Source organism: Stegostoma tigrinum, chromosome 21 (genome assembly GCF_030684315.1).
Source record: "Stegostoma tigrinum isolate sSteTig4 chromosome 21, sSteTig4.hap1, whole genome shotgun sequence".
In the NCBI taxonomy this organism is placed as follows: domain Eukaryota; kingdom Metazoa; phylum Chordata; class Chondrichthyes; order Orectolobiformes; family Stegostomatidae; genus Stegostoma; species Stegostoma tigrinum.
The window spans coordinates 18,278,608-18,350,696 of NC_081374.1; the positions used below are offsets into that span (position 1 = coordinate 18,278,608).

Below are 72,089 nucleotides of genomic sequence, written 5' to 3' on the forward strand. Positions count from 1 at the left end.
TGTCCCTCCCTAATTGACCTGGAATTCCTACGCCATTTCAAGAGGTAGATAGGAATCAATCACAATGCAGTGGATCTGGAGTCGCATATAAACTAAATATCTCAAAGAAGACAGAGGATTTCCTCGCAAATACATTTTTACAGTAATTAATGACAGCTCTATGGTAATTATGGCTGATGACCAGCTTTCAATATCATGTTTTACTAACTGAATTTAAAACTCCACCAGCCGTTGTGGTGGGATTTCAATCTATGTTTCCAAAATAGTAGCCTGAGCCACTAGATTATTAATCTGGTGACATTACTGCTACATTAGGTGACATTACCACTTCATTACTATCTTTTCCAGTATAAACTCGCTGATTAGATCTGTAATAAGTCTTGGAAAGTCTTCTGCTAAATAAGTGATGAATATCAGCAGAGATGATTTATGATTATTTCATCAGATGTGGGCATGGCTGATTAAGCCAACACGTTTGTTGCCCATCCCTGACTTGGTCTAAGTGTTGTGTATTTGGACAGGTTTGCTTCAGATTTGCAAGAGTGGTGAATAATAATGAATGTTGTGTAATCTTTATTTAACCATCTTTATTCTAAATATGACACAAACTAGGGGAGAATTTCCCTAATTCCCATTAACTCCAGTTTTTACTAGGGCTCTTTGATGCACATTCAATCAAATGTTACCTTGATGTTAAGAACAGTTACTCTCACCTCACTTCTCGAGCTCAGCTCTTTTGACATTTTTTTGAACTAAACACTCTAATGATGAAGGAGCCGAGCAACCCAGAAGGAACCCAAATTGAGCATCGGTGAGTAGTTTTTAGTCAGGTGGGTGCTACTTGATAGCACCAATGACAATACCTTCCACAACTTTGCTGATGACCAAGAGCAGACTGATGACAAAGTAAGATTGAATAAATTTATATTATGTGGAGGGCATTTTATTTTCTGGCTATATATTTAGCGTAATTTTAAAATGTACGTGTTCTTTTGACAAAAAGGTTTTGTGAAACCCAAATAATGAGATATGATAAATCTACTCCAATACACACTGGGACGCTTGGGGGGGGGGGGGGGGGGGGGATCAGTACAGGTCTTCTTCATTGTTCAATTCTCTATCATCTTTCAAATTTAATGTAACCGCTCTGATAAATCTCAGGTATGAAACTGTGGGAAAAAAAATCATAAATCATCCCAAACTCGTTTAATATTCATATGAGTAACTATTCAATTTGGAAACGGGAATCAAAAACTTACAATGTTGTTTTGCTGAATGTCCAACTTAATAAGGTTTTAAAAAGATTAGATTTTCAGCTGTCCTGTTAAAGGAAACATCAATGGACATGTTGAAACTCTTGTAATTTATCAAAATGCATTTTTTAAAATGATATAATTTTGATTACGAAACATTGGCACTTGAATGTATATACCAGCAATGTTTGCCATTGGGATAGTTTAATTGCTGTTCATTGTAAGGTTGAAATTTATGAATCTTTAAAGAATATTTACAATTGTTACAATTTTCAATAACATATTATTCATCTGTTTTACGTTAGTAAGTGAGTCATAATAAATAAACAGATTGCAGCTTGATTAACAGTCTATATATAAACATTTTTACTGATAATATCATGGTCAGGTGGTGATATATATTCTTGACAATATTTATAGGAGGGAACATGGGCTGTGTTGTTCTCTATATTTTGTCATATAACACACTTCAGAATGAAGTTGTTGAGGATTATAAATAACAGCTGCTCACTCCAGGGAAGGCAATGACCCAGTGTATTATTCACTGGACTGTTAACCCAGACCCAGATAATGTTCTGGGGTGCGGCTCCTGAAACATTCAGAACATTGTGACCCTTCAGAAGCGTTTCTCCCTGTGACTCCTGAAACAAAGTCCTCATTGTACTACCCCACCAACCTCCGGATCCAATGCATCATCCTCTGACACTTCCGTCATCTGCAACCTGACCCCACCACCAAAGACATTTTTCCCTCCCGACCCTTATTTGCCTTCCGGAGGGATCACTCTCTCCGTGACTCCCTTGTCTGCTCCACACTCTGCTTCAGCGCCACCACACCCGGCACCTTCCCCTGCAACCGCAGGAAGTGCTACACCTGCCCTATACCTTCCTCCTTCACCACCATCCCAGGTCCCAAGAAGGCTTTCCACATCAAGCAGAGGTTCACCTGCACATCTGCTAATGTGGTATACTGCATCTGCTGTTCCCGTTGTGGCCTCCTCTACATCGGGGAAACCAAGGGGATGCGTGGGGACCGCTTTGCAGAACACCTCCACTCAGTTCGCACTAAACCACTGCACCTCCCAGTCGTGAACCATTTCAACTCTCCCTCCCATTCCGCAGAGAACATGTCCATCCTGGGCCTCCTGTAGTGCCACAGCGATGTTACCCGAAGGTTGCAGGAACGGCAACTTGTATTTGGCTTGGGAGCCCTGCAGCCTAACGGCATCAATGTGGACTTCACAAGCTTTAAAATCTTCCCTCCCCCTACTGCATCCCAAAACCAGCCCAGCTCGTCCCCGCCTCCCTAACCTGTCCTTCCACCTATCCCTTCCTCCCACCTCAAGCCCCACCCCCCCCCCCCATCTCCTACCTACCAACCTCATCCCACCCCCTGGACTGACCTAAGTCCTCCCTACCTCCCCACCTACACTCACCTTCACTGGCTCCATCCCCACCTCTTTGACCGGTCTGTCTCCTCTCCACCTATCTTCTCTTCTATCCATTTTCTATCTGCCTCCTCCTCTCTCCCTATTTATTTCAGAACCTCCTCCCCCTCCTCCATTTCTGAAGAAGGGTCTAGGCCCGAAACGTCAGCTTTCCTGCTCCTCGGCCTGCTGTGTTCATCCAGCTCTACAACTTGTTATCCCTAACGTTCTGGGAACCTGGTTTGAATCCCACCATGGCAGATGGTGGAATTTGAATTCAATTAAGAATCTAATAATGACTATGAATCTAATGCCAATTGTTGGAAAAAACCCATCTGGTTCACTAACATCCTTTAGGGAAGGAATCTACCATCCTTACCTGGTCTGGCCTACATGTGACTCTAGACCCACAGCAATGTGGTTGATTTGGAACTGCCCTCTGGGCAGTTAGGGATGGGCAATAAATGCTGCCTAGCCAGCAAAGCCCTCATCCCATTAATGAATATAAAATAACTTGTCGGGGAGTAGTTTCGGAATGGTCACTTCTTTGGTGTAGTGATAGTGCTCCTGCTACAGGGTGTTTCAAAGCAACTTCATGGGTTAGTGCAAAATAGAATGAGTAGAAGGGGGGTATTTTTGAAACAAGATAGTATGACAGTGGTATTAAGGGAGAATTTCTAGATTGTATTTGGAATAATAAAGAGAAGGATGGTGCATCAGAGAACAAGGTGCACACTGACGTAAGAATATTAAGGGCTGCATAAGGAAGGATGTAAGTAAAGGAAGAACCTAAAGAAGATGGGGACTATTGAGGGATCTGAAGGCAAGAATGAAGATACTCTTCTCAGTTCGGCTATGGGGAAATCAGTAAAAATTGACAAAAATTAGATGATAGGAGTTGCAGCTAATTCCTGGTGACACTGTAGATATGGTGTCTCTGAATGAGCTATAATTTGTGGAGACTGCCAACAGAGTGGTTAATGGATAAATTAAGTTATGGGTTGATAAGTGCAGAGTCAAAGAGAATAAAAGGAAAAAGAGGCAAACCTATGCAATGCTTCAGAAGCAGGAGAAAGTGCATCTTGTATATGAGGAAGGAAGCTGAATTTAGTAACCCTGTGGACTTAGTGAGAGACTTGTAAAGCTGGCAAAGTTATGGCCAGGGCATAGAAAGCTTTGGCTGAAGATAACATTGTTGCACCATAGTTGAACAGGAATTTTGGATAATGCAGCTATGGTCTTATGATTAATGGAGCATAGGGAGAGATAGGATTACCATCGCCAAACATGTAAAATGTGACTCCATGCTTCTGGAATTACCAAGCTGATTAAATGGTGAAGTGGAGGTGGTGAAGACTGGACCCCTGAAATTGAACAAACAGGGAAAACATGAAATATCTACATTACAACTAAGCTTTGATGGAATCAGAAGATAGCAACATCATGGAAAAGACTTTGCTGAGTCTGGGAGGATACAGTACTTCCTGCTGGAGGCCCAAAAGTTAAGGAGGACTCCAGGGGAGATGGTAACTAAAATTACCCAAGAAGATAATCATCTTCCAATAGCACTTTCATATGAAGTCTCTGAATCATGTGCACCAAACTGATTTGTAGTGAAGTGTTGGTGGTGGAGGATAGACAAGTAAGAAAAGCATGTTCAAATGCTTCAAAGGAGTTTTCGAACTAGGATCATCAAAAATTTGTGGATGTTGTGACAAAATGCCCAGCAGGCATATTCCAGTAATACAGCAGGCAGTTCAGACCCGGTACACAGATGCAGATTTAAGGCTGGTTTAAAGCTTAAAGTACCATGTGATGGCAAATACAGTCACCTTCAGTTTTGCAAACTTGGAAAACCGTACTTAAGATTAATTTTCTAAAAGCTTCAACCTCTGGAAACAGTTTTCCATGAAGTATGATAGCTCTCTCTCTATATAAAATATGTGTGTGTGTGTAGCCCACAATGGCTGTTTTACCGCAATAGTTATTGTTGAGGAAAGCAATAAGAAAGAGGACAGCCTTAGTCTAGGACACTTAACAAGATAGTGATCGTCATTATCACGATAATCGCTGCTAAAGAGATTTAGCCTGTTATTAGAGCTCGTCAGTGTCAAAATATAGGATTTAGAAAGCGACAAGCGTCAACTGAAAATAGAACAGACAGCGACATGATAATGATTGTGAGGAGGGTTTAGGCAAGCTTATCACCTTAGTGTACTGTTAACGGTCTGGGGGAACTGACCCTCCGGACAGCTCCATTGTTATTATAGAACAACATTGAGAGGGGTGAGGTGTGATCGCCAGTTACCATTTGAACATTAAATGAGAAAGATTCAGACATCAGGCGCTGCTCTTTTACCTAGGGACAGCTCAGTAGCTGATACTGTTTTATGAGAACTGCAACCTCCACCACCCCCCCCAAAAAAAACCAAACACAAACAAGACAATCTCCGGCTATCGTTCTAATAAATCACCGGATTGTTCTAAAGCATCACCAGACCCAAAATGTTAACCCTGCTTTCTTCTCACAGATAGTGAACTGCGCCAGCATTTCCGGTTTATCTCTGGCTGTTGTTTTCCTGGTGAAACCCCGTGATTTTGCCCTCATGGAACACCAATTTTCTAATTAATTGATTCTAATTAAACACAAATAGGGAAACATAAATCACGTGCGTGTGCCAACGTTTTGATTGAAGTCTTTGTACACTGGTCACATTATCAACAGTGAATTCGATCTTTATAACTTGAAACGTGTATTTTTTAATCATAATATCGACTGCACTTTTTGCTGTAAAGGGCGTTGGGAGATTGGATGAGAAGGGCGCTACATAAAGTCTTTATTTTGGTGCTTACGGTTCAAATGGAGGTTGTGTTTTTGAAATAGATGAAATTCCTCAGTTTCCTTTGCTCCCCTCTGATTTTTCATGTGTTGGAACTTTTCACATCACAGATAAGAAGTTACAGTGGAAATCACGTGATCAAATGTCACTGGTTTGATTGTCACGTGATCTATCATGTAGTAGGACTGGCATATTTATCAAATTTCCAAGCAAGTCACCAGCACAGTTCCCAATCTTAATTTAGTTGCAAATAAAACCTCAATGGTTGCAAGGAAGTGGGGCTGTAGCCCAAGCTTAGGCCCAGTTGGAGAGGATTACTGTAGTGTTCTTGCCTTTGAGCCTGGAGGTCTGGGGTTCAAGTCTCACCTGCTCCAGAGGTGCAACTTGGTTCAAGTCCCCTTTGCCCTGGAGTTGTGATTACAGTATGCCTGAACAAGTTGATTAAAATAATTAATGTGTTCTTCTTTCAGGGCTATGAGTAATGTGTTTACAATGCTTTCCTTGATGGTAATAGATTTATGTGAAGGCTAGCTTGGGCATTTAAATTTCGTGAAATTTAGCCATTTTGGATTGAGATGGGTCATTTCTGTTAGCCAAAGAAAGGTTAGCCACCAAAGCACTTTAAATGGGACATAGTTTATACTATTTTTCAATAACTAATACATCAATCAGCTAACTAAGCCAATCATCTCCCCAAGGTGTCTGAGTTGTTCTGGCAATCTATGCTTTTGCAAGCATGTTGCAGCTGGGATCTATGGATAGTGATGGTAGGGGCTCCAGTTTCTTCCCATCACACCTCAAGGATGAACGCATTAGGAAATGCGCAGTAGAGTTTTGGATGACCTCAAGTTTACCATGGTTAGAACGAGGGAAGTTGGCCTGGTGCGTTTTGCAATCATCATTTTGGAAGGTACAGAGATAAAAATATGTGAAGTGGACAAACAGAAGATGAGCAGAGGAAGGGTGGGAAGACGGGTGATATTAGAGAGGCAGGAACAAGTTGGCAGATATGTGGTCAGAAACTAATCTGTGGGTGATATAGGACACTTAGAAAGCAGTATTTTCAACAACAATTGACATTTATGGATCTCAAATTGTCTTTGTATTTTGTACTAAGTAATATCTCTGACTGAAATTATCTAGCCATCTATCACAAGAGACAGAGTTAAAGGGACCTTCACAGCTCAAGCTTTTGCTTAAAAAAGCTGCAAAAAAAAAAAAAAAAAAAAAATGGGTGGCACAGTGGCTCAGTGGTTAGCACCGCAGCCTCACAGCGCCAGGGACCCATGTTCGATTCCCGCCTTGGGCAACTGTCTGTGTGGAGTTTGCACATTCTCCCTGTGTCTGTGAGAGTTTCCTCCGGTTTCCTCCCACAGTCCAAAGATGTGCAGGTTAGGTGGATTTGCCATGCAAATTGCCCGTAGTGTTCAGGGGTGTGTGGGTTATGGGGGGGGATGGGTCTGGGCAGGATGCTTCAAGGGGTGGTGTGGACTTGTTGGGCCAAAGGGCCTGTTTCCACACTGTTTAGCAAGAGCTACTTCTGATTAATGAGAAATATCACAAGCCACTAAATCTCCAAAGTAACACTCAGCCATCAGAATCAGTGCACCCTTCTGTAAATATTGCTGTGTTCTTGTTCAAATCATGGAGAAACTTTGAATGATGCCTCTGTTGGCTCATTAGATCTCTTGGATCATTTGTATAAGATAAGTTGCTGTCACGGCAATTCAATTTTTTGGGATTTTTGTGACCAAAGACTACTTCCTGTAGGAAAACCCTCTTAAAATGCTTCTGCATTGTTGCAAAGTGCCTTATGATATTGCTCTTTTCTGCTGACTGTGCCTTACACACTGCAGATCGAGCAGACACACTTGTCTTTCAAACTTGTAAACAAAACATTGTTCTTCCACTCTTCATGGAAATAGTATATTGTTCACTTTTTTGTGGGTGGTACTGCCTCTGTATTCATGATGTGAACAACAATATATTATTTTACCCACAGAAATATTGCTATCTACGAGGCAGGTTTACATTATTACCATAGCAAAATAATTGAAGGGACAGCGTTACCAAATCAGTTGACTAGCTTGAGTTAGGAAATTAATGGGCTTGACCTCCATAATCCTATTGGTTACTTTTTCAAATCTTAATGTGAGCTATTCATTGGTGAGCTACCAGTCACTCACAACCGTCATGTTGGCAACCGCTGACTTAAAGATGAGGTGATTTAACAGTTTTCCTTAGGCCCCCCTCAATCTTCTTTGCTCTAAGCAAGATGCAAAGTTATGAGGTGTATATATAAGGTACATAGCAAGAAACTTGTTTCCTTTTTAGAAGAATCAATTACCAGGTATGCAGGAACAGAAGAGGTAGAAGGGATTTCAGGAATTATTTTCAGCCAGAAAGGTTGGTAGTAGTGGCAGGAACCATCACAGCTGAAAACTTCTTGGATGAACATTTAAAACACCACAGCATACAAGGCTGCAGGCCTAGTGCTGGGAATTGGGATTTATACAGATGAGTGGTTGATGACTGGTATGGATATGATGGACCAAACGTTCTTTCTTCCATGCTGTAAAAACTTTGACTTAATTTGAAGCTTGGAGCTGACATGTCTCCTATTGCTAAGCCTAAGTAGCTTCAGTTTTTAAACTGAAAGAACTACGGATGCTGTAAGACAGGAACAAAAACAAAAGTTGCTGTAAAAGTTCAGCAGGTCTGGCAGCATCTGTAAAGGAAAAAATAGAGTTAACATTTCAGGTCCAGTGACCCTTCCTCAGAACTGATGGTGGCTGGAAAAACGTCAGATTATATGCAGAAAATAAGGTGGTGGGTGGGGTAGGGAGTAAATGATAGGATAGAACCCAAAAAGAGAGAAAGACAGTTGGATAGATAAAGGAGTTGCTAAGTATCAGGCTGGGAAGGTGAATAGTTGTTAATGGGGACTATTAGTGACTAACAACAAAGGCTATATAATGCTAGGCTATGTGGTAACAAGGCCTGGTGTGTGGGGTAGGGGAATTACACCTGTAAATGATGAAGGTGCAACACCTGCCCATTTACCTCCTCCCTTCCCAGTATCCAAAGACCCAAATATACCTTCCAGGTCAAGCAACACTTCACCTGCACTTCCCAGAATCTAGTCTACTGCACTCGCTGCTCACAATGTGGTCTCCTCGACACTGGGGAAACAAAGCATAGACTTGTTGACCGCTTCACAGAACATCTACGTTCTCTTCGTAAAAAAGACCATGAACTACCCATCACCTGCCACTTCAATGCACCACCCTGTTCTCCAGTCAACATCTGTCTCTCTGGCTTGCTGCAGTGTTCCAGCCAAGCCCAACGCAAGCTGGGGGAACAACACCTCATTTTCTGCTTGGGGACCCTACAGCCCTCTAGACTCAATATTGAGTTCAATAATTTTAGGGCTTAAACTCTCCCATGTCCCAGCCCCCCCACCCCACACACCAAGCCTTGTTATCACATAGTGCCTAACAACAGGTAGCGTGTAATGGCAGGCTAACAGTCCCCATTTACAACGACTCATCCTCCCAGCCTGATCGTTAGCAACTCCGTTGTCTGTCTGTCTGTCTGTCTCTTTGGGCCCTATTGTATCATTTACTCCCTACCCCACCCACCTCCCTGTTTTCTGAATGTAAACTAACATTTTCCCAGCCACCATCAGTTCTGAGGAAGGGTTATGGACATGATACATTATCTCTGTCTTTTCCTTCACAGATGCTGCCAGACCTGCTGAGCTTTTCCAGCAATTTTGTTTTTGTTGTTTAAAGGCTGGATGTTTGAAGAACAGGACCCAGGTATTCACACGTTGAGGTCCTAACCCCACCCACCCCAACCCCAACTTGTGGGGATCAAGGCCCAATGCAATTTTGGACAAACAGGCTAATTAATGGCCAAGGTTGTTGTCTGAAGGAAATGAGGGAAATGACCTAATTACCTCCAATTCTGTGTCTTTGATTTGTGCGACATCTATTCACAGCATCTTATGGTAAAGTATTAGTAATGTCACTGGACTAGTAATTCAGAGACCCATGCTAACTCTGGGGACCCAGGATCATTTTCTATTGAGGCATCTGATGAAGTTTAAATTCAGTAATAAACCTGGAATTGAAAGCTGGTCGAACGGCTCTTATGGAAAGGTGCGGCATTCTCCCCTGTGAACCAGTAGACACAGGGTTGAGTCCCACCTGTTCCAGAAGCATCGCTAAACAGCTCGAGTAGAAAATGACTGAAAGCTGGTCTCGGCAATGGTGGTCAGGAAACTATCAATTGTAGTTTCTAAAAAAAAAATGTGTGAATCATTGTGCTTTATGGACGGGAACCTGTCATCCTCACCTTGCCTAGCCTATATATTGTTCCGGACACATAACAATGTGGTTGACTCATAACTGACCACAAATAGTTTTGCAAACCATTCATTGCAAGGGAAGTTAGGGTCTTGATAGGGAAGCTCACATTCCATGAGACAGAGTCAAAGTTGTGGATTTAAGTCTTAGTCTCACAGCATGGAAATAGACCCTTTGATCCAACCAGTCTATGCTGACTAAACTAGTCCCACCTGCCTGTACTTGAACGTATCCCTCCATATCTTTTGAACATTGTAACTGTACCCACATCTGCACACGTCTTACAAACTCATCCAAATGTCTTTTAAACTTTCTAACTGTACCTGCATCCACTATTTCTTCTGCAAGTTCATTCCACACACAGAATCGTAGTCATATAGCACAAACAATCCCTTTGGTCCAGCCAATCCACGCTGCACATCATCCAAACTAAGCTACTTCTACATGCTCCTGGTCCATATCCCTCCAAAACTTTCCTATTCATGCACTTATTTTTTTTAAATGTTGTAACTGTATGCACATCCACCACTTCAAGAAATTCATTTCACACATGAAAAACACTTGTCTTTTTCAAAATTTTCTCTTCTCCCCTTAAAATAGGTTCCCAGCCTTGAAATCCACGACCCATGGGGGAAAAAGACAACAGCCATTCACCTTACAGATAACACTCAGGATTTTATTAACCTCTACAAAGGTCACATCTCAACAGTCTACCCTCCAGTGATAGAGCCCCAGCCTGTGCAACCTCTCCTAAACACTATAATTCTGAGAGATAGTAGGAACTGCCGATGCGTGAGAATCTGAGATAACAAGGTGTGCCGCTGGATGAACACAGCTGGCCAGGCAGTATCAGAGAGGTGGGAAAGCTGACGAAAGCTTTCCCGCTCCTCTGATGCTGCCTGGCCTGCTGTGTTCATCCTGCTCTACACGGTAACTCTGAGGTTACTCAGATGAGGTATTGGCTTTCCCCCCCAGATGGGCGTAAAGTATAACATTTTGAAGAAGTGGAGGGAAGCTCTCCGTCTTTCAACATTACTAAAGTAGATTGTGTCATTGTTACTCGTTGTACATTCGCCTGTGCAAACATATAGCTAAAATTTCTACTTTATAACAAGTCAAAAAAGTATTCAATTGGCTGTAACGTATTTCAGGATGTTGGCTGCTCCGTAAATGCTGCATGAACAAAATTCTTCATAGTCCTTGACCTGGGTGAGCCACCGTTCGAATGATTTATAAAATTCTGAATTCCCAATAAAAGCCATTAGGAGCCTCGAAACATTAACTGTTTCTCTCACTCCACGGATGCTGCCTGACCCACCGAGTTTCTGTTTTTGAGTCATGTTTCCGACAAGCACTTAAAACTTTTACCGAACATGTTGGTGTTGGGAGAGAATTAAATACAAATTACAACAGCTCTACAAAATTCCGGCATGACATTCCCTGAAACACTCAAGTTATGCCAAGGGTGACTCACGGTTCACACTTCCAATCTCTTTCTCGGCGAAACTGGACAAATAGAATCGCGGGGTAAAAGCCGGCGTAAGAACACACAGCCTCATGTGATCCGCTGAGTCACTGGACACACCTGATATTGAACCGAAACTGACGAGGATCGACGGGGGAGTGGAATTAATTATTGCTAACCAGCGTGAACTACATTCTCCAAAGTAAGTTTGGTTTTTTTTTCGTGCTGCTGTCGGAACATTTGTACATACTTTTCGTGATGTCTGGACCTCGCTCCCTTGTTTCGTTCAGAATTTAGTGTCTCGTTGCGTGCGTCTAGTTACTGAAGGGAGTTCAAATATGCTGCACTGTTCACCGCATGTTTACACCCCATCCTTTCTCGCTTTAAATCCTATGCTAACTAATAGGCGTTTATGAATTTTACACTTAATCGCTAATAACTTTATTCTATAACAGATGGGAGTCATTTTTTCGCAAAGAATTAGCCCCTTCGAGTTTCGGAAATGTACCCTTCTATTTTTCTTCACAAAATCAAAAGTATTTTTTAAAAGTTGAACAAAATCTATTCAACTGTAAGGGAGCCGCTCTGTGCGTGCGAATGTTTAAAAAAAGCACGTGGGAGTAATTTGGTCTGTAACAGTTTAATTTTCAAAATCAGTCCAAAGAATTGCACAAAATAACGCCCAAATCCAGGGAGGGGGAGGGGGGGTAATTTCAGGTAACTATTTTAGTTGGACTTTTCAAATGTTTTCGGGAGGTTGTGTTCTGGTTTTCTTATAAACCGCCGAGTTTTCAGTGGTTGTTTATGTCTGACTGCAGAGTTAATCGGTGTGTGTATTTTTTTGTTTGGCTGGGTCACCGTGAGGTGCTGGAACCTGCCTTTCCAGGGCGTGGTGGCAGCGTCTGACGTCGATTCGACAACAGAAACTTTCAGAGGAAGTTAGTGGCGTGGGGAGGGGAAGATCGGTTAAAATCGAGACGAGTTTTGGCAAACTGATTGCTTTGCTTTGATTTGAGCGAATGAAGAAACGACAACGGATATAGGCTGCTACTCTAAAGACCTAATTCAGCGCTTGGCTCCATTATTGCAGGGGACCTTTTCTCTATAAAGGAGAACATTTCCGGGATCACAAGCTGGATATCGACGAGAAGGTAAGTAAGGCTGTGGGGAGGGATGCGAATCCCTAACCTCAGTTCATTTTAACTTCATTGAGTGTTGCCTTTCCCTACACCTCAGAATGAGAGTGCAATCCTGATTGTGGCCATGGACTCAGGGAAAGGTTTCCAGTCTGGGTTCGAACCTCAGGTGGGTGGAAGGTGTGTCCCCTGGGTCTTGAGTTATTTCCGCCTCATGCATCGAGGAAGCAATTTCGTCAACATATGACACTTTAATCGTTTTATTTTCCCTCCGCCCAAAAACATCTGTATAGATTAATTGTGCTTCTAGGATTCATGGAGAACTGTTTTGCTATTTCATCGTGATTTCACGTCGAATTGGCGTTAACCTTGGTGTGGGTCTGGAGTCGAGGCCTCATCCGCAGGGAAGGTGTGTGAGACCCTTCTCACTTTTTTCTATATTTTATATGGAATATAAATTAAGGTGATGGCAATTCAAATTTCTGAAGTGTTCATAGAATTCCTGATTTGAAAGAAACTGATAAATGTTCTCCCTTTTTAAAAAAAATCAATTTTTAACTATCGCGGTGGTTATGAGACATGAGTATTATTGACCCAGTATAGAATTAGACAACAAGAAGTCAGTAGCTGTCCCACGGAACTTATTACAGCTAATATTATTGGAATGTGTTATTAACCGTCCTGGTATGCAACTGTAGTCACATTTTACATTGAAAGCTTTACTTGATGCAAATTCGTTTGGGGCAGCCTGACTGTCACCTTCTTTCACGTGGTGTGAATGTGTATTGCAAGACCTAGACCTGATTGTTGAATGGAGGGAAACAAGTCTCCCAAATTTAGAAAGATTTACTCCTTTGTTTGGCTGGGCCTGACTCTGGGTTTAAGTGCTGTTACACAAGTTAACTATGAATCTCCTAGAACATGCTGCTCAAAAACAGGCCATTCACACCCACCACCACCTCCCCCCCCCCCAACCCCACCATCTAGTCAATGCTGTTGTTAATAGTCCACGTGGAATTTGTCCCCCGCCTCTGCCTCATCTCATTCAGAGTTAGTAAGAACTGCTGATGCTAGAGTCTGAGATTACACAGCGTGGACTGGAGCAACACAGCAGGCAGTATCAGAGGAATGGGAAAGCTGACATTTCTTCAGAAGGGACCAAACTGAAGTGTCAGCTTCCCAGCTCCTCTGCTGCCTGGCCTGTTGTGTTTCTCCTGCTCTACACTGTGTTCCCCTGGCTCCACGCTGTGTTATCTCTGCCTCATCTCAGCCTTCCTCAGTGTTTTCTGTTGCTGCTTCTTGCATTCACTTAATTGCTTTCATTTTTTTTGAGATCTGATCCTTTTGCATCAGCCATTTCTTCTGTTTATCATATTTTAATCACTCTCAAGTAATTGTTTCTCCTTAATTGCTGACTGTATTTATTAGTAACTGACTTGTCTATGTGGCCCTAGTTTTAGATTCTTCTGTAAATGGAAATGACATCTCCACTTTTTTGAAAACACATTTCCTATGTCCGCATTTTTCTTGGGTCGGCCCACTCTGAATTTTAAAATCCCTTCTCTCCTTTAAGACTTCCCATTGGCCTAAACAGCATTAACGTACCATTAGAACACTAATTCCTAGCTTAATTATTTTGGATGCACAATAACCTGACCTATGCAACAGATACATTTGATTGAATGTATATTGCATGTTATTGTATGTGAATTACATTGAGAGAGTTATGTTTCATGTGTTCAATGTTCTATGATTTCTTCAAATTCCAAATTGATTATTTTAGAACAAGTAGCAAAAAGACACTTTTGAAGGATAACAAGTTGTAAAACCTACTTTTCACTTCTCTGATTAACCCACCAAAGTTGATCAGCACTGGACTAGTTGGAAGCTGCTGGAAGCTAAGTGTCAGTCAAGTGTTATCCTCTCCCTTCAGAGTTGTTGAAATCACCCTGTAGATCTTCATTTCATAAAGGGGCCATTTTACATCCTGAATAATAGAAATTTTGTTTCAGAGCATGGCAATACATCCACGCAGGGTGCGATTGAAACCATGGTTGGTGTCCCAAGTGGACAGTGGTCTTTTCCCAGGTCTTGTTTGGCTCCACCGGGAAAATAAACGTTTTCAAATTCCTTGGAAACATGCAACTCGTCACAGTCCACCTCAAGAGGAAGAAAACACTATTTTTAAGGTGAATCCAAGATTACAGTTCTTTCTCTTGTTTTACTGGCTTTATGACTTGGCACTGTGCAAGCAATGTGTGAAAATCTTCTAAACAGGTTCACTATAATAACCATTGCTTAGTAACCTCAAACAGCACTGCCTGATTCACTTCCTCCTATTTTATGCTGCACCAGATTTGAATTCCAAATGGAATATTCCAGAGATAACTTTCTCTCTTTAGAGTTTAAACTCTAAATTGGGTGCTAATGAAATAGAAAATTGAAGAGAAATCTTTTTATTAAACAGAGACTAATTCTAGACTCAGATTGTCTATGGGAAGTCTTACCTACTTAATCACAATGGGATCACTCCTTTTTAACTTTGAAGTCATTGGTTTCCTAAGGACTTTATTTGCCAGCCCCATACACTCTGATTCACGCCATTGCTGTACCCATTCCTAATTTTGTAGAGATGTACCACTGGACTCGCAAAGTGCTTCCTAGTTTTAAATAATGGATTCCTTTTCACAACCATAAACATAGAACCCTGATTGGCACTTTAGAGTGGGAGGGGTTGGACTGTGTCTTTGTCTTTGTGGAGTCCGGAATAGTAGATGTGGAAGGAGCAAGGACTGTTTCGGTTTTAATTTGCAAGATTTGATCACTTTTTAAAAGTATTAATTCCAACGTGCTCCATCTACAGGCATGGGCAGTAGAAACTGGAAAGTATCAAGAAGGGATTGATGAACCAGATCCAGCCAAGTGGAAAGCACAGCTTCGGTGTGCACTTAACAAAAGTCGAGAATTTAACCTAATTTATGATGGAACCAAGGAGGTTCCGATGAATCCTCTTAAAATATATGAAGTCTGTGATATCCCGCAGAGCAGTGGTACCCACAGCAATCCAGGTAAACATTTTTTTTGATTGCATTAGCAAACTGACAATTGTTTTAGCAGATGAAAATGAAACAGTGTAGTTTCAGTTTCACCTGCTAAAACAGTTGTCCGTTTGCAAAGTAGCTTTTTATTAGCTACCTCTTAATGTTGTGGCAGACTGGCAGCAGGTAAATGAAATGCAGGAAGTTTAAGATATGTAACAAGTAGCTTATTGTACCTCTGAGGTTCCAAGGGGACAAATTACAATATAATGTAATAGTGCGATGAAGCAGTTGTCATAGACACAGACTAAATGATCAACAGACTCATCATCTTCTATTTATAGAGTGCCTTATTAAATGTCCCAAGGTTTCACACCAGCATTATCAGATAAAAATTGAAAACGGAGCCATGTATGGATTTAAAGCTTAATCCAAGATGTTGAAAAGAACAACTTCTATAGGAAAGGGGAGAGATAGCAAGGTTCAGGGATAGAATTCCAGAGCTTCAAGCTAATTCAGTTGAAAGCATACCCACTAATGATGGAGTGTACTCAGTTTCTATAAGACTGCAATTTACTGGAGACTGAGCAGTATGATATTGGATTGACATGACCAGGCTATTCAGCCTGTTAATCCTGTTCTGCCATTCAAACTGATCATGGCTGATTGTCTACCTTGAATGTCATATAGTCAAACATTAAATAAACAAAGGCATGTAGTGATTCAGCTGCAATTATTTTAAGGCAGGTGGCGCAAAGTGAGCAGTGTTACCGAGGTAGATGTAGGTGGATCTTGCGAAGGAAAGGATCAGAGGATAGAAGTTCACTTTAGACCAGTAGATAGCCAAGGCTTCAAACAGTGTTGTTCAGCCACAGTTAGCGGCCAGAAAGGGGTGTGGAGTCATGGCTAGGGAATAGAGTCTGTGATAGGACCAAAGGCTAGATGTCGGACAAGTATCATTTGGAACTGGATGGCTCACATATAATAAGAGAGGAAGTTGAGTGTGCTTATGAAAAGTAACTGAAGAACCAAACGCACAAATTATTTTTGTCTTTTTTATTAGCTTCAAATAAAGTCTAACAATAGAGTACTACTTATCAATGCATGAGATTGCTGCCAGAACTGAAGTTGCTTTCACTTTAGTGTCAGAAAGAGGTGATTTCATATTTTTGATCTCTCAAGAATGCTGACTTGTAATTAAGTTTGAAACGCCCAAGGTGTCAGGTTTCCAATATAATTAGTGAGTGTTTCACAGGATCGGTACCATGGGAAGAAAGTCTAGATTTGGAAGATGAAGATGAAGAATTGAGCTCTTCTCAGCCTCAAGTTAAAGTAAGTGGAAAATCTTTGAAACTGAAATTTTAAACGGGTTATGATAAAACTACAGAAAATTTTAGACTAGAAATCTTGACACCCTGATGGTTTTGTGGATGAGGTCACCAGCATGTAGAACTAAGTCATACAATAAATATCCAACTCAATTCTTAATACGTACCAAGTTAATTAGTCTCAGTCCGTGCAGTTTTAAGGGCATTACGATTGATATTTTGGTTGTAGGTTGTAGAGTGTTGGACAGTGGGGGTGGGGGTGCTACTCGTGGGGAGTCACTTTCCAATTATCGTACACATGTGAAAGAAAATTGCTCTGTATAATTTGCGGCTTGACAATAGTGTTCTAGTAACGTTTTATTTATCAAGTATCTTGCCCTGTCTGAAAATAATCATTGTTTACAAAGGACAGATGGATGTGTTTAAATCCTCAAGCCAGAGGATGATAAATAATGAATACAGGACAAAAGTTTCAGATGACAAAGTCTGAACTGGAAATTGTAGTCTTCATAGCTGTTGTACACCTTGCTACTTTCTGTTGCTGTGCTAGTTGTGCTGAAGGCTAGCAGATGCTTGTGTGAATAAAATATATGGTAGTAGTTAACTACAGTTTTAGCCTGTGATGATCAGCCAATCGGAGCATATTACCCAATAATGAATGTAGTCAGCTGCGTTCAAATTACAGAATGACTGAGCAGAAGACCATTCAGCCTATGTTTCTATTATTTTGGTAGAAATATTGCATTAATTTAAAGTTTGAGAAGATTAGTTGCTTGGGTTGTGGATGAAGTTGTAGACACGCTCACTGAGCCAGTGTGTTTGGTTGCAAACGTTTCGTCACCCTGCGAGGGAACATCACCAGCACCTCTGGTGAAGTGTTGGTGTTTTGTTCAGCTTGTTATTTTTATACCTCAGTTTTCTGGAGTGGTTGGCATTACTTCTGGTTTTGTCTCTCAGTGGTTTATTACTGCTTCTGCAATCAGCCCTAATATTGGGGCTCCCATTTGTATTCCGTTGATTTGTTTGTGTATGTTGCCGTTGAAGGTGATGTGGGTTGTGAGGCACAAATGAGGGCGTTATAATGATATCTTATGATGTAACAGTACTATTTACACAGATAAATATTGACCTAGCCAGAGAAACAATTGCCACACTGCAAGACGAATCAATTAAGCAGACGACACAGGACGCCAACAACGTCAATAAGGACACCACCATGAAACGACTAGGTTTGTGCCTCACCAACCCACCACCTTCAGTGACACCATATGCAAACAAATCAATGGAATGCCAACGGGATCCCCAATGTTAGGACAGATTGCAGAACAGTAATGCAAAGGTTAAAACAGACAACACTCCCCATTGTGCAGCCCAAACTTTGGGTCTATGTACATGACACCTTTTGACATTATTAACCCCTGCATTAAAACTGGAAGAACCCCACCAACATGTAAACAACATTCTCACCAGGATAAAATTTATGAAAGAAGAGAACAATAACTGATTTACCCTTCCTGAACATAATGGTAGAATGCAAAAACAACAGGGAACTCCAGACTAGCGTATATAGAAAACCCCAACCATACCAAATAAATATTCACTTACACTAGCACCACCTCGCATGCCTACAAACGGAGCTGCATCAGGACGCTACTTAAATGAGCCACAACACATTGCAGCAAGCTGGAACTATGCGGAACAGAACACCAGCACCTACAGAGTCTTCAAAAGGAACGATACCCAAAAAGCACAATCCACCGTCACCTCGGAGACGGACCGCAACAGGAAGACACAACACAACCAGAATCACTTATCACCCTACCGTATATCATGGACATTTCAGAGATGACCACAAGACTACTCAGACCCCTGGCATTGGGGTAGCCAACAAGCCAACTATGACAGCTAATGACGAATGTAAAGGATCCCATACGCAAAACCGGGGTGGGGGTGGGGGGAGTATACAAACTACCAAGCAAGGACTGAGAAATGCTACATAGGCCAGACCGGAAGAAAATTGACTATATGGATACATGAACACCAACTAGCCACCAAGAGACATGACCAATTCTCGCTTTTCTCACTAAACACTGACAACGAGGGACATTAGTTTGACTGGGACAACATAGGTAATTGCACAAACCAAGCAGGGATCTGCCAGGGAATTCCTGGAAGCCTGGTATTCCAACTGGAACTCCATCAACAAACACATTGAATTAGACCCTGAGTATGCACCACTGAGAAACAAAATCTGAAATAATACCAATCACCCCAGCCAACCGAGGCATATAAATAACAAGTGAGCCAGAACAACCAATGCTTCATTGGAGGCAAACTAGCAATGCCACGGAGCAGAGTGACAAAACATTTGCAACCAAACCCATCGGCTCAGCATGTCTACAACCTCCTAATGCTTTAATCCCAATCCCAATTCCCATCCCCATACCCCCCCCGCTTCACATGGATCTAGCCTTTTTCAAAAAGGCTTTCACTTCCTTTTTCAGCATTGCACTTCATTTTGAATGTGTAAAATCAGTGTTAATTCTAAATTTTATGTTATAGATTGCTCCCTGTTTTAGGAAAATATTGATCTCTTGGTCACTCATTGCATATTAAATGAAAAATGACCAATTCATTTCACTTTCTTTTTATATACAGATGCAAGAAAGCTTTCCATTTCCCAATTTGAATGGTAAGTGAGCATGATGATGATCAGTATGAATTTTAATCTGTAATCAAAGTTTTTTTTTCAAAAAAATTTTAGAATCTTAGCGAAAATAGTTAAATCGTTGGAATCTGGGTAAATATCTTTCAATCTTAAAATGATTCCTGGAAATGGGAGGCTTATGCTTGTTCAAAAGATTGTCCTTTTTGGAGGTAGGAACACATTACTGCAGATGCTGGAATCTAGCAAAAACACCAAATGCTGGCGATCTCAGCTAGTCAGACAGCATCAGTGGGGGGAGAGGAAGCTAATGTTTCAAGTTTAGATAACTCTTCATCGGAGCTAGAGGTGAAGAGGACAGTATTTCTGCTGGGGTTTGGGGGTGGAGTGAGTGCAGGGTGCTGATGGAGAAAATTGATTGTTGTAGATTAAGTTTTTTTTCTTTATTTTGACACTCTTTTTGTCATTTTAATGATGACAGAAATAATCCTGTTTCTACAAAGTTGTTTTCCTCTTTTTTTTTCTCTAACCACCCATAATTTACACTTATGTACCATCTGATGCTTTTGAGAAATAATTGTTTTATGCAGTGCTTTTCATAACCTCAGTAAGTCTTGCAGTACCATTCTGAGAAGTTAATGATAAAACTGTAACCTGCTGTTGGGAAACTGGACTCTTGCCTCCTGCCCAAATTAGCATCCCTTTCCATCCTTCTAAAGCTTCGGGAAATACCAGAACATTTCATATCCTTGAAGAGATCACATTAAAACCGGTTTTTTTAAAAAATGGAGTAGGTATAGGCCATTCAGTCCTTCAAACCTGTTCTGCTGTTCATTGTCCATGGTTGATCACCCAACTCAACAGCCTGTTCCTGCTTCCGCACCCCTCTCTCATCCTATTAGCCCCAAGTGCTATCCAATTCATTCTTGGCATCAGACAACGTATTGGCCTTTGGCAGTTTTCTGTGGGAGCAAGTTCCACAGACTCACCTCTCTTTCTAAGTAAAGATATTTTTCCTCCACTCAGTCCCAACAGGTTTACCCCATATCCTTGGACTGCTAACGTCTGGTTCTGGATTCTCCTACCATCAGAAACATCTTTCCTGCATTTGCCTTGACTAGTTATGTTGGAAATTTGTGTTTCTGTGAGATATGCCATCATTTTTCTGAGCTGCAGTGAATATAACACTAAATAATGCAACCTTTCCTCGTATGTCTGTCCCTCCATCCCAGGAATTATTCCCAGGAAGTCATGCACTTCATCAGATGAGATCATCAGACCTGGAATGTTCATATGCAGATGTGGTCTCACCAAGGCCCTGTATAATTCCTGAAAGACATTTGTGATGTCATTCTTGAATCCTATTGTCATGAAGGCGATGTACCATTTGCCTTCATTGCCGCCTACAGCACACGCATGCTTACTTTCAGTGACTGGTAATGAGGACTCCCAGCTCTCAATGCATATTCCCCACTCTTGATTTATCACCGTTCAGAAAATTTGCAGTCTTGCTTTTGCTCCCAAAATGGATAACTTCCTATTTATCCGCACTACACTGCATCTTCCATGCATTTACCCGTTCTCTAAGCCTGTCCAAATCACGCTGAAGCATCACTCCATCCTCCTTGCAGCTCAAATTCCTACCAATTTTTGCGTCATCTACAAATTTGAAAATACTAATTTTAGTTCTCTTATGTTGACTCAATTGATATATATTACGGATACCTAGGGTCCAAGCACTGATCCCCGTAGTACCCCGCAAGTCACAGTCTGTCATTTGGGCTATTTATTTTCACACTTTTGTTTCTTGTCTGCCGATCAGTTTTCTGTCCATCTCAATACGCTGCCCCGGTCCCGTGAACTTTAATTTTGCATGTTAATTTCTTTCATGCGATATTGTCGAAAGCTTTCTGAATCTTGTAAAAACAGAGTGGCGGCTTTTTCCTCGCTTCCCAGATCCAGCTGAAACGGGGGATTTAAGCTGATCATCTAATTCAGAATCTAATGTTCTGTACTGTGATTATAACTGTAACTTAATTTTTAAGAAATAATTGCTTTGATGTAAAGTATACTGTAGTGAACTTGACAATTTTAATCCAACCTTACTTGCTGCGTTAATATGACAATGGTTATAATCAGGATATGGATATAATTGCATTGTAATCAGAACTCCAGTCTTTATTCCCTGTGGGCTGGCTAGCCAAGCAGATGGGATATAGATGTTGAAGACACCTACCTGTGCCTCCCCAGGGTAAATAGGGTGGGCAACACCCCTTTCAGAGATCATCATTATTTGGAGGGGGGGGGCATAGTTAAGCAATTCTGTAATCTAAATTACACAGTTAAAGTAAATTGTGGGTGTTCTAATAAATCAGGACAAATCATTTCATGATTTAAAGTTGATATTTTATTTGTCAATTGTGATGGTGACTCTCAATTGTGTAACTTGAACCTTGCAGCCTCTCCAGTAGCCGCAGTAAATGTGACTAGCTGCTCTCCAAATGAGTGGATAAAGACTGAGCCAGAACAGGTTGATCCACATTTACCAGCTGAGATATTCAGCACTCCAGAAACCTGGATCAGCTCCCTGCCCAGTAAGGAAAAACATCTTTTGCACTCCAAAGCCAAATCTGGGCTTGCCTTGTTGCTGTTTAGAAATATTTCCCTCTTTTTCCTCTGCCTTCCACCATTGTTTAATACTGACCTTCCTTGAAGTTGAAGTTTGTTTTTGGTCATATTGCTTAAAAATATAATTGGCAATTAAATAGTAACACTATTTTATACTTGTTGTATATACTTGCTAGGGAAACTTGCATTATACATTGCACCTAATGACATCTGAAGTCTGAATTAACTGGCTGTGCAATTAATAACTTAAAAATAAAATGGCAGTATTGAAATAAATAGCACTCTTTTTTGTGGCCTATGAATTTCCATTCAGCAATGTGATAATCTACTTAACCAAGTTAATAGACTATTACAGTTTAATCAACGTTATCCTTGATATTAAGGTAGATAAGTCCTTGGGTCTTGATGGCATCTGTCCCAGAGTATTGAGGGAGGAAAGAAAATAAATTTCTGGAGCATTGACAGGCATCTTTGTATCCTGTTTGGCTACAGGTGAGGTCCCATTGTTAAAGAAGAATAGCAGGGATAATCCAGAAAATTACAGAACCTTGAGCCTGTCTTTAGTACTGGGAAATCATTGGGAAAGATTCTAAAGGGCAAGATCTGTATGCATTTCGAAACAAATGGACTTATTAGCAGTAGACAGCATGGTTTTATGTGGGGTGACCATGCCTCACTAACTTGATCAAGTTTTTTGAGGAGATGACAATTATGATTGAGGGGGCAGAAAAGCTGTTGATGTTGTCTACATGGACTTCAGTAAAGCCTTTGACAAAGTCCTTCATGGCAGCATGGCCACATGGTATTGGGGTAAGCTGGCAAGATGAATATCAAACTGGCTTAGTCATGGGAGACAGAGGGTGGTGGTGGAAGGATGCTTTTTGGAATGGAGGGTTGTGATTAGTGATGTCCCACAGGATCAACGTGTCGTCTGCATAAATAATTTGGAGGAAAACGTGGCTGGTCTAATTAGTAAGTTTGTGGACAATACAAAGATTGGTGGAGTTTCTCATAGTGAGGAGCATTGTCCAAGGGTAATGCAGGATAAAGATCACTTGGAGGCATGGGCAGAAAAATGGCAGATACAGTTTAATCTGAACAAATGGGTTTTGGAACGTCAAGTACAGGTGGAAATTATACAATGAGTGACAGAAACCTTTAAAAGTATTGATATGCAGAGGAATCTCGGTTTTGCAGATCCGCAGATCACTGAAGGCAGCAGTGCAGATGGATACGGTAGTAAAAAATAAAAGGCCTATGGTATGCTTGCCTTCATTAGAATGGGCATTGAGTATAAGGATAGTCAAGTTATGCTGCAGCTATAAGAGAACTTCAGTTAGGCAGCACTTGGAACATTGCATACAGTTGTAGTCACCACACTGCTAGAAGGATTTGGATGCTTTGGAGAGAGTATAGGAAATGGTTTACTAAGATGTTGCTTGGTGTGGGGGTTTTAGCTATGAAGAAAGGTTGAATAGACTGGGCTTGTTTTTGCTGGACTGCAGGAGGTTGAGGGGTGACCTGATAGAAGTTTATAAGATTGTGAATGGCGTGGATAGTGTGGAAAGTTTGAGGCTTTTTCCCAGGGTGAGGGGTCACTTACTAGGGGACACAGGTTAAAGGTGTAGGGTAGGGTGGGTGGTAAGTATAAAAGGGATGTGTGCGAGGTACATTTTTCACACACGGATGGCGAGTGCCAGAAGTAGTAGTGGAAGCGGACACAATAGCAGTATTGAGGAGATAATGGGAATTGCAGATGCTGGAGAATCAGAGACACCAAAGTGTGGAGCTGGATGAATACAGCAGGCCAAGCAGCATCTTAAGAGCACAGAAGCTCCTAAGATGCTGCTTGGCCTGCTTTGTTCATCCAGCTCCACACTTTTTATCTAGCAGTATTGAAGAAGTAGCCGGTGATTACATGAATAGGGAGAGAAGAGAGGGATACAGATCCTGTAAGCGAAGACAGTTTTAGTAAGAGGGGCAAAATGTGTTGGTGCAGGCTTGGAGGGATGAAGGGACTGTTCCAGTGCTGTGTTGCTGTTTGTTCAATAGAGCAGAACATGCTCTGATAGTATTTTGCTTTGAGATATTTAAAGTACTTAACTTCCATGTTGTTTAATTATGTTAAGTAAAATATTTATCTATAACTTAATTGTGGATGGGAATATGAGAATTATCCTTCAACTTAATTATATTGTGAAAGAGTTATCCTTTGATCTTTTTAATGATTGATTCCTCTTCTCCCACCTGTACCAATACTGCACCCCCTTCCTCCATTCTGTATAGTGACAGATTTAGAAATCCAGTTCCAATACAGAGGCAAAGAATTGGGACCTGCCTTAAACGTCAGCAATCCACAAGGATGCCGTCTCTTTTATGGTGATCTGGGTCCAATGCCAAACCAAGAGGAGTTATTTGGTCCAGTTTCCCTTGAACAAGTGAAATTTCCTGGAACAGACCATATCTCAAATGAAAAGCAACGTCTTTTCACAAACCGCCTATTAGATGTGATGGACCGAGGACTAATCCTGGAAGTGAGTGGTCATGCCATCTATGCCATCAGGCTGTGCCAGTGTAAGGTGTATTGGTCAGGACCCTGTGCAAGTGGAAATAATACGCCACATGTCATAGAACGGCAGAAGAAAGTCAAGCTGTTTTGTTTAGAAACATTCTTAAGTGGTGAGTCCTCCTAGTCTTTTTCATTAATATAAACTAAATGAATTGATATGAACAAAGTTACTTTCCTTTCTGGAATTCCTTTAATGAACATTGTTTTTTTTTTCCTTTATTTCCCCACCCATCTCAAAGTTGGTCATCCCCAGTTTTTCTTCAGATGTGAAGTAGTTCAACGTATAGTTCTCTTTTTCTAGATGAGAATGTACCTGGCTTTTCCAGCGGCCAAAAGGTGCAGTATAGGAGGAGATTGGGAAATGTTGGTCCCCAAAATGATCTGGGTATCCTTGTTCATGAGTCACTGCAAGTTAATATGTAGGTGCAGCAAACAATTGGGTAAATGGTATGTTGGTCTTAATTGCTAGAAGACTTGAGGTGCAGGAATGAAAATGTCTTGGGGCTCTGGTTGCCATGGCGTAATGGTGAGCACGCGGGTTTCTGACCGCTGCGATCTGAGTTCAAGTCTGGAGGCAGCCTATTTCTTGTTCTTTGATTGTATGGAACTTTGGTGGTTCCACGTCCTGGAGTATAATCCGTAAGAAAATTGTGTATTAATTGGACCATGAGAAAAGATTGTGTACAGTTGTGATTTCCTTGCCCAAACAAGGATGTTCTTCTCATGGGGTGAGTGTAACAAAGATTTACCTCAACTGATTCTTGGGATGGTGATATCACAAGACTATTAAGACATAGCAGAAGGTCATTTGGCCCCATTGATTCTAATTTGGCATTCGGTTTCATCTGATAATCCTCAACTTCACTTTCCTGCCTTATCCCCATAACGTTACTGATTTTAAAAATCAGTCTCTGCCTTGAATATACTTAATGGCAGCCCTCTGTGGTAAAGAATTCCACCAATTTCAATATCCCCAAGAGAAGTTTCTCCATATTTCTGTCTTAAAAGAGCAGTGATGTACTTCTCATACAGGGTGTATATATTGTACTTCATACTGCCTGTAGATGGCACCCGTTTTCTTGAGTTTAGATGATTGAGAAATGATCATGTTGAAATGAACAAAATTATTACAGGGCTCAACAAGGCAGGAAAGAGTTCCCCTGACTGGCATGGTGGATACTCTCTAAACAGGGGGTGACCATTTGGAACTTCACTGAGAAGGAATTCATCATTCTGAAGGTGTGAATCGACTGAATTCTGTCCCAAAGGACTACGCAACTTCAGCCATTGAGAAGATTCGAGAGAGATTTAGATGCCTGATGTCTTCAGTATGTTTAGATAATACAGGAAAATGGTTTTGAGGTAGAAGATCAGCCATGATCCAGTTGAATAGGAGAGTAAGTTTGAGGGTCTGAATGGCCTACTCCTGCTCCTGTATTCTTTGTGCCTTTTTATGGCAGAAAATGGAGATCGGAGTGTGGATGAAATGTTGAAGCCAATATTGAACTTGTCTTTCTGATTTGTAATATCAATATTAACCATTAATAAAATGATGGATTGTATCTTTTTAAACAGAAGTATTGTGTTTATACACAGTTTGCTCATTTTTAATTTTGAATTGCAGATCTGATTGACCTTCAAAAAGGGCAAAGTAATAAAGTACCGCCTTTTGAGATTTACCTGTGCTTTGGGGAAGAGTGGCCAGACGGCAAGCCTAAGGAAAGGAAACTAATCATGGTGCAGGTAAGAACTTTTATTGGTTTTGCATCTCTATAAACTATTATTTGTGTTCGTAAATTACATCCATTATTAACCTGTTGGACTGCAACCTGTGTGATGTGATTTCTGACTTCGTCCACCCCAACCCAATACTGGCACCGCCACATAATACTCTAATTGCAGCATAGAATTTTGCAACAAGAGTTTGTGTATTATACCACTCTGGTTACAAAGTTTCATTAATCCCCTGCCCAGATGTATAAGGTGCCGTTGAGCATGTAGCCAAATTCTACCCGGATATGACAATGAACATTTTATTAATAATCTTAGTTCACAAATTTGGATTTAATAATAGATGACTAAATAACATCTTGCATCTTTACAGTCCCAAATTCTCAATTCTTCAAAAATTCATATAGAAGTTTATAAAATCTTGAGGGGTAGAAGTAGGGTTAATCGCAGGTGGCTTACCCTGGGATGGGGGAATTTCAAGACTAGGGAGCAAATTTTTAAGGTGAGAGAAGAGTTTTTTTTTTAAAAAAGCACAGGCAAATATTTTTCACATAGAAGATGGTTCGTATGTGGAATAAACTGAGAAAGTGGTGAATGTGGGTACAATTACAACCTTTAAAAGCCGTCTGGATAAGTACACGAATGGGAAAGGTTTGGACGGATATGGGCCAGGAACATGCAAGTGGGATTATGTTTGGCATGGACTAGTTGGACCAAAGGATCTGTTTCCATTCTGTATGACCCTCTGAACTTGTCATTATCTTCCTATTTGTATATTGCATTATAATATTTTACATATTAAATTGTGACTTTTTAGGATCGACATTTAAAGTCATAACTAATAGGTTCAAGTTCAAGAGATTTCATTGTACTTTAAAATTGACAAGAATAGGAATATTAGTCGAAGCCCATGAGCTCTAAAATGATCCTTTTTGACCTGAGGGATATTTGTTTCCTTAAAGCATTTTTTAAAAGAAAACACTGCTAGAAGCACGATTGTACCATAATCTAACACTAGATATTGCACAGTATATTGTTGACTTGGGGAAAATGCCCCATTTTCCCACAATTCATTCTGTCATTACCACTAAAATTTCTAAAACCAACCTGATATTACTAGGGGACCAGTAGCTTACTCAGTTGACAGCAATTGTTTGTTTTTGTATTTCTTTGAGAATATGGACAACACTGATTTACGATCACATTGATTGCCTATTCCTAGTTATCTTGACATTGTGTGGGGTCTTCTTGAAGTGTAGCAATCCTGGATAATGTTCATCAGTAGTATCCTGGGATATTGACCCAGCAACACACATGCCAAGGTCGGCTAATGGGTGACATTATCTCCACAACACTGCTTCTCTTAGCGACAGGAGTTGGAATAATTCCCAGCTCGGTCCACCCATCTTGAGAGAGGTCCAGGCAAGATGGGAATTTCATTCTATGGGAGGTTGTCTGATGTGAGTTGCAGTTGGACTGGGGAGAAGGTTTGGAGGCAAGCATGGGCTGCTGGTTGCTGAGGTGGGCTGTTTGAAAAGGCCCTCCTTTAGTGCTGTTGTGCTTCATCCAAGTTACCTATTTTTGAAAAGATTAAGTCTTTAGCCTTTGTCGCTTGCAACTATTCATCAGCATTCCCTCTCTGTGCTATCTCTTGTCCTCCACCTACCATCCATGTTCACATGCCAAGCTGGAATTGTCAAATCCATCCATCCGCTATCCAGTGTAAGAACCAATCATCTCTATATTGACAACGTGTTTCTTTTCAAAATAAAAGTAATTCATTGCAAACTTTCTACTTAGCCAAAAAAAAAACACGGTTTTGCTATGGACCAAAAAAGCACCGATCGTCCGGATTCTGAGAGTCAATAAAAAGTATCAACTACAAGCACAAGAAACTTCTTTCTTGCGTAATTAAATGAATGTGCACTTGATAGTAGAGATCAGAATTAGAATGTGAACTAAACATTATTTCACTGGGCCTAGCTGTTTCAATGGTCCGTTGGATGTCAGGGCTTGCATTTATGTCCCATCGTGTGTTCGTGCCTCTTTGAAAAATTGGATGGATTCCGTGAAAATTGTAGATTGTGATTATTCCCACTATAGCGTTAGCAAAGGTCACAAAAGCATGATGCAGGCTTGCAACCTGAAACAGTCCACACCTGTAAACTAAACCAATGGAAATCTGTAACCCTAGAGATAAGATCTGAAAGTGGGTCGTGGCCACAATTTTCATACGACCTTGAAGTTTCCTGACTCCATGAATATTTGGGGTAACCTCTTCAGTGGTAACAGTTGTAGCGAAAGAAGTATGGACTTCCATTTATAATAGTAAATGGAGGAAACCTAGGAATTTTTAATACTTGATGCAGCTATAGTTATCTTTAACAAGCCGTAAATGATGTTTTCTATAAATCCCATCTAATTATGATTTTTGTCTTGATATTTTCAGGTTGTGCCAGTTGTTGCACGCATGATTTATGAGATGTTCAATGGTGAATTCACACGTTCCTTTGACAGTGGCAGCATCAGGCTGCAGATCTCGACCCCAGACATTAAAGATAATATCGTCACTCACCTGAAGCAACTGTACCATCTCTTGCAAACAAACCAAGGACATGAGCCATGGCAAATTCAACCTCCAAACCTGCATGTGGCACAACCTCTGCCAACCCAGTAACACACAATTCCATCCTCAGTAGGAGAATTGTTTAATTTAGGTGCAAATGCCACAGAATGTAAAATATTGATTACATTTTAATATATAATATATATACATATCTGAGAAGCTTGCTGTTTTTATGTTGGTATAACTCAAAGAAATGTGATTGACTGTACCTGATTAAATTGTTTATTTTTAAAGAAATTGATCTCCAGAAATTCTCTGCCTTCTGGTTTTATTCCCCATTTACCTAGTCTTAGCCTAGAGTTGCCAAAAGGAAGAAGCTGAATTTGTTAAGCTCTCAGATGTTTTTAGAAATTTAATCACTAATGCTTGCGTCGAGATCAGTTTTCCCCCTCCAAAAAAATTGATTTCCCATCTTGTATTTTGTGTTTATGTAGCACCTTTTTACAAGCTCCGTATCCCAAAGTGCCTGTTGCTATGTAACTACTGCTTTAATTTTAAAAATCTTGATATGCTCATTAAACTGTCCCAACTGAACAAAGATAATGAAATGACCAACAAGGGTAGCTTCTTTTGTGGTAGACTTCTAATGTGACCATATCTCACTTTTGAGAGGAGTCAGTGTTTCCAAACAAAGTCCTGTGTTCAGCCATGCATTTGTCTAAACCAGCAGTAGAATTTGCTAGTCCTTGCTAACCCTTTGCTGGCTTCAAAGAGTATTTAAAATGATAATGACATCTCACAGATGAAAGAATGAAAATTATATAATCTGGCTGATCTGGTACCTCAATCTTTGAAGATTTAAAATCAGTTCAACTCACTGATCCAAGAGAATGTTTGTTTGGTTTCTGTATTACTGCAACTTCTTTCATCATATTACATGTAATCCATGTCAGAATTTAAAATTTGATGCTGTATAAATGTCTGATTCTTTGAGGAAAATACCATGATTTAACTTGTTTTGTACAAAACAAAAATCAATGCATTGCTTTGCCAAAGACTCCAAACTGGATTTGGAAGAAGTGGTGGTGGATAGTTAAAGGTGGCAAGAAGTGTAATTTATTTTTTCAGCTGCAGATAAATCAAAAATAAAATGAAGTATTTTATGAAAGTCAAGATGAATCCTTTTACATAGGGCTGACTTCAAATAATGAGATTTCATTTGCACGAACGCTGTGCCATTTAATTGCCATATATTTGCAGAACTGCATCCGAGCTGCATGAAACTGCAATACAATTTTTTTATGATACATGTTCTACTGTGACTCATCTTAAATATAATTTGAGCTATTTGGAAGCATTCACTTAATTTGGTTTTTATTTTATTTGCCTATTTTACCATATCATGGGGTGGTGGGTTATGAGTTCAACAGTTAAATTTTTTTTGAATCAAAACTACTTTTACAGAAAAATGGAGTTTTGCTTAGACCACAGAAACAATAGCTTTGAAATGCTCATTGAGTTATTGTGGTAACTGGCATAGTTAACAATAGTGGAGCAATAGTACAGTTAACTCTTTTGGTCTTAAGATTTGTTTTCAAAAATTCTGACTTTGTTTTTCTCCCTGGGATCTGACCATCATTTGGTCCATTCCCTAATTGCCTGTGAGAAGGTGATAGCGAATCACCTTTATTGGCTGCAGCGATCTGGGAGTTTCAGAATTTTCACCCAGTGACAATTAATGTCCATTGTGTAGGTCCAAATCAAGACAGTAAGACTTCAAAATAAACCTACAAATGGAGGTATTCTCCTCTTCCTGGTTTCACTCTTCCAGTTGTTTTAAATATTTCTGACTAGGTGTTGGCCAATGTTCACATTAATATACAAGTAATAAGCTATTACTTACTTTCAATTTTTATTGATGCCTAAACAATATTGAGTAGCTGTCAGGTTGAGTGCATGAATGGAGTAATGGCTGCTTAGAATCATTTCAACATGTGGGATGAAGAAATGTTTTATTTTATGAAATGTAACTATCTAGAAATGGCCAGTAGCACATGTTAAAACCCACAACATTTTTAAGCATAATTTTATTTTTTTCAATCGTATTTCAGTTATGTTCTTTGTCAGAATGAAGAGTCTATTTTTGAAAAAAATACTTAAGGGTGGTATCCAGTAGAGGCCTGAACAATAGAACGTAGAACAATACAGGCCATTTGGCCCACACTGATGTGTTAAACTTTTACCTTAAATGCCCCTAACAAGGCCATTCCACTACTCTCCAGCAATGCATTCCACGCTGCTACCAGAGTAAAGAACCTACTTCTGACATCTCCCCTATATCTACCTCCACTCAGTTTAAAAGTATGCCCCCCCCTGTAATAGCTACCTCCACCCTAGGAAAAAGTCTCTGGCTGTCTATCAAGTCACCTCTCATTTTTCGTCATTCTAAAGAGAAAAGCCCTAGCATGCTCAACCTTTCCTCAAGACCTTCCTTCATTTCCAGGCAACCTCCTGGTAAATCTCCTCTGCACCTTTTCCAACGCTTCCACATCTTTCCTGTAATGAGGTGACTAGAACTGGACACAGTACACCAGATGTGGCTGAGCCAGGCTTTTGTGTAACTGGAGCATAACTTCACAGCTCCTGAACTCAATCCCTCTATTAATGAAACAACTCTACCCACCTGGGTGGCAGCTTTCAGGGAACTGTAGACATGAACCCCAAGATCCCTCTGTCCCTTCACAGTCCCAAGAATCTTTGCATTAACTCTGTATTCTGCTTTCAAATTTGTCCTTCCAAAATGCATCACCTCACACTTTTCAAGGGTAAACTCCATCTGCCCCTTCTCAACCCAGCTCTGCATTCTGTCAATGCCCCTTTGTAACCGAGTACAGCGCTCCTCACTGTCCACAACTCGACTCACTTTCGTATTGTCTGCAAATTTAGTAATCCACCCTTCCACTCCTTCATCTAAATCTTCACGCAGAGGGTGGTGGGTGCTTGGAACATGTTGCTAGCAGAGGTGGTCACAATAGCATCATTCAAGCTGTATCTAGACAGATATATGAATGGGCAGGGAGCAGAGGGATACAGAACTTTGGAAATAGGTGATAATGGGAACTGCAGATGCTGGAGAATCCAAGATAAAATGTGAGGCTGGATGAACACAGCAGGCCCAGGAGCACAAAAGCTGACGTTTCGGGCCTAGACCCCTCATCAGAGAGGGGGATGGGGTGAGGGTTGTGGAATAAATAGGGAGAGAGCGGGAGGCGAAAAGAAGATAGGTGGAGAGGAGAGTATAGGTGGGGAGGTTGGGAGGGGATAGGTCAGTCCAGGGAAGATGGACAGGTCAAGGAGGTGGATGAGGTTAGTAGGTAGGAGATGGAGGTGCGGCTTTGGGTGAGAGGAAGAACAGGTTAGGGAGGCAGAGACAGGTTTTGGGATGCAGTGGGTGGAGGGGAAGAGCTGGACTGGTTGTGTGGTGCAGTGGGGGGAGGGGACGAACTGGGCTGCTTGACAGGTTTAGAGGATCTGAATCGCCACAGGCTTAGAGGGCTGATAGGCCTGTTCCTGTGCTGTAATTTTCTTTGTGATTTTTGTAAATAACAAAGAACAAATAGAAGAGGATGCAGAACAGATTCTTGTACACCACTCATAACTGAACACCATGTTGAATATTTTCCGCCCACTGCTCCCACCCTTTGCCTTCTAAGGGTCAGCCAATTCTGAATCCAACCTGCCACATTTTCCCCCCCACCATCCCATGTCTCCTTACTTTTCTGCATGAGCCTCCTGCAGGGAACCTTATGAAATTCCTTACTGAAGTCGCACAGGTGTGTGGGTTATGGGGGGGATGGGCCTGGGTGGGATGCTTCAAAGGGCAGTGTGGACTTGTTGGGCCAAAGGGCCTGTTTCCACACTGTCGGAAATCTAATCTAATCTAAATCCATGTATGCCACATTGACTGCTTTACCTTCATCCTCATGTTTGGTCACCTCTTTCAAGAATTCAGTAAGGTTTGTAAGGCATGATCTACCCTCACAAATCCATGCTGACTATCACAAACCAAACTGTGCCTATCCAAGTGATCATAAATCCTATTTCTCAGAGCCTTTTCCAATAATTTGACCATCAGTGATGTAAGACTAACTGGCCTGCAATTTCGGGAGTTGTTCCTATTCCCTTTTTTGAACTAGGGAATGCCGTTTGCCACTTTCCGATCTTCCACCACTATACCTGTCTACAGTGAAGATGAAAAGATAATAACCAAAGGCCCTGCACAGACTTCCCAGAGAATCCTTGGATAAATCCCATCGGACTGGGGGACTTGTCTATCTTCAAGTTCCTCAGAATTCCTAATACATCTTCCTTATGAACATCAACCTCCTCCAGCCTGTTTCACACTGTCCTCCTTTACAATTAGGTCCCGCTCAGTTGTGAATACTGAAAAAGAGTATTCATTAAGGACCTCTCCTATCTCTTTAGGATCTGTGCACAAATTCCCTTTACAATCCTTGATTGGCCCTACCCTTTCTCTGGTCATTCTCTTATTCCTCACGTGTGTAAAAAGCCTTGGAATTTTCCTTGATCTTATCTGCCAAGGTTTTCTCCTGCCTCCTTATATCACTCCTAAGCCTTTTCTTCAGCTCCTTCCTGGCTAACTTGTATCCCTCTAGAGCCTTTTCTGTTCCTTGTTTCCTAAACCTTATATAAGCCTCCTTCTTCCTCTTAACCAGTAGTTTGACCTCTCTTGAGAACCAAGGCTCCTCACTCAACCACATCTTCCCTGCCTGCTAGGGACAAACATATCAAGCACACAGTATGCATTCTTTAAACAATCTCCACATTTCAGTAGTGCTCTTCTCTGACAGCATCTGTTCCCATTTTGTGTTACCCAGTTTTTGCCTAACAAAATTGTAATTACCCTTCCACCTAATTATAAACCTTACCCTGCTGTATTTGGATGTGAGTTTGCTCGGTGAGTTGGAAGGTTAGTTTTCAGACATTGTCACTTTTTTTTATTTGAAAAAATATACTTTATTCGTAAGATGTACAAAAAATAAAACATATTTACACACCCACCCAGTCATGCAAGCCGCTCCGGGTTACCCAGGGGGTACATACACCAACTAAAGGAAAAAAACAAAGAAGGAAAAAAAAACAATGCAAAGAAAACACCCCGGCAGTCATCACCCCGCACAGTCCCCGTTAGCCCCCTGACCAGTTGGGGAAGGCGCCAGCTGGGCCCAGTTACCAGATAGGGTTCTTTTTTCTATTCTGGACGAGGGGTTTCATACTGTGGTCTTTCCCCACCGTGCCTTGGCAGCGGCTGCCCCAAGCTTTAGTGCGTCCCTCAGCACGTAGTCCTGGACCTTGGAGTGCGCCAGTCTGCAACACTCGGTTGGGGTCAATTCTTTCAGCTGGCAGACCAGCAAGTTGCGGGCAGACCAAAGAGCGTCTTTCACCGCATTGATGGTCCTCCAGGCGCAGTTGATGTTAGTCTCGGTGTGCGTCCCCGGAAACAGCCTGTAGAGCACGGAGTCCCGCGTCACGGAGCTGCTCGGGACGAACCTCGACAAATACCACTGCATCCACCTCCAGACCTCCTGCGCATAGGCACACTCCAGAAGGAGGTGATCGACAGTCGCGTCCCCCCCGCAGCCACCTCGAGGGCAGCGTGCGGTGGTGCAGAGATTCCAGGCATGCATAAAGGATCTCACTGGTAGAGCCCCTCTCACCACCAGCCAAGCAATGTCCTTGTGCTTGTTTGAAAGTTCTGGCGATGAGGCATTCTGCCAAATGACTTTGGCAGTCTGCGTGGGGAACCACACAACGGGATCCACCCTCTCCTTTTCCCGAAGGGTCCCGAGGATACTACGTGCTGACAACTGCCTGACGGCCATGATGGAGATGGACCGGAGCGTCCACCTGCCCAGCTTCTGCTTCAATTTGGTGATACGCTCCTCCCAAGTCTTACTGCACGCCCTAGCTCCACCAAACTAAACACCCAGCACCTTCAGGTAGCCTGTCCTGACGGTGAAGGGGATGAAGGAGCGGTCATCCCAGTTCCCGAAGAACATGACCTCGCTCTTACCCCTATTGACTTTGGCACCCGAGGCCAGTTCAAACTGGCCGCAGATGTCCAATAGTCTACTCACCGACCGACGATCGGCGCAGAAGACGGCAACATCGTCCATGTACAGGGAGGTCTTGACCTGAAGGCCTCCGCTGCCTGGGATAGTCACGCCCTTCAGGCTCACGTCCTTCCTGATGGATGCGGCGAAGGGCTCCACACAGCACACGAACAAGGCAGGAGAGAGCGGGCAGCCCTGCCTGACTCCAGATCTAACAGGAAAACTGTCTGATTCCCACCCGTTGATCGAGACTGCGCTAACGATTTTGGCGTAGAGCAGCCGGATTCAATTGCGGATGCCCTCCCCGAACCCCAATTTGGAGAGGACGTCCCTCATGTAAGCATGAGAGACCCTGTCGAAGGCCTTCTCCTGGTCCAGGCTGACAAGGCAGGTGTCCACCTGCCTGTCCTGTACGTAGGCGATTGTATCCCTGATGAGCGCGAGGCTCTCAGCGATCTTCCTGCCCGGCACAGCACAGGTTTGGTCAGGGTGAATCACTGACTCCAGGACAGACCTGACCCGGTTGGCTATTACCTTGGCCAGGATTTTGTAGTCCACGTTCAAAAGTGAAATGGGACGCCAATTCTTAATTTCTTCCCTCTCCCCCTTCCTCTTGTAAACGAGGGTGATGATGCCCTTCCTCATGGACTTGCACATTTCCCCTGCCCGAAGCGCACTATCATACACCTCTAGCAGGTCCTGGCCGACCAGGTCCCACAGAGCGGAATACAGCTCGACCGGTAAGCCGTCGCTTCCGGGAGTCCTATTCCTCGCCAAGGACTTGAGGGCTCTGGTCAGCTCGTCACCGAGCCATCGTCCTCCTTCAGCCGGCTAAGCACAGAGCTCTCTTTGTGCACCTTCTGAAAGAAGAAACGCGAGCACGTCTTGTCCTGCTCCACAGAGCGGACCCTGGACCGGAAGATTATCCGGGAGGCCTCCACGGCGAAGAGCGAGGCTTGCTGGCCCCTCACCTCGCGGAGGTCCTCCGTGACATCGACTCCCATCAACTGCAGAAGGAGCAGGTTCTGCATCCTTTTCTGGAGTCGCGACAGCTTTCCCCGCCTCTCTCTTGCCTTCTGAACACTCTTGAGGACAAAGAACCTCTTGATGTTCTCCTTCACTGTCTCCCACCAGTCGCCTGGAGACTCAAAGAGGGGTTTCACGGTTCTCCAACCGGCGTACTCGACATTCTCTGGGATCAACAGAGTCGTGTTGAGCTTCCACGTCCCCTTGCCGGCCGGCTGGTCGTCCTGTAAGTGACAGTCGGCCAGCAGGAGGCAGTGGTCAGAGAAGAACACTGGCTCGACGCCGGTGGACCTGACCGAGAACGTCCGTGACACAAACAGGAAGTCTATCCTTGAGCGGATAGACCCGTCTGGCCGCGACCAGGTGTACCTCTGCTGCACTCCATCTGCAGGGGTGCTGAAGACGTCGAGCAGCTTGGCATCCTTCACCGTGCCCATCAGGAATCTGGACGTGACGTCCAGTTGACTCCCCCCACCCGCTGTCCCCACGCCGGATCTTCCATCTGCATCAATGATGCAGTTGAAGTCTCCGCCTAGGATGACCGGCCTGGAAGTAGCCAGCAGGGGTGGAAGCCGCTGCAGGATGGCCAACCGGTCACTCCGTACCGCTGGGGTGTACACATTGATCAGCCTCAGCGGAGCGTTCCCATAGGTGATGTCAGCCACTAGGAGGCGCCCCCCCCACCACCTCCTGAACTTGAGAGATGGTGAAGTTGCGCCCCCGCAGCAGAATAGCCAAACAATGCAATGTGTGAACTCATTGGCTCCAAAAAAATCTACCATCCTCTGAGAAAAACAGGAAATGACATCACCAACACAGGAAATGACATCACCAACCCAAGGAAGCCGAAACAGATAAATAGAAAGTGGGACATAACACCAGTGCTTCTTTGGAGGCTCACTGTTGATATTACCTAGAATGGTGACTGATTATCTGGGAACAAACCTTCAAGCTCAGTGAACCAGCTTACATCTGGAACAAAATAAAGACCCACTTTCTTGTGGACCGAGAGGAGGAGAGCACTGTCTTGGAGGTGAAAGGAATTCGTCGGGTTGGCTGTGCGCCCTTGCGACCAGTGGATCTTAATGCTGGCTTCGGCCTAATGCTGGTTCAGGAGAGCAGCCAACCTGCAATGATGGCTGCGGCAAGTGCTCGTGCCCCAGGTCAGGGGGTCCGGAACACCATCCGTGTTTCCGTAAAGAAGGTGGATGAAGGTGCACCTGTGGACCGCACCCTCTTTGTGAAGAGGGTCCGGTTGGACTGTTGTGGGTTTGCTGCTGCGGACATTTACTGCCTGCAGAATTTCCCCAGAGGAGGTTTTTACGATGTGACCTTCCGGAGTGCCAAGCTTTGCGAGCACTTCCTGGAGGTTTTCAAGGAGAAAGGAGGTGAGGGCCCCCTCTCTGTATTGACCGCTGTCCCGCTGTTTGTGATGCCAGCGCAGAGGAGCCGTATGGTGACTGTACACATGTACAACCCGCATGTGCCAGCAGTTGATGTCCTGACCTTCCTCGAAAGGTACGTGAAGGTGGAAGGGGACCTCACTGACATCATGGACCCCTTTGGCATCTGGACCAGTAAGAGGCAGGTCAAGGTGACGCTAAGGATGGGCGTGGACGGGAATGTCGTACACCCACCGTCCAGCTTCGCGATTGGCGGGAGCAAGGGCTACCTGACTATGCAGGGCAACCTAAAGTCTGCCACGTCTGTGGTAGGTCAGGTCACGTGGCGGCCGACTGCAAAGCCACCATCTGCAGGGAGGAGGGACACCTTGCAAAGGATTGCCCACGAGAGAGGAGCTGCAACCTTTGTGGGGAAGCGGGCCACCTCTATAGGGCATGCCCGCAGCTGGGGACCACCTACGCCCAGGTCGCTGGCAGGGGCAATGCGGGGCCAGCCCCCATCCCGGAGGAGAGGAAGGCACCAGGGCCCAGCAAGGACCCCACTGATGTGCAGGAGGGCCAGGTCGTGCAGGAGGGCCCAGCCCCGCAGGATGGGCCCGAGGCCAGCAAAGCGCCCCTGCAGGCTCCGCTCCCCCCCGACAACCCGGAGTCGATGGAGGCGGCGACAGACGACCCAGGGGAGTGGACGACGGTCCGGAAAGCGAGGAGGAAGGTGCGTCGACAGGCCCAGGAACTGCAACCATCAGGCGGGAAGAGGCAGCTACAGGGGGGCTATAAGAGCTCCTCTGACAAGGGGGATTCGGAGAGGGCCTGCCTGAAGCAGAAGTTAAAGATCTCAAGGGGGAAGGAAAGCAGCACCCCGCTTCCAGGTGACGGGAGGCGTCTTGAGGCTCCCTCCGACACCCAGTCAAGTGCCGCTGGGGCACTGGAGGGCCCCCCCGGAACTTCCAGGCGAGAAGGGGGAAACAGCGCGTCCCCAGCCTGACCCAGAGCCGGGCTCTCCTGCCTCTGTACCCCCGACGGGGGGATGCCACCCAGAAGGCAGCACGGACGGTTTCCTGAGCCCGGAGAGCGTCCAGCAGTTAGTCCGGGCAATGGGCATGAAGGGACAGACGGAGGGGCTGGACCTTGCACTTGGGGAGGGTACTGCGGTCACTGCCCACAATGGGGGTACGAGTTGCGAGCATTAATGTGCGCAGCGTCAAGTCCACCGCAAGATGTGTGTCCACGTTGGCCTACCTGACCACCATCAAGGCGGACCTCCTGTTTCTGCAGGAGTGCGGGATACCGCACCTCGGCAGGTACGGGAAATGGTCCGGCGCCTGGACCTGTGGGCCTTCGATCTCGTCGGGGTGTAATGACTGTCGCTCCTCGGGCCTGGCTATTCTGCTGCAGGGGCGCGACTTCACCATCTCTCAACTTCAGGAGGTGGTGGGGCGGCGCCTCCTAGTGGCTGACGTCACCTACAGGAACGATACCCTGAGGCTGATCAACGTGTACACCCCAGTGGTACGGAGTGAGCAGTTGGCTGTCCTGCAGCGGCTTCCACCCCTGCTGGCTACTTCCAGGCCGGTCATCCTAGGCGGAGACTTCAACTGCATCATCGATGCAGATGGAAGATCCGGCGTGGAGACAGCGGGTGGGGGGACTCAACTGGACATCATGTCCAGATTCCTGATGGACATGGTGAAGGACGCCAAGCTCTCGACGTCTTCAGCACCCCTGCAGATGGAGCGCAGTGGAGGTACACCTGGTTGCGGTCGGACGGGTCTACTCGCTCAAGGATAGACTTCCTGTTTGTGTCACGGGCGTTCTCGGTCAGGTCCACCTGCGTCGAGCCAGTGTTCTTCTCTGACCACTGCCTCCTGCTGGCCGACTGTCACTTACAGGACGACCAGCCAGCCAGCAAGGGGACATGGAAGCTCAACACGACTCTGTTGACCCCAGAGAACGTCGAGGAGCTTACGAGGGAGTATGCCGGTTGGAGAACCGTGAAACCCCTCTTTGAGTCTCCGGGCGACTGGTGGGAGACGGTGAAGGAGAACATCAAGAGGTTCTTTGTCCTCAAGGGTGTTCGGAAGGCGAGGGAAAGCTGTCGCGACTCCAGAAAAGGATGCAGAACCTGCTCCTTCTGCAGTCGATGGGGGTCGATGTCACGGAGAACCTCCGCGAGGTGAGGGGCCTGCAAGCCTCGTTCTTTGCCGCGGAGGCCTCCAGGATAATCTTCCGCTCCAGGGTCCGCTCCGTGGTGCAGGACGAGACGTGCTCGTGTTTCTTCTTTCAGAAGGTGTACAAAGAGAGCTCTGTGCTTAGCCGGCTGAAGGAGGACGATGGCTCGGTGACGTCGTCTCGGCCCGACGTTTTGAGGATCAGCAGATCCTTCTATGCCGGACTGTACGACATGAAGCCCATGGACAGCACGGCCTCCGAGTCGTTCCTGTCATCTATCATGGAGGTGTTAGACGATGGCACAAGGGAGTTGCTGGACAGGCCGATATCCCTGGACGAGCTGACCAGAGCCCTCAAGTCCTTGGAGAGGAATAGGACTTCCAGGAGTGACGGCTTACCGGTCGAGCTGTATTCCGCTCTGTGGGACCTGGTCGGCCAGGACCTGCTAGAGGTGTATGATAGTGCGCTTCGGGCAGGGGAAATGTGCAAGTCCATGAGGAAGGGCATCATCACCCTCGTTTACAAGAGGAAGGGGGAGAGGGAAGAAATTAAGAATTGGCGTCCCATTTCACTATTTAACATAGACTACAAAATCCTGGCCAAGGTCATAGCCAACTGGGTCAGGTCTGTCCTGGAGTCGGTGATTCACCCTGACCAAACCTGTGCTGTGCCGGGCAGGAAGATCGCTGAGAGCCTCGCGCTCATCAGGGATACGATCGCCTACGTACAGGACAGGCGGGTGGACACCTGCCTTGTCAGCCTGGACCAGGAGAAGGCCTTCGACAGGGTCTCTCATGCTTACGTGAGGGACGTCCTCTCCAAATTGGGGTTCGGGGAGGGCATCCGCAATTGGATCCAGCTGCTCTACACCAACATCATTAGCGCGGTCTCGATTAATGGGTGGGAATCGGCCAGTGTTCCTGTCAGATCTGGAGTCAGGCAGGGCTGCCCGCTCTCTCCTGCCTTGTTCGTGAGCTGTGTGGAGCCCTTCGCCGCATCCATCAGGAAGGACGTGAGCCTGAAGGGCGTGACTATCCCAGGCAGCAGAGGCCTTCAGGTCAAGACCTACCTGTACATGGACAATGTCGCCGTCTTCTGCACCGATCGTCGGTCGGTGAGTAGACTGTTGGACCTCTGCGGCCAGTTTGAACTGGCCTCGGGTGCCAAAGTCATTAGGGATAAGAGCGAGGTCATGTTCTTCGGGGACTGGGACGACCGCTCCTTCATCCCCTTCACTGTCAGGACAGACTTCCTGAAGGTGCTGGGTGTTTGGTTTGGTGGAGCTGGGGCGTGCAGTAAGACTTGGGAGGAGTGTATCACCAAATTGAAGCAGAAGCTGGGCAGGTGGACGCTCCAGTCCCCCTCCATCGCGGGTAAGAACCTGGTTGTCAGGTGCGAGGGGCTTTTGGTACTGTTGTATGTAGCGCAGGCCTGGCCTATTCCCTGGACCTGCGCTGCTGCGGTCACCCGGGCCATCTTCCACTTCATTTGGGGATCGAGGATGGACCGGGTCCGCAGGGACACCATGTACAAGACCTGGAAAATGGGGGAAAGGGCGTACCGAACGCCACCCTTGCCCTGACGGCTACCTTTGTGTGTGGCTGCATCACGCTGTGCGTAGATCCTCAGTACGCAAACACCAAGTGTCACTACTTACTGAGGTTCTACCTGTCCCCGGTGTTGCGAAGGATGGGCCTGGCCTCGTTGCCGCGGAACGCTCCGAGTAGTTGGACCGTTCTGTACCACCTGTCCTTCGTGGAGAAATTTTTGAAAGGAAACACCTTTGACCACAAGGCCGTCAGGCAGTGGTCAGCACGTAGTATCCTCAGGACCCTTCGGGAAAAGGAGAGGGTGGATCCCGTCGTGTGGTACCCCACGCAGACTGCCAAAGTCGTTTGGCAGAACGCCTCATTGCCAGAACTTTCAAACAAGCACAAGGACATTGCTTGGCTGGCGGTGAGAGGGGCTCTGCCAGTGAGATCCTTTATGCATGCCCAGAATCTCTGCGCCACCGCACGCTGCCCTCGAGGTGGCTGCGGAGGGGGGACGAGACTGTCGATCACCTCCTTCTGGAGTGTGCCTATGCGCAGGAGGTCTGGAGGGGGATGCAGTGGTATTTGTCAAGGTTCGTCCCAAGCAGCTCCGTGACGCCGGAGTCCGTGCTCTACGGGCTGTTTCCCGGGACGCACACCAAGACCAACAGCAACTGCACCTGGAGGACCATTAATGCGGTGAAAGACGCTCTTTGGTCTGCCAGCTGAAAGAGCTGACCCCGACCAAATGTTGCAGACTGGCGCACTCCAAGGTCCAGGACTACGTGCTGAGGGATGCGCTAAAGCTTGGGGCAGCCACCGCCAAGGCGCAGTGGGGAAAGACCACCATATGAAACCCCTCGTCCAGAATAGAAAAAAAGGGCCCAATCTGGTAACTGGGCCCAGCTGGCGCCTTCCCCAACTGGTCAGGGGGCCAACGGGGAGATGACTGCCGGGATATTTTCTTTGCTTTGGTTTTTTTTTCTTCTTTGTTTTGTTTTTTTTCATTTAGTTGGTGTACGTACCCCCTGGGTAACACGGAGCGGCTTGCATGACTGGGTAGGTGTATAAATATATGTTTTTTTTTGTACACCTTTATGAATAAAGTTTATTGAATCAAATAAAAAAAGTGACGAAATGTCTGAAAACTAACCTTCCAGCTCAGCGAGCAAACTCGCATCCAGAAACTCAACCTGAGCTACAAATCTTCTCAAAACTCTCACTACCTGCTGTGTGTACCTATCCTTTTCCATGATTACTGTAAAAGTAACAGAATTATGATCACCACCGCCAAAATGCCATCCTATCGGCATGTCTAACACTTGCCCCGATTCATTGCCAAGCACCAAATCCAAAGTGGCCTCTCCTCGTGTTGGTCTATCTACGTACAGTGTCAGGAATCCTTCCTGTACTGGACAAAATCCGTTCCATCTAAACTATTAGAACTAAAAACTTTCCAATCGATATTTGGAAAGTTGAAGTCATCCATGACCACAACCCTGTGACTTCTGCACCTTTCCAGTATCTGCCTCCCAATCCACTCCTCCTCTGCTTTCCTGCAACCAGTGGGGGTTGGGTGGGGGTGGGTGTAAACCCTCCCCCACCCACCCCCCGCACCCCCCCCACACAAAGTGACTGCTCCTTTCTTGCTCCTGACCTCAACCCAAACTGATTCTATAGACATAGCATTCTCAAACTGCCTTTCAGTAGCTGCTATATTAGCCCTGACTAGCAATGCCAACCTGCTGCCTCTTTTACCACCCTCCCTATTTCTTTAAAAGCAGCTAAATCCCAGAACTTCCAACAACCATTCCTGTCCTTGTGTTACCCAAGTTTCTGTAATGGCCACAACATCGTTGTTCTAAGTATTGACTCATGCTCCAAGTTCATCTGCCTTCTTTCTGCTATTTCTTGCATTGTAGTCTACACTCCTCAAACCATCCCTGTTGATGCCCAAATATATTAGTTCCTGCCTGGCTCACGTCCTCACCACTCCCACTGCTGAAAGCAAGAAGGCTGCTCTGCACAAGGCAAGTTTTTATATGGAAAAAGCCTTACCTTCCCAACAGCACCCTGGTTCACGTCCTCACCACTCCCACTGCTGAAAATCATTAATATATATTGTAAACAGGTGCGGTCCTCGCACCGCTCCCTGTTTAACTCCATTGGTCACGGGTCACTGACCTGAAAAAAGAATCCGTTATCCCCATTTGCTGTTTCCTGATCATTAGCCAATTCTCTCTCCACTCCAATATACTACCTCGAACACTGTTGGCTGTTATCTTGTAACTTAACTTTTTGTAATCACTGTTTGAATCATTCACACATGTTTGTAGTACTGTTGTTTTATAAGTGTGTTTCTCATTAGTATAAATGTTTCCAGACTGTCCTCAAAGTCTCTTGCACATGGCTGCTAATGTCACTTATGTCTTGATGTAAATTGCCATCACGTTATCTTATCAATTAAGTTAACATGAAATTAGTAGAAACCTCTGCATAAGGGAAATGAAGCATAGACTTAGTTACTGCTTCATGGTACAACTATGTTCTGTCCTGACCTTCTAGTTGCCTGCCACTTCAGCAGACTACCTTGTTCTCTAGCTCTCTGATGGGTCTAGGCCCGAAACGTCAGCTTTTGTGCTCCTGAGATGCTGCTTGGCCTGCTGTGTTCATCCAGCCTCACATTTTATTATCTTGGAATCTCCAGCATCTGCAGTTCCCATTATCTCTTGTTCTCTAGCCAATATCTCTGTCTCACAGAACTGATCCAGTGAATCTCCTTGCCAGCTGGAAGAATAGCACATCATTCTCTGCTTGGGAACTCCACAGCGCTCTGGACTCAATATCGAGCTCAATGATTTTAGGGTTTGAGGCATCTTCTCCCTCATCCTTACCCCAACCCGCACACAAAAGGCCTTGTTATCACACCCTGGTATTACACACAACCCATTGTTTGTCCCTAATAGTCCCCATTAACAGACATTCATTCTCCTAGGCTGACCGTTATCCACTGTTTTGTCTGTCCAACTGTTTTTCTCTTTCTTTGGGCTCTATCTCCACCTATCATTTATTCCTTATCCCTTTCCCCCATCCTTTCTTCTGCATAAAAACCAACATTTTCCTAGCTACCATCAGTTCTAAAGAAGGGTCACTAGACCTGAAATGTTAACTCTGGTTTCTTTCCACAGATGCTGCCAGACCTGCTGAGAATTTTCTAGCAATTACCGTTTTGTTCATGAAATTAGTAGTGGTGTCATAGATGCAAAAAGACTTATTTTCCAGATTTATTTCCTGAACAAATTTACTTTAGTTCTGAAGAAAGGTCACCAGACCCAAAATGTTAACTCTGTTTTCTCCTCCACAGGTGCTGACAGACCTGCTAAGCTTTTCCAGCAACTTTGCTTTTGTTCCTGATTTACAGCATCCACAGTTTGTTTGGTTTTTACTTTATCTGCAGTGTTTCCTACAGAAGTCAAGTTAGATTTAAAGTATTTAAAATATCTGAGTTCTTGACATTATTCACAGGTGGAAATGCTAATTTGATGGGACTGGGATGAAACATAAGACAAATATAATGTAACACCCTGCCGCAAAGATAGAACCCTTTTCAGATCACAGTCCAATTTCTGTAAACAGACAAGTCTCAAGGCCAACTAAAGTGGAGGCGTTCACAGGTAAACTGAGATGTCAATAATTGTTTGTTTTGTGAACTGGTAGCTGGTTGCAAATCCATTGGTGTTCCCCACTGCTAACACACTAAACTTTCATTTTTTTTGAAAAAAACTGGTTTTCGTGTGCAAAAATATACTTTGAAAATTTGAACTTGAGAGTACACTGGTGCCACAAACAACTTGCAGGTACCGAAACAGGCTCCAAGGCACACAGTAGGATGAGCAACATGTGTACTCTCATTCTGTAATGCAAACACATCACCCACTGCATTGCTAAATGTGCCTGCAGGTGCCAGAAGTAGGCATTAAACCTCTTGCATATACAACAGGGAACATTACACTGGCTTAAACGTCCATTTAAGATTTATATCTGACTAACTGCAATCATTGTTCTAGATGTTTGAGACAGACAACTAATGGTACTTCTCCCTAAATTCATGGGCCTCTTGCCAGTGTTCTCTTTGCTCCCTTTGAGTCTGCTTTTCACCTACAATGTCCAGAGCCTATGCAGGTCCACCTTGATGCTTCTGGGATGAGATGTCTCTGGGGGAACAATTTGCTCTTGCCGTTCACCTTAATTAAACAAATGAAGCAAGATGATTAATTTTCCATGGCCCTATTCTGTTCTGTCATGGAGTTAAAGTTAAAACTATAACAGTTTACATCATCTTACATTTTTAACTCCTTTCAATGCAAGTTTTATACTGGATGTGAGCTCAACCTGAGCTACAAATCTTCTCAAGTTTTATACTGCTGATGCTAGAAATTTGAAATCAAAACACAAAATACTAGAGAAAGTCAGCAGGTCTGGAAGCATCTATGGAGAGAGAAACAGAGTTAACGTTTAAAATCCAAAATGACTCTGCTTCAAAATGTCCTTCATTTCTAAGAAAGAGTCAGATCAAATGCCTTGACCCACTCGGAATTCTCCATTTTATCTTTAATTATAGAGACAGCAACGACAACGATCTTATATGTACCACTGAATTTCTACCAATTTTCTGCTGAATTAATGGCAGGAAAGTAGCACATCCCCAATGGAAATAAAGCTCTTTTCCACAAACTCTAAGGTTGCATCAAAAATTATGCCTACACCATATCCTGGATGCTCTCAGAAGAGGCTAATTCCAAATGTTGATCGTGCACAAGTGGAAAGTGGGACGTCATTAGTAATATTCCAGGAGGTGGGCTCCGAATTGGTTACAGCCAGTGCTATCTTAAAATTGCCAAACCCAATCCGGGGACTGTACCGCATCATGGAGAGGTGGGGTTTGTGCTAAGGCTGCAAGGAGAACAAGAGGCTACCTGCTTTTACTGATTTCTCCCACAGGCGAGTCAGAAATGCTTTTCTCGGCTGGGCCCGAGCAATCAGGTACAGGCATGTTGTCCCAGTGACACAGGTGCTTTTTCCTTGGGCTGCGGGCAGTCAATTTCCAATGGAAGTCTTCGCTGTACCATCTTTTTGCAGCTGGTGGCCTCCCCATGCATGTTAGGAGATAGGTTTGTGATTGAGGAGGGGGCTGTTTTACCACTAGCAAGGTGACAGCACAGCCCGTCAGAGTTGAACCCTGGATTATTTTAATTAAGTGCCTGCATTCAGTTGTTACACAACCACACACTTTTCATTCTGCTCCTGTTACAATTGTGCAGAGGCAGGAATGTGTTGGGCAGTTACATCGATGTGGCTCCTTGACTCTCACCTGGCCACCCTCCCTCCCAGGCAGGCATCCAATTGCTCCATGACCTTTCAAAATAATTGGTTATTTATTAAGTAAAATAGTTCAACACCATGAAAAAAAAGCCTGGCCACGCAAACAGTGAAACACAGATAGAGTGAGGTACAATTATCTTGTATAACACTTCATCTTCTCGTTCCCATAAGGAATTTGAGCAGGTATTTTGGAAATAACATGACACCCATTTTGACCTATGGGATAATATCATTGCTTTTCTTCAACTGTCAGGCAAATGACTGTAAGTATCAACATTTTTCATGAAAATTATCTAACCAATCTGCTTCTCATATTTTTCGACATGATTCCAAAATGCCTTTATTGTCCCCCAAATGTGCTACTGAGTCTATCCCTGGCTGAGAACAGCTTGGTGATCTCATTCATTTGCTACCATCCTGACACCTGAACTAACTACTCATTAGCAGGTTCAGTTAGCAACCCTCCGGTCTTCATTCTGAATTGTGAAACATCTGAGCCTCTTCCTCTTTGCACTATCTCCTGAGACGTAGTTGTGATCAAAGAATGAGATAACTTTGTTTCATTAAAATTACATTTTTGTGTATGTAACTGTTGTTGACTTTACCTGGTGCTAGAAATGATCATTTTCATTTCCCATTAAGTAATTAAGCAATTGAAAATGCATTTTGGAATGCTCAGTAGAAATGTTAATCCTACAATCCAGGCAAACAATAGCAGTTAAAATGATGATAAAGTGTGAAGCTGGATGAACACAGCAGGCCAAGCAGCATCTCAGGAGCACAAAAGCTGACGTTTCAGGCCTATACCCTTCATCAGAACTCTGATTGAAGGGTCTAGGCCCGAAACGTCAGCTTTTGTGCTCCTGAGATGCTGCTTGGCCTGCTGTGTTCATCCAGCTTCACACTTTATTATCTTGGATTCTCCAGCATCTACAGTTCCCATTATCTCTGAAGCAGTTAAAATGCTCCAGTTTATGAAACTGACCTAAAGCTGCCCAGATTTTGACTCAGAAATGCGAATGAGTGACTAGGCAGTCTACTTCAAGAAGCAGTCAATTTCATTCAGTCAACATCAATCTCCATTGATCCTTGGAGATTGGAGGTGAATGAACTTATCCACTTTTGTATGTGCATCTTCCACTGACCTGAGTGGGAAATATTGTTGTGGCTTTTCCGATAGATGAAGTCCAGAGAGTAGAGGATTATAGATCAGATCAGATCACATTTATTTTCCGTATTTCCTTTGAGGCAAGAAGATGTGCAAGTGTTGCTCAGGGTTCAAGGAAATTTGAGGCCTTCCCTGTCCCATGCTCACTCCTCCATCTGAGGAAGGGTCACTGGGTCTGAAATATTCTCTTCGATTTCCCTGCACAGGTGCTGCCAGACCTGCTGAGATTTTATGGGAATTTCTGTTTTTGCACACTACACCTTCCCTCTTTTGAGGTCCTCCTTGAAATCCCCAGTTCCAGACCTATCAACTTAAATATCAACAGTCAACCATAGGCTACCTCCTGTATTTCTATAGGAATGGATATCAGTTGGGCTTGGAGCATATAATTAAATTAAAATTGCATAGGCCTTTTTTTTTGCAGCAGCAGATTTCTAACTAGGCTGACAAACTACCCACTAGAAACCCATCCAGAGTTAAAATCTGGCCCTGAACAAGTAAGTTCTAGGTATCAGGCTAACATCAATGTGATTATACACCATCTAAAAAAATATACACTTCGTTTATTAAAAAGAGTAATGCATTAAAATGAAAAGACCATACTGCATGGCAAAAAATTACCAGAGAGCAGAAAATGAGGTAAAAGGTCACAGAACATGAATCTGAAGTTTTGTAACAAGGCTGGAGTCATTTAAAAGAAAAACATATTATGCTGCGTATAACAAGATGTGGAGCTGGAGGAACGCAGCATCGGAGGAACAGGAAAGCTGACGTTTCGGGTCAGGACCCTTCTTCAGAAAACGATAACGGTACGATGTTATATCCACACTGGCAACAGATTTATTAATACATTATTATTCAATATTATTGAGTGTTTGTACAGAAATCAGCTGCTACACAGTTCCTACCTCGATTTCGTAGAGCTAACTGGTGGAGATTGTCTGAAATTTTGTCCGGGAATCTGGAAAAGGAATGCTGTGAAGAGACCTGTTCCAAAGAAGAGGCTCGGGAGGTTTTTGAAAATGACAAAATCACTGTAAGAATTCCATTTAAACATTTATTTTAGCCGCTTGTCCCATGCTTACCCTCTTTTTGTCTTTTGCATTCTTTCTCTGATCACATAAGTGGGAAAATTGCAGGTACTGAGGATAATGACTAGCTGCAATATGAAACTTTGATTACATTATTTATTTCAGCTTAGGTAGCCTCCTCCTAACTTTAGCTGACTTGGGAAGGTAGTTGAATTGCTTATCTCACTGAGCTGTCATATGGGAATTGGTAGAGGTAATACTGAGTGCCAAGGGAGCTTCTTTTTACTGAGCTCTGTTCATTGCATTGACTTATCTTCCTTTTCTCGTATCAAGTTGCAGTTTAATCTTTATTTACTTGGGTGAGGAGAATCTCTAGATGTGAAACCTTGGTCGAATTGTACTCTCTTGCAGCACTCTTAGATCTACTTTTTACATCAGTTATTTATATTATTGCTCAGATTTGTTAAAATTCCTCCTGCCTTTAATCTGCTGAAGCCATTTTCCTCAGGCGAAGACACAATGAAGATGTTGGGAATCATCCCCATATATGGTAGTGTTGCAAGAAAATATGTTCAATGGGCAAAGCCAGGCACACCATTAATCCCGATTGTGCATGGTTCTATTAAGAAAGTTTAGGCCTAAAAGTGTTTACCTCCTGTCCAAAGTAATAACAAGCATGGCATTGAACTGAAACTTTACACCAGGAATGCAGTTATTTCAGATGGAAGAGTTATACTGCAGTGAGGTATGTAAGCAAGGAAAATAAGTATGATTGTTTAACTAGTTATTTTGGATTATGCACTCAACGTAGGGAGTGATTCTGCCTTTCAGTGTTGTAGAGTGAGGAGCAATGGCCACTGTGTTTTTTTTTCATTATACCATCAATATAGTGCCCTTGACATTCCACTGACTTAAATGTAATGGACAGAAGATGGCTGCAGTGTCCCTTTAAGTTCTCCTATGGACTTGTTAGCAAGGGATTGAAGAATCACTGTCATTCGAATCCCCTCTTGTGACACAAACACTTGCGTCTTTTTGTTGCTTCAACCTCCTTTTTCAATAGTTTCTCCTTAATGTGTTTCTCCTTCTTTGGCTTGACATCAGTTTTTGTATATCCCATGTGATATTCTTTGTGTTGCTTATTGACCTTTCGATAAATATAAAAAAGTACATTGTTCTGATTTCTTTTAGTGCAAGGGATATATTTTATTGTGATTCACATTTCTAATTCCTCTAGATTTAAAATCTCTCTTTTCTTTGCAGGAAATATTCTGGCACTTTTACAGTCATGGAAGTATGTACGATAAACTTTGATTTATTAACTTAACTGAAAAAAAATGGATGTGGATATGATAGAGAAATTGTGTGTCTACCTTCCATTCAATGGACCTTGCTAGTCAATAGATATTTTTAATCAACTTGTTCAGACATGTTACAATATATATCTAGCTCACGTAGGGGACTTAAACCTAACCTTCTGGTCTGGAGGTAGGGACTCCTTCCTTAGCCATATGGATAGGAGAATAGTATTTGTAGGAATAACAGAGATAGCAACATCTTTGCAATCAAGAAATTTCCAGTGACTGTTACCCGACAAGAACAAAAGTCCAAAACTGCTCACTTTAATAAACCCCCATTCTAACATTAACACACTGCAGGTGGCCTAAGCAAAATGATGGTCAAAATTCCACCCCTCATTGGGAGAAAACCAATCCTAGAGGGTTGCTGGCCAATCTGATTGACCAGCAGCTCTCTGATTCAGTAGTGCCAGAAGTCAGTGGTGGATGCTGTAGCGACTACAAACAGGTTCAGAAAGATCAATGACAGTGTTCAGAAGGACCTTTAGGGCAAGATGAATTGCCCACTCTGGAAGGGTGTTGGGAGAAGGCATGTTTTAGATGCCGGACAAGGAAGTACAACCCTGGGTCTATAATTTAAGAGAGGGCTGCCCTAGATGCGCAAAGGGCTTCCAAATGATATGTCCTTTTCTTTCCTGCCTTTTCAATAAAGTTGCTAAAAAATACACAAGACCCTAAGTTGCTGGAAAAGCTCAGCAGGCCTGGCAGCATCTGTGAAAAAAATCAGAACCGGACCTGAAATATTAACTCTGATCTTTCTTCACAAATGCTGCCAAACCTGCTGAGCTTTTCCAGCACCTTCTGCTTTTGCTCCCGGTTTACGCCATCCACAGTTCTTTCAGGCTTTGTTAATGAAGATGTCTTCCTACCCTCCTTCACCTGCCAAGTTCCCAGAATATTATAGCAGTGAAAGCAGATTAAGGACTTTATTTTGGCATTAATTGGCCACTTAAGACCCACAATAGGCTTGATGGTGAGTGTGTAGTGAGTAAATCACCCACCCTGCCTTTTACAAAGTAGACAGGAACACAGATGACATGTCCATCATGGACCTCCTGCAGTGCCACAATGATGCCACCCGAAGGTTGCAGGAACAGCAACTCATATTCCGCCTGGGAACCCTGCAGCCATATGGTATCAATGTGGACTTCACCAGTTTCAAAATCTCCCCTTCCCCCACTGCATCCCTAAACCAGCCTAGTTCGTCCCCTCCCCCCACTGCACCACACAACCAGCCCAGCTCTTCCCCCCCACCCACTGCATCCCAAAACCAGTCCAACCTGTCTCTGCCTCCCTAACCGGCTCTTCCTCTCACCCATCCCTTCCTCCCACCCCAAGCCGCACCCCCAGCTACCTACTAACCTCATCCCACCTCCTTGACCTGTCCGTCTTCCCTGGACTGACCTATCCCCTCCCTACCTCCCCACCTATACTCTCTCCACCTATCTTCTTTACTCTCCATCTTCGGTCCGCCTCCCCCCTCTCCCTATTTATTCCAGTTCCCTCTCCCCATCCCCCTCTCTGATGAAGGGTCTAGGCCCGAAACGTCATCTTTTGTGCTCCTGAGATGCTGCTTGGCCTGCTGTGTTCATCCAGCCTCTCATTTTATTATCTTGGAATTCTCCAGCATCTGCAGTTCCCATTATCTCTGGAACACAATGGGTTGGCTACCCAACATATTTTACATGCCCCTCCCCATATGCCTGTGCACCAAAATCACACCCAGCAGGGAGTTGTAAAATCCACCCCCATGTTAAACAACAAGTCTATTAACTTACTTAATTAAATGGTGAAGATTTTAATCTGGGGATAAGAACGAAACAACATAGCAGGCCAAGCAGCTTCAGAAGCGCAGAAAGGCTGGTGTTTCAGGTTGGGACCCTTCTTTAAAAATGGGGGAGAGGTAAGGGGTCTCTGAAATAAATAGAAAGGGGAGGGGTGGGGCTGGGGAAGGTAAGTGGGATGGTGATAGGTGAGTGCAAGTAGGCAGTGGTTGGGATTTGTCAGTGAGATGGGAGGAGTGGATAGGTGGGAGACAAGACAGACAGGTTGTGTCAGGTCAAGGAGGCAGGGATGATAGGGAGATTTGGTCTTGGGATTGGGGGGAAGGGGAGATTTTGAAACTAGTAAAGTCCACATTGAGACCATTGGGCTGTTGGCTTCCAAGCAGAATATGAGGAGCTGCTCCTCCAGTTTGTGGGTGGCATCATTGTGACACTGGAGGAGGCCCAGGATAGACATGTCACCCAGGGAGTGGGAGGGGAGTTGAAGTGGCTTGTGACTGGATGGTGTTGTCATTTGTTACAAACAGAGTGCAGGTGTCCTACAAAGCAAAGGCACGTTTTACTTCTGTAAGATTATATTTACATGTATTTGAGGTATCAGAAGCTTCCAGTAACTGAGTACCATTTAACTTCAACTCTTTGCTCTGGAAGACCAACAAGTTTCAGGCAGACCAAAACGAGTGTCTTTTGCTGAGTTGATGGTCCTCCAGGTGCAGTTGATGTTTGTCTTGGTGCATGTCCTGGAGAACAGACCATAGAACACAAGGGTCCCACATCACGGAGCTGCTCGAGATGAACCTCAACAAAAAGTACTGTATCTCTCTCCAGACTTCCTTTGCAAAGGAATGTTCCAGCAGGAGATGTGTGACAGTCCCTATCCCACTGCAGCCACTTCAAGATCAGAATCTGGTGATGCAGACCAAACAGGCTTACACAAAGGAACTCACAAGTGCTGCCCTTCTCACTACCAACCAAGTGATGTCTTGGTGCTTGTTGGAAAATTCTGGTGATGAAGCATTGTGCCAGATGACTTTGCCAGTTTGTTCAGGGAACAACCCAACAGGATCTATTCTCTCCTTTTCCCACAGGGTGTCACTTCGGGATGGACTTGTAGTCAACTATGTTTTTCTTTGCAAATTTCTCCATGAAAAATAAGGGATATGGAATGGTGCATTCTGCAGCACCAGGGCCAGTCCTTCACAACACTGGGAACAGGTAGAACCTCAGTATGTAGAAACACATGGTGTTTGCTTACTGAGGGTCTATGCACAGCTTGATGCAGCCGCACACCAAGGTGGATAGCGGGTGAGGGTGCCATTGTGTACCTTCATCCCCTCTTATCCAGAGCTTTGTACATGGTGCCCCTCTGAACAAAATCCATCTTAGACTTCCCGATGAATGGGCCAGACCTGCACCATGTACAACATCAGGAAGTGTGCCTCAGACCTAATGACCAGGTTTTTGCCTACAATGGAGAGACAGCCCAATTTTAGCTTCACCTTGGCGATGCAATCCACCTAGGACTTGGCACACACCCCAATCCCATTAAACCATATTCACAACCGCTTTAGGTAGTCTGTCCTGGTTGTGAAAGGGGTAAAGGATCGATCAGCCCAGTTCCCAAAAACATGGCCTTGCTCTTGCCTCAAGGTACCTTCATCCCTAAGGCCAGTTTGAACTGGTTAAAGATGTTTATGAGTCTCCAAACTGACAGTGGATCTGCGCAGAAAACAGCAACGTCATCGATATACAGGAAGACTATGACCTGCAGGCGTCTGCTGCCTAAAATAGTCATGCCTCTCAGGATCACATCTTTCCTAGTGGGCTAAGCAAAAGGCTCTATACTGCACACAAACAATGCAGGAGAGAGTTGGCAGCCCTGCCTGACTCGAAATCTGATTGGGGAAACTTTCAGATTCTAATCTATTGATTGAGATTGCACTAACAATGTTGGTTAGAACAAAAGCCCATTTTGGAGAGCACATCCTACATGTACATGTGTGATATCTTGTCAAAGGCCTTCTCCTGGTCCAGGTTGATGAGGCAGAAATCCAATCCCCTTCCCTGCATATAGGCAATAGTGTCCGTGAGGAGTGCAAGGCTCTCGGAGATTGTCCTTCCTGTTACAGTCTGTGAATTATCATCAATGAGAACAATGTGAAATTGTGGCATGAGCTTTTATAATATTGGCTTTGTATACTACTTGTAAAGTGGTCTTTTGACACATGTGGTCTTCAAAACATTTGGAATAACAAGAAACATTGGAATAGCTTCTAATACACAATAGCAATGAGATACAATCCCTCGGCTGCATTGCTGTCTTTTTGGATATGGGTTTGTACAACTTTATTTTCAGTATCTGCATGTATTGGTTTATTTAAAGATCTGCTTACGTTACATCTCAACTAAATCTTCACATGGCTGTAAATTCATGCTAATGATAATTTTACAGCAATTTGCCCTTGGTCTGAGTAACAGGAAGTTCTGATTATATTTGCAGATAATTCACATCTCCTATACCTTCTGGAAAATGCATCAAAAATTGTTGAAGAGCAAATGAAAATTTATGAACTTAAAAAGGAGCTCACTGAAAAAAAACAAGAAATCCATGACTTACAAGATCAACTCGTAGCAAAATTAGAAAGTTGTGTTGATGATAAGTAATAGGAAAGACATTTTATTTTCCCTGTTACATTCTGCTAAGGCAGAATCAAACTTAAATTTATGTTAAAATTGTAGTGAATCGCTTTTTGATCAATAAAATTGAGGTATGAATGATAAACGTTATAAATACATTGTATTTAGGCCTGTTTCATTTGTCTTTTCACCTGTACCTTCAGATACTATTGTAATTTGAATTTAATATTTAAGCTATAAAATTTTAAAAGATTCTGTATTGATGAATTTGTAATAAATTAGTTTTTACCCATATTTTTACTTGAGCGTTCCAGTTTGAATGTGATATAAAGCAGTTACTTATCTTTAACATGTGTTATTGACCTCTGAATATATTATATTTCAGAATTGGTTTGAATAAAAATGGGATTGGTCCAAACACTTTACAAACTGCATATCTGAGGTGAGAGAGATAGTAGGAACTGCTGATGATGGAGAATCTGAGATAACAAGGTGTAAAACTGGATGAACACAGCAGGCCGGGCAGCATCAGAGGAGCAGGAAAGCTGACATTTTAGGTCTAGATCCTTCTTCAGAAATATTTGAGGTGTTCAGAACAGCCTTCAAGTATGAATGTTGCCAATTCTTAAAAGCTCAGTAATTTATCAATAGCAAATATTATCTAGTATGCATTACTATTTAAAAAACACTGATTCAAATCAGTTGCCTGGTTATTCAGCCATTAATGTGTCAAAGTTATCTCAGTGGATAGTGCCACACCTATGAGTCAGGAGGTTGTATGTTGAAGAACTAACACAGCTGATGATTGTAGGTATGAATGCCTCATTGTTGTTAATGAGCAGCATACGTCATTAGTGATACTGACATTGAGAAACACTTGGAGCTGGGGCAGAGACTGCAATGGTGTAGAGAAGCCCTCTCCTTCCCACTTGTACATATAGTGTAACTATTAAATAAAATTTTGATGTCCACCAGTATGACACAAATGTGTCACTCTTTACGCTATCAATCTTCATCAGTCAAACTCTTTGACCTAAGAAGATTGAATCCCATGATAAAAGGCCAGCATTTTGTTGTGACTCAGGGCTAACAGATTGTTCAAAAGCTATATGTTCTCTACAACCAGGCAAACTCACTATCCTGTACAGCTTACAAATTCAATATTAAGGTCGGCTCAGTTGTCAGCCAGACACCCATCTTGCCTCTGTCCCCATCTTTCATAAGATCTTACAACAACACTGTAGTCCAGTACGAAGGAAATGTATATTCAGTGATGCCATCTTTTATGAGAAATTGAAATGAGGCTTGGCCTCACCACTTAGATGACATAGCACTATCTTAAAAGATCAAGGGTGTTCTTCCAGTGTCCAGGCTAATATTTGTCCTTCATTCAAGCTCATTAAAGCAGATTATTCAGCCATTAAAAACCGAAAGAATTGCAGATGCTGTAAATCAGGAACAAAAACAAAATTGCTGGAAAAACCTAGCAGGTCTGGTAGCAACTGTGAAGGAAAAACAGAGTTACTGTTTTGGGTCCAGTGATCCTTCCTCAATTCTGAAGTTTCTCAGCCCTCAGACCTGAAAGTTAACTCTGTTTTTTCCTTCACAGATGCTGCCAGACCTGCTAGGCTTTTCCAGCAACTTTGTTTTTGTTATTTAGCCATTACATCATTATCGGTTATGGCAATTTGTTGTCAACAAAATGTTGCCAAATTTTCTGTGCTACAACATTCAGGTTACAAAGTAATTCTGTGGCTGTAAAAGCATTTTGGGACTTCCTGAGGTGATGAAAGACTATAATTTCCAATCTTTCCTCCTTCCATCAATTTTACTGTATTCAGGCATCATCTTAGCTTCCAGCTTCATTGAAATTATTTTATAGGAGGTGAGTATCACTGGCCAAGCCAGCATTTGTTGCCTGTCCTCAATAATTTTAGTAACCCACCTTCTTGACCTGCAGCAGTCCATCCTGTACAGCTACATTCACTGTGCTGTTGGGAAGGGAGTTCCAAGATTTTGATTCCAGTAAAGGTGCCATGGTAAAGTGCCATGTTGGAATGGTGTGCACTTTGATGGGGAATTTAGTTCTTTTGCCATGCATTTGCTGTCCTTCTCCTACCAGGTGATAGAGGTTGCAGGCTTGGAAGGATCTTTTGAAAGATCCTTGGTGACTCCCTGCAATGTATCTTGTTGACATACACAGTGCTGCCACTGTGCGTTGTGGTGGAGAAAGATTATGTTCAAGTTGGTGGATGAGATGTCAATCAAGTGAGCTGATTTGACCCAGATAGCATGAATTTTCCTGTATATTTTTCGAACTGCACTAATCCAGCAAGTGAAGAGTAGTTCATCACAGTCCTGACTGGTGCCTTTTAATGTGCACCTGCAATGTTGCTAATGATGGCTTGTGAGTAAAGTTACAGCGGATTAAATCCATCTCCAGGACCAATTCTGAAAATTGATCACCATTCCCTTGCCCATGCTCAAGGTCTTAACTGCAAATCTCCAACTGAGGGCTGAATCTTCCCAGGTGCTAAGTAACATTTTTGTCAAGTTTCACTTTAGGTTTCTTTCTGTGAGGCGCAGCACATTTTCATATGCAATCTCACAAACTCACCTCTTTAACTAACCACCACATCCCATGGTGCATCTTTCATCTGATGCTAACCCAATTCTCCCAACTCACTATAAGCATATCTATTTGTCACAACCAGAATATCCCAGGATCTCCGATGCTGGTGTCAATTTTAGAAGGTTTTTATGCATCCAGTCAGCCAGAACCAATTTGCTTGGTTGGGACATTTGCCCTACATATCAGATAAGGTAATATTGATCCCATGCTTTGCACCTTTCAGGGTGGCCTGATCTAAAGAGTGTTTCCATTTTCTGATGGAAAACTGTTTCCCTTCAACTCTGAAACATGGCCAATTGGTTGGAAGCTGCAGAGCTGAATTTGACATGGCAAGGGGCTATACAGCAAGATGTCTACCCATATGCTCAACACTTGAAAGATTATTGTTGCCAACCATAACAAGCTGCATGGCTTTGTTTCTGCGCTAAGAAAGCAAGACCAGGGAGAAGTACTATGAGCCTCTTAACTCTTGCTGAGGAGGGGTAACTGCAAAATGGCAAGACAAGGCAAGGATGCTGGGAGGATCCAGGTAGGTGCAAAGAGAGTGAGTGGTACGAGAGCAAGCAAGCAGTCCTGAGATACAACCTGGTTGAAGCAGTGAGCTGGGTGCCTGCTGAAGTACACCACAATGTCAATGTAACAGAATTACACTGATAGGTTCAGTGCATCTCAAAGTGCAGCATTAAAATGCATAAGTGGATCAGTGACACGTATCACGAGTGCGCAGTGACATGTACCACGAGTGCGCAGTGATACATGCTATGAGTGTGTAGTGTACATGTAAGATGCCAGGTCCTTAGACATGAGGCCCATGCAGTTGCTGCCCACGAAATGGGTCCTTAGATATTGGAGCCTGTTATCGAAATCGGAGGAGTAAATGGTAAGCTGGAATCTCCAGGTACCCATTCTGACTTTCATATCTGGAATGTCAGCATTTGGTTTCTGTCAGGCAGGTGGCCAAATAAGAGAGTGCATATTAAAGAGTGAGACTTAGTAATAATGTCATTTTATTGATTCATTCACAGGATGTGGACATCACTGGCTAGGTCAGCATTCATTGCCCATCCCTAATTGCCCAGAGTGCAGTTGAGAGTCGACAACATTGCTGTGGGTCTGGAGTCACATGTACGCCAGACCAGGTAAGAGTGGCAGATTTCCTGAAGGACATTAGTGAACAGGATGTGCTTTTCCTGACAATCAACAATGGTTTCATGATTATCATTAGAGTTTTAATTCCAGAATCCTTTTATATTGAATTCAAATTCTGCCAACTGCTGTTTAATCATTTGATGAATTCACATTAGCAGAAAGCACTGACTGGGTTTCTGTACTTAACATGAACTGCTACTTATTATGAAGAAATGAATTCTAATTACAAGTTGCCAAAAATATGAAATTTCACCATAGCCTGCCCATGTGGTGCAATCAGTTAGCGCATTTGGCTGTTAACCAAAATGTTTGGTGGTTTGAACCTACCCTGAAAGGATGAGCTCCATCACCTTCCCTGGCAGTCTAGTTGTTAGGATTCAGTGTTCTCACTGCTGTGACCTGGATTTGATTCCAGTCAGGGAATCTAAATTCTGCTCTGCTGTTTTTTTGGGGTGGCTCAGTCTTTAGCACTGCTGACTCTCAGCACCAGAACCTGAGCTCAAATCCACCCTCAGTCAACTGCCTTGGGGGAGTTTGCACATTCTCCCAGTGTCTGCGTGGGTTTCCTCCAGGTGCTCCAGTTTCCTCCGAAGGCCCAAAGATGTGCAGGCTAGGTGGATTGGCCACGCTAAATTGCCCATAGTGTTCAGGGGAGTGTAGACAAGGCAGGCTATTGGGGGGATGGGTCTGGGTGGGATGATCAGAGGGTCAGTTGGGCTTGTTGGGTCAAAGGGCCTGTTTCCACACTGTTGGGATTCTATGATCATAACTTGACTAGTAGAAACTCCTTCTTAAATCCTTACACCTACATGCAAATAGTTACAGAAAAACAAACTTGGATGTTATTGGTGGAAGGGAAGGAATATTAGGGAAGCAATCGCATCTCTCCACAGCAGTCCTGAGGTTCCTTTTGCCTCTTCCGAGTCCTGATCTCTAATTTCTGTATTTCTTGATCCTTTCAGTTCTCTGCTGAAGGTCACTATCTAGTTTTTCAGTCACTGGTTAGAGGCTACAGTTTACAGCAACTAGTGGAGGGAATAGCTAGTTGTCTTTTGGTTTTCTGTTACTTCACTGCAGAGAGAGACATTCTTGTCTTCTTTGCACTCTGGAGGTTTCTGTACAGCTACTATGGGGTTAAAACTCAATCAGAGATAGTAGGAACTGCCAATGCAGGAGTCTGAGATAACAAGGTGTGGGGCTGGTTGAATGCAGCAGGTCAGGCAGCATCAGAGGAGCAGGACAGCTGACATTTTGGATCTGGACCCTACTTGAGAAATTTTCTGAAGGGTCCAGACCCAAAATGTCAATTTTCCTGCTCCTCTGATGCTGCCTGGCCTGCTGTATTCATCCAGCCCCACATGTAGTTATCTTATAATGTACACATGCATTGTCTACCTATCTAGGAACCAATCAGAAGCGGAGGATGGACTCTTCCATTGGTGGAGTGGGTCTTTCATGCCAGTCTGAGAATTGGCACAAGAGCCCCACTGCATCTCTTGGGAAGGCCAGCCAAATCATCTGTTAATCAGGCATTTCTGAGGACATTGGTGGGGCTTCTTCCAGAATTAGGTCCTTAGACTATGATCAAGGATCTAGGAGTGACATATGATTTGTAATAGGATGCGAGCAGGGAATGGGGTAGTGTTTGCTAGGTTGAGGAAGTCATGAAGAAAGGGGTTATAAGAAGTAAAGATAAAGTTTGTTCCCAGCAGACATAATCCATGCCCTTGGTCAACCACAGACTGCCTTTGATCCAGGTCACAGCCAGCTGACAAACAGCCGATAACAAAGTGTGGAGCTGGATGAACACAGCAGGCCAAGCAGCATCTCAGGAGCACAAAAGCTGACATTTCGGGCCTAGACCCTTCATCAGAGGGTCTGATGAAGGGTCTAGGCCCGAATTGTCAGCTTTTGTGCTCCTGAGGTGCTGCTTGGCCTGTTGTGTTCATCCAGCTCTACACTTTGTTATCTTGGATTCTACAGCATCTGCAGTTCCCATTATCACTGATAAACAGCCTATGTTCTTTCTGTTTACCATGCAGACATAGTGGGGATGCATGCCTATGTTAATCACAACAATCATGAAAAAAGGCTCTTAGATGATTCTCAGTTAATTACTTAAGGGCCTTAGTTGGAGGCAGAGTAGGAAGGTTGATCGTGGAAGCTAGTCACGACACCACCCCACCCCAAATGTTCTTCCTGTCTCCTACCTTGTGCTAAGTCTGGGAACATGAAATTGTGCCTCATAAAGAGGTAAACTCAAAGTTCAAGTCACTAAGTGTACGCAACAAGAAACGTATTTTTAAGTTTTAAAACTATTAACAAATAGATTTTAAGAGAATAACTTTTTCAACTTATTAAATTTACAACTATTAATTAATAGGTAACTTAATAATTTATAGAAATAATCAGTAATGGAATTGAATGTTGCCAAAGTACAAGTATTGATCAAGTAAATATTTAATAATCTTGATCACTATCATTAACTCTCTGCTTAGATTTATCCTAATGCTTTGTGCCTTAATCAAAAGATATAGCATAAGACTTAAGGCCCTGAAATTTTAGAAAAATCAAATAAAGACTCTTTCTAAAAATGTCATTTTTGCAGAGATTGTATCTTCTTTCTGCAACACTACTGACAGCCTACACTTTGCTTATCAAATTGCTTTCCAGTAACTTAACCACGTATTGCCCATGTTTTGTGGAAGAAGGTACTTAGAGAAATAATTTTGCTCTCAGGTGGGGTGAAAAGAAACCTGCTTAGCAAATTAAGACTCAATGCATTAAGTTTCTTCTTCTGATACTTATATTTAATCGGCCAGGAATTGTTCTCATTGCTCATTACAACATCATAAAGACATTCAAAACAAAGACAGTTTTGTTGTTACTGCATAGAATGATTACAGCAGCTGGTTGCCTCAAAGATATAAGAGACGACACATCCTCATGTCACACACAGTAACCCGTTAGACAAATAACACCACTTCTTCATCACCGTTGAGTGAGAATCTTGGAAATCTCCATGTATAGCAGCACCATCATCTCACAGACTACCATAATTCAAGAAACTGACTAACATTGCCAAGAGACCAGGCCGTACTAGATTTAGTACTAGGGAGTGATCTAGGGCAGGTGATCGATATTTCAGTAGAAGAGTGCATTGGGCTTAGTGACCATAACTCCATAAGATTTCGAGTAGTCAGGGACAAGGATAAGAGTGGCCAACAGGTGAGAGTGCTTAATTGGTTAAGGGCCAATTACCTCCAAATTACACAAGAACTAGGGAATGTGGATTGGGAGCAGTTATTTGAGGGCAAGTTTGGCATGTGGAAGGCATTTAAAGAGCAATTGATTAAAGTGCTGGACATGTGGATCTCTGCAAACCAGAAGGGTAGGAATGGCAGGATTCAGTAAAAAGGAAAAAGGAAAAACAAAACATATAATAGGTCTAGGCAGCCACAAACTGTCAAAGGCCTTGTGGAGTATAGGCAAAGTAGGAAGGAACTTAAACCCAGAATTAGGAAGGCTAAAAGGGGCTATGAAGTATCTTTAGCTAACAGTGTCATGGAGAATCCCAAAGCTTTTTCTGCACATACTAGAAAAAAGGGAAAGAATAGGCCGCCTCAAGGACAAAGGAGGAAAGTTATGCATGGAGCCACAGAACGTGGGAGAGATTGTTAACAAGTACTTTGTACTGGTGTTCACTGAGGAGAAGGACATGACTGATGTTGATGTCAGGGATGAGTGTGTGGATGTTCTACAGAATGTTAATATATTAAAGGAGGAAGTTTTGGGTATCCTAAATAGCATTAAGGTAGACAAATCTCCAGGGCCAGATGGGATCTATCCCAGTTTGCTGTGAGAGGCAAGAGAAGAAATAGCTAGGGCATTAGTAGATATCTTCACACCCTCCTTGGCCACAGACAAGATTCCAGAGGACTAGAGATTAGGTAATGTCATTCCATTGCTTAAAATTGGAAGCTGGGATAATCCAGGAAATTATAGGCCAGTGAGTCTGAAGTCCATGGTGGGGAAGCTCTTAGAGAAGATACTGAGTGTCAGGATATATATGGGCACAGAAATGGCAGATGGAGTTTAATGCAGGCAAATGTGAAGTCATGCATTTTGGAGGATCTAATTTAGATGTGAATTATACTGTTCATGGAAGATCTTCGTGTAACATATCGACAACTAAAAGATGTGGAACCATGATGTATGACATGTCATATGAGCTGCCTTAAGGGGATGTGATAAACTGTGTCCGTACTTATCTGCTTGTAATGACTGTATCAATTTATAATGGCATGTATAAGTATTGCCTTGTTAATGTAGTCATTGGACATTATGGGCTTGATCTTTGGTCAGCATTGGTTTCCCTGTGATGTCACGAACAAAGCCTCTTCACCTCGAAGTCTAAAGCTCCAGTGTGTGACTAAATTATTATCTTCAATAACCTGGCGTAGTCGACAGGATCCCTATCTTAACTGGATCCGGACAAATTGATAGAAATAAGAGAAAAGAGTTTGCTAGGAATTTGAATTTCCCCGGCTGGTGACCCACATTGAGCCACCCTGATCCGATCTCAGGGAGATTGGAAAGATGGGTCAGGCAAGACCACATGTCGAAGACTGAAACTCGTTGAGAAATAAATGAACAATCAGGACAATTAGAACAAAAGAACAAAACAGTCTGGGAGACTTTGAGGACTGAGGTATAACAAGATCTCGGGGCTGGGGAAAGGTGAATTAGTTTGTAAGATTAGTGTATAAGAAACTGTAGCCTTAAGATACGTAATTATAAATTGTTAACACTCACTTAAATTTAGGTTTTGATCCCTTGGTAAGTGGGACTTGTTAAAACATGGGTAGTCAAACAAGCAAGGAAGCCAAAAGACCTGAGGGGGAATAAGTTTCTGGTGAAAATGAAAAAGACAACTTGAAGGAGAATTCAGGAAATCCAGAAACAGCGCTAGCTGCTTGGGGACCCACTGGTTGCTCCCGGATCACCTGCCGATGAGGTTGGAAACAGGAGGCAGCAGGCACTCTGTTACATTTTCCAGTGATTTGTACAGGTGGTTGATTTGAAAAAAAAACAGTTTAGGAAAAGTGAGACAGGGGCTAGGAACGGAGCCCCAAACTGGGATTATAACTACATGATTGTATCATATGGGAACTGCAGATGCTGGAGAATCCAAGATAACAAAGTGTGAAGCTGGATGAATACAGCAGGCCAAACAGCATCTCAGGAGGACAAAAGCTGACGTTTCGGGCCTTGACGGGTCTAGGCCCGAAACGTCAGCTTTTGTGCTCCTGAGATGCTGCTTGGCTTGCTGTATTCATCCAGCTTCACACTTTGTTATCTTATAACTATATGATTACTTGTTTTGATAAGTGGTTGGAAGTGGCCAGGTGGCATCAATCCCCAAAACCTAAAAACGATAAGGCTACTGGTGATGGAAAGAATATTAAGCCGTTGTTTCAAAATCACATTTCAGGCCTGGGTTCAAGTCTCAAGTGTGTCGAGGTGTGTAATGACATCTCTAAACAAGTTAGCTTGCTTGAGCTAATCATTACGATATATTGAGGTTTGCAGACAATGTTACAACGATGACACTTATAATAGATATGACATTTATAACATTGTTACCCTTTGATATCATGTCTTTAATTTACAGTAAAATGAAGTGCTATTTGATCTGCTCTGAAGTCTGCATTGCAACAATCTTAAATGGGTTGATTGTTAGAGATTAAAGGCAGGAGGGCAGGCTGTTACTTAGATGAAGATGCAAGGTGCTTACACTTGGAGACAGCAGCTATCTTTATCAACAGTAGATGGGCTAAGAGTCTCCGCAATACCTGAAATAGGCTCACTGTCACATTGCAAAAAGTTGGAATTAAACTGATAGATTGAAGCCCAAGATAATAAGAGTTGGGGTCTCAAGGATGATAAACATTTCTACCTGGATACAAGATCTAGATGACACATCTACCATTAAAAAAAAATAGGCTTTGCGAAAGCAAGGGTCTGCGACATTCTTAAAAACTCACAAACAAGGTTAGTCTGCCAGGATCTGGAAGACAGAGACCAGCTACAGGCCAGATTTCTCTGTGGTTCAATGCATAGGCAGGTGAATGCAAGTTCATGTGCTGAATGACCAAATGCCTACATTAAAACAACGTTAGAAGATTCACATAGTTTACATCGGAAGAAGAAGCTGTGATGAAGAAGGTTAATCTCAAAAATATCCTTCTCAATGAAAAGCTCTCAGTCTGAGTAAGGAAAAAATAGATGTAAACCCTAAAGATTTAAGAATCAGTGATAACGAAGTGTCGAGCTGGATGAACACAGCAGGTCAAGCAGCACAGAGGAGCAAAAAACCTGGGGCCTAGGTCCAAAACAACAGCTTTTGTGCTTCTAAGATGCTGCTTGGCCTGCTGTGTTCATCCAGCTCTACACTTTTGTTATCTCGGATTCTCCAGCATCTGCAGTTCCTACTATCTCTGATACAGAATTAAGAATCGCCTTCCCCTGGCGCTGGGAGAACAAAATGTCTATTTATAGAGCAAAATGAAGTAAAAGAATGAAGTATTTTTACTATGTGCTACAAAGAGGAACATTCTGTTTCAAAGTTCAAAGCACAAGTTGCACATATATGTAATGTTTATCTAATTGTGTTTTTAGACTTTTGTACAGTAGAAGTCTTAACACATGAAATCTTGCTGTGACTTCCTTTTAGCAATTAATAGAAGTTTTATTTTTAAGGAGTTATTGGTTTCAACAGGGATTGCAACAATCGATTGTGAAGAACAAATGAGTGACAGCTTCATTCTGCCTTGTGTTGCTTCTTCAAAGCTCTGAATTTAATATCTAGCCCTGATCTCTCTTCGGTAAATTATGTGGATTTTAGCTTTGGACCTCAAGGCGGCTTTGCATAAGACCGTCTTGTATTGAATTAGGTGATCTCAATCAGTTGAATATCCCGCCCAAAATTACCAAGCACGCACATAAAAACATGTGACAGAAAACAGCTATATGTCCCATAGAACTACAATACCTCATTGTAATCAGCCCCTCAGACCGCAATCAGTGAAGACAAGCAACAGCACCACCTCCACAACAATCCTCAACACTGATACACCCCCACCCCAATAAGGATGCATATTTAGCTCCTACTATACTCCCTGTACACTCATGACTGCGTGGCCAAATTTCATCTGAACTCCATCTACAAGTTTGCTGATGACACTACTCTTATTGGCTGGATATCAAACAATGATGAGACAGAATACAGAAGAGATAGAATGCTTGGTGGCATGGTGTAAGATAGCAATCTCTACCTCAATGCCAGCAAAACTAAAGAGCTTATCCTTAACTTCCAGAAGCAAGGAGGAAGGCACACCACTATCTACAACAATGGAGCTGAGGTGGAGGTGTGAGAGTGTCAAGTTCCTAGGAGTGACCATCACCAATGATCTGTCCTGGGCCTCCCATGACGATGCAATAGTCAAGAAGGCCCAACAATGCCTCTTATTCCTCCAGAAGCTAAGGAAATTTGGCATACTCATAAGGACCTTCATCAACTTTTACTGATGCAACATAGAAAACATATTTGGATGCATCATGGCTTGGTACAGCAACCGCTCTGCCTAAAATACAAACTAAAGAAAATAACTGGTCTAACTTTAACTCCACTGGAAAACTTAACAGATTAATAGATGATTTAACTACAAAACAGCAACTGTCCAAGTTAGCAACAGCCCATAAAGACACCCTTGGCAAAGGCAAATTCAGTAAAATAGATTGCCTCACATGCAAAGTTTCTCCAGTACTAGAGGAAAGGACATCAAGAGAGAGCTATGGCAGAGAGGGAGAGAAAGCAAGCTTTCTTCTATACCTGAGAGAAATGTATGGCAGATTCAAAACCCATAACTACTGAAAGCTAAACTAAAACCCTGGTTCTAGGGGAGCCTGACTATGCTACTTCTATTGTTCTATCTTAAAAAAAACAAAGGTCCCACAAGCTGTTTTCTTTATTGGTTTGCACCAGACTGCTTGGACCTTGATCTCAATCTCGCTTCATAAAACAAAAGGACAAAATACACCTGTTAAAGCCATACAATTATCACAACCTACTCTACACAGAATTCAATAGCTGAAGAAGATGGTCACCATCATTTTCCTAAAGGTAATTAGGGATGGACGATAAGCATTGGCTTTGTTTGTGACACACTGTATTTTCTTATTAAATTCAAATTCATAACACCATATAAAATCAAAGTAATCTAATTTTCTTTAAAAGTTGGGTGTTAACTGTTTTAAAGAATTAGAACAGACTTCAGTGGTGTGCTAAATAAAAACTGAAAGAACTGTGGATGCTGTAAATCAGGAATTTCTGAGGAAGTGTCACTGGACACAAAATGTTAACTCTGACTTCTCTTCACAGATGCTGCCAGACCTGCTGTGCTTTTCTAGCAACTTCTGTTTTTATTCAGGAGCATGCTGTTATATTGTACTGAGCCCTTATCATTCACATGGCTTCCCCAGGTTTAAAAAGTATCAGCTCAGTTGGTTGGATGACTAGCTTGTAATGCAAACTGAAACCAACAGTTTGGGTTCAATTCTAGCACTGGCTGAGGCTATCATGAAGGCTCAACTTTGTCCCTCACCTGATGCATGCTGACCATGAGGTCAAGCCATTATCAGTTAAACCTCTCTCAGAAAAGACTGGGTCTAAGAGTTACTTTTGCCTACTCTTAACTCACACAAGGAAAACAGGAAGTGCGATGTCAATATCCCAATGTCTGTAATCTTGGAGAAGCTTTTACCAGAATTAGAGTGTTATCGATTTTAAGGCAAATTGACCTTTAAAAAACACTGGTTAATTATTAACTAGATATTTGTAATAAATAAAAACCATGAGCTACACTGCAAATAATGAAACGACATTCATAGTTGTGCAAAATCCTCTTGTTTCTCAGACTTAAGGAGGTATTTTGAAATGAACGTGAATATTATTTTGAAGTATGAGACAATCTTTTTGTTTCTCTTTTGGTCCTCTCAGGTGAACTGCAGTAAGTAACTGTAATCATAACTCATCAAAATATAATGAGGTGATTTCTTAAGAGAGGAGCTTCATGTAACTGCACTTTTCAATTATAAATCTTGTTAGTAGTTGATTAATTAAAAGCATCGCTGGTATTAATTTTTGGTGTTGCTGATACAGCATATGACAAATATAACTCTTACATTCAGTTACCTTATGTGGCTCTGGGATGACTGTGCAATAAGCAGGACTAAAGCTGAAGGAAAATTATATTTTACATTTCACATGGACAGTCAATGAAGTTAGGTGAGACACATGGAACTATCATAAGAGAAAGAAAGTAGTCAAAATGAAAGTAACTCTTAGACATGAGTGTTCTAGTCATCCTGGAGCTCCATTTTGAGCTATACGAGATGTGACATTAACAAGTTTTCTGCTGTTTTTCCCTAATTGGAGAAGTAATCTCACATCACCTTCAATTCGTACCAGTTCCAGTTATATAGAGACAAAATGATGTTCAAAAAGTTCCTGGATCATGCAAAGAATTTAATAATATCGCAAATAAAGCCACCGTCCCTGATGATGTTTATTTATAAACAGTATTCAGATCTATTTTTCATTATCAGAGAATGATGAGGAATTACTTTATAATTTGGACATCATGCCTCTCTATCTGAGTAGGTACTGGACACAAACTAGTACCTCTCCAGGACAATGCCCCTAAAGACTTTGCAAGCGTTTTCATAAAAATTGAGTATCAAATGAATTGTTAGATATTTACTGAATAATCATTTTGCTCTGCTACCTAAATGAGATTTAAAATGACAATACTTGTGCTGTAATCAGAATTCTTGTCCAGAAGCATCTTGGAAGCATCTCTTTAGGTGAATCTCAGGTTATTCGAAGTCAGTAGTGGCAACTTGTGTATCTGATGACAGCTTTGGCACAAGTGAAAGCAGTAAATGCACATTTAAATTTAGTCATGGTAAGGCAGGATTGAGTTCTCTGATAACATTATGTCTCATGGGACTTGTTTTATGCTGATCATGTATGTGTAGACAGGGCAACACCGTGGAATTGATGTAAAAAGAAGTGAACCAACATACTGTATCAGTGATAATGGGAACTGCAGATGCTGGAGAATCCAAGATAACAAAGTGTGGAGCTGGATGAAAACAGCAGGCCAGGCAGCATCTTAGGAGCACAAAAGCATGAAGGGTCTAGCCCCGAAACGTCAGCTTTTGTGCTCCTGAGATGCTGCTTGGCCTGCTGTGTTCATCCAGCTCCACACTTTGTTATCTTGAACCAACATACTATTTTGTTGTCAGATATGCCTGTATTCTTGTTCCTATTTCATGTAATCCTATGAAGGTTTAACTGTGTCAGTTATAATATATCTTAGGAACAATCTTGAATCACGTGGTTCACCTGTGTTCAGAATATGTTTATTTATCAGAGAGGTAGGGATTAATCAAGAATCATCAGAATGGCTATGTTGTGGTAGATCGAGTGCAACAAATTTGATTGAATTTTTTGAGGACATGACAAGGTGTGTAGATCAGAGTAGTGCAGTTGATGTAGTCTATGTGGGCTTTTCAGTAAGGCTGTTGACAAGGTTTCACATTGATAAACTGGTTAAGAAGCTAAGAGCCCATGGGATCCAGGGCAATTTGATCTAAAATTGACTTAGGCTGATGGTTACAGAATGGCTTTGGTACTGGAAGGCAGTGTCCAGTGGCATACCACAGGTTTCATTGCTAGCGCCCTTGCTGTTTATCATGTACATTAATGATATAGGCCTGAATGTGGGAGTTATAATCAGTAATTTTGCAGATGACATGAGAATTTTTAGTGTGGTAAATAGTGAGGAGGAAGCCTTAGACTAAAGGATGTCATCGATGAGCTAGTCGGATGGACTGAACAGTGACAAATGGGATTTAATAGTCAAAAGTGTGAGGAGATGCATTTTGGGGTGACTAACAAGGAAAGGAGTACACATTGAATGATAGGACGTTAGGAAGTACAGACGATCAGAAGGACCTTGGTGTGGATGCACATAGATCCTTGAAGGCTGCAAGACGGGTAGATAAAGTGATTAAGAAGACATACGGGATATAAGCATTTATTAGTCAAGGCATTAACGCAGGAGTAGGGAAGTTATGATGAAGCTGTATAGGATGTTGGTTAGGCCACAGCTAAAATACTGACTGCAGGTGTGGCTGCCCAAGTATAGGACAGATGTGATGAAACAGGAGGAGGTACAGAGGACAATCATAAGGATGTTGGACCAATTCATCTATGAAGTGAGATTAGATAGGCTGGGCAAAAGCAGAAGTTGCTGGAAAAACTCAGCAGGTCTGGTAGCATCTGCAAAGAAAAATCAGAGTCAACATTTCAAGTCCAGTGACCGTTCTCAGAACCTGAATTTTTAACTTTGATTTTTCTTCACAGATGCTGTCAGACCTGCTGAGCTCTTCCAACGGCTTCTGTTTTTGTTCTCGATTTACAGCAGCCACAGTTCTTTCAGTTTTTATTTAGATAAGCTGGGAGTTTTTTCCTTTGAACAGAGAAGGCTGGGTGAGGAACCCAACTAAGGTGTACAAAATTATGAGGGACTTGGATACGATGGGTAAGGAGACATTTTCCTCCTTAGTACAGAGTCAATAACAAGGAGACAACAAACTTGTGAGGCTGGATGAACACAGCAGGCCAAGCAGCATCTCAGGAGCACAAAAGCTGACGTTTCGGGCCTAGACCCTTCATCAGAGAGGGGGATGGGGTGAGGGTTCTGGAATAAATAGGGAGAGAGGGGGAGGCGGACCGAAGATGGAGAGAAAAAAAGATAGGTGGAGAGAGTATAGGTGGGGAGGTAGGGAGGGGATAGGTCAGTCCAGGGAAGACGGACAGGTCAAGGAGGTGGGATGAGGTCAGTAGGTAGATGGGGGTGAGGCTTGGGGTGGGAGGAAGGGATGGGTGAGAGGAAGAACCGGTTAGGGAGGCGGAGACAGGTTGGACTGATCTTGGGATGCAGTGGGTGGAGGGGAAGAGCTGGGCTGGTTGTGTGGTGCAGTGAGGGGAGGGGACGAACTGGGCTGGTTTAGGGATGCAGTTGGGGAAGGGGAGATTTTGAAACTGGTGAAGTCCACATTGATACCATTAGGCTGCAGGGTTCCCAGGCGGAATATGAGTTGCTGTTCCTGCAACCTTCGGGTGGCATCATTGTGGCACTGCAGGAGGCCCATGATGGACATGTCATCAAGAGAATGGGAGGGGGAGTGGAAATGGTTTGCGACTGGGAGGTGCAGTAGTTTGTTCCGAACTGAGCGGAGGTGTTCTGCAAAGCGGTCTCCAAGCCTCTGCTTGGTTTCCCCAATGTAGAGGAAGCCGCACCGGGTACAGTGGATGCAGTATACCACATTGGCAGATGTGCAGGTGAACCTCTGCTTAATGTGGAATGTCATCTTGGGGCCTGGGATAGGGGTGAGGGGGGAGGTGTGGGGGCAAGTGTAGCATTTCCTGCGGTTGCAGGGGAAGGTGCCGGGTGTGGTGGGGTTGGAGGGCAGTGTGGAGCGAACAAGGGAGTCACGGAGAGAGCGGTCTCTCCGGAAAGTCGACAGGGGTGGGGATGGAAAAATGTCTTGGGTGGTGGGGGCGGATTGTAGATGGCGGAAGTGTCGGAGGATGATGCGTTGTATCCGGAGGTTGGTGGGGTGGTGTGTGAGAACGAGGGGGATCCTCTTAGGGCGGCTGTGGCGGGGGTGGGGTGTGAGGGACGTGTTGCGGGAAATACCGGAGACGCGGTTGAGGGCGTTCTCAAGCACTGTGGAGGGAAAGTTGCGGTCCTTGAACAACTTGGACATCTGGGATGTGCGGGAGTGGAATGTCTTGTCATGGGAGCAGATGCGGCAGAGGCGGAGGAATTGGGAATAGGGGATGGAATTTTTGCAGGAGGATGGGTGGGAGGAGGTGTATTCTAGGTAGCTGTGGGAGTCGGTGGGCTTGAAATGGACATCAGTTACAAACTGTTTGCCTGAGATGGAGACTGAGAGGTCCAGGAAGGTGAGGGATGTGCTGGAGATGGCCCAGGTGAACTGAAGGTTGGGGTGGAAGGTGTTGGTGAAGTGGATGAACTGTTCGAGCTCCTCTGGGGAGCAAGAGGCGGCGCCGATACAGTCATCAATGTACCGGAGGAAGAGGTGGGGTTTGGGGCCTGTGTAGGTGCGGAAGAGGGACTGTTCCACGTAACCTACAAAGAGGCAGGCATAGCTGGGGCCCATGCGGGTGCCCATGGCTACCCCCTTAGTCTGTAGGAAGTGGGAGGAGTCAAAAGAGAAGTTGTTGAGGGTGAGGACGAGTTCGGCTAGGCGGATGAGGGTGTCGGTGGAGGGGGACTGGTCGGGCCTGTGGGACAGGAAGAAGCGGAGGGCCTTGAGGCCATCTGCATGCAGAATGCAGGTGTATAGGGACTCCCACAGCTACCTAGAATACACCTCCTCCCACCCACCCTCCTGCAAAAATTCCATCCCCTATTCCCAATTCCTCCGCCTCCGCCGCATCTGCTCCCACGACAAGACATTCCACTCCCGCACATCCCAGATGTCCAAGTTCTTCAAGGACCGCCACTTT

At 43.4% G+C, this 72,089-nt stretch overlaps 2 protein-coding genes across 5 annotated transcripts; both read left to right on the plus strand.

Annotated features, from left to right (window-relative positions):
• The first annotated feature begins 11,160 nt into the window (after positions 1 to 11,160).
• On the plus strand, positions 11,161 to 30,198 carry LOC125462825 (interferon regulatory factor 6). Of its 4 annotated transcripts, none has more exons than XM_048553241.2 (11): positions 11,161 to 11,556; positions 12,445 to 12,505; positions 12,784 to 12,899; positions 14,503 to 14,679; positions 15,354 to 15,558; positions 16,784 to 16,860; positions 19,515 to 19,548; positions 21,981 to 22,115; positions 24,436 to 24,828; positions 26,343 to 26,461; positions 28,899 to 30,198. In XM_048553241.2, exons 4-11 carry the CDS (start codon positions 14,506 to 14,508, stop codon positions 29,124 to 29,126), a joined length of 1,365 nt encoding a protein of 454 aa, XP_048409198.1. In that variant the 5' UTR covers positions 11,161 to 11,556; positions 12,445 to 12,505; positions 12,784 to 12,899; positions 14,503 to 14,505; the 3' UTR covers positions 29,127 to 30,198. The 4 variants fall into 4 exon arrangements, with proteins under 4 accessions (XP_048409198.1, XP_048409199.1, XP_048409197.1 ...); XM_048553242.2 differs by having other exon boundaries at positions 12,801 to 12,899; XM_048553240.2 differs by lacking the exon at positions 12,784 to 12,899.
• Positions 30,199 to 46,749: 16,551 nt separating this feature from the next.
• On the plus strand, positions 46,750 to 54,879 carry LOC125462937 (vitamin K-dependent protein Z-like). The gene is made up of 4 exons (XM_048553453.2): positions 46,750 to 46,924; positions 48,702 to 48,865; positions 50,124 to 50,154; positions 54,503 to 54,879. The coding sequence occupies exons 1-4, from the start codon at positions 46,861 to 46,863 to the stop codon at positions 54,664 to 54,666; spliced, it is 423 nt and encodes a 140-aa protein (XP_048409410.1). The 5' UTR covers positions 46,750 to 46,860; the 3' UTR covers positions 54,667 to 54,879.
• The last annotated feature ends 17,210 nt before the right edge of the window (positions 54,880 to 72,089 follow it).

Excerpts from the sequence above, each read along its gene's own strand:
- LOC125462937 (XM_048553453.2), top strand. The coding sequence starts at position 46,861 with ATGACACCCATTTTGACCTATGGGATAATATCATTGCTTTTCTTCAAC. Across the intron at positions 48,866-50,123 it reads TTGAAAATGACAAAATCACT|GAAATATTCTGGCACTTTTA; the intron begins GTAAGAATTCCA and ends TTTTCTTTGCAG. Across the intron at positions 50,155-54,502 it reads GCACTTTTACAGTCATGGAA|ATAATTCACATCTCCTATAC; the intron begins GTATGTACGATA and ends TTATATTTGCAG.
- LOC125462825 (XM_048553241.2), top strand. The coding sequence starts at position 14,506 with ATGGCAATACATCCACGCAGGGTGCGATTGAAACCATGGTTGGTGTCC. Across the intron at positions 19,549-21,980 it reads TCCATTTCCCAATTTGAATG|CCTCTCCAGTAGCCGCAGTA; the intron begins GTAAGTGAGCAT and ends TGAACCTTGCAG. Across the intron at positions 22,116-24,435 it reads CTGGATCAGCTCCCTGCCCA|TGACAGATTTAGAAATCCAG; the intron begins GTAAGGAAAAAC and ends CATTCTGTATAG.